The sequence below is a fragment of the Pleurodeles waltl genome, chromosome 5, assembly GCF_031143425.1.
Source record: "Pleurodeles waltl isolate 20211129_DDA chromosome 5, aPleWal1.hap1.20221129, whole genome shotgun sequence".
Lineage (NCBI taxonomy): Eukaryota > Metazoa > Chordata > Amphibia > Caudata > Salamandridae > Pleurodeles > Pleurodeles waltl.
The window spans coordinates 339,397,625-339,458,572 of record NC_090444.1 but is presented as its reverse complement, the minus strand read 5'-3'; the positions used below and the strand labels follow the sequence as shown (position 1 = coordinate 339,458,572).

The window sequence follows — 60,948 nt, the reverse complement described above, 5'->3', positions numbered from 1 at the left end:
GATGACTGACATGGTCAGCAGATCACAACTTGAAGCTTAATTTAGGTTTTTGTGAAATCTGAGTCAGCAAGTGCCACCATCCACCCTACTCCCCTCCCCAATAGCATGAGGAAGCCCCAGTGTGCCATAAGTTCCTTGACCTTCTGGGAGGCACAGAAATCGAGGTGGCGTGAAACAGTTAAATCCCAGCAGCATCCTCTCACAGCACAAACCGTCATGAGGAGTGTGTTATGGCACATAAGCGACCGCTAAGGTGGTCTGTGGCCAAGATGCAAATATTAGACTTTTGTCCACTTTTGTGGATTGTGGGTGCTTTACAAAATCTACCAAATAAAATACCCAATTAATTAAAGTAATTAAATGAATACTTAGTATTTATGCTCGCATACTCACATGGATTTCAAGGAACACACATAAGGCCCCTCCAGTCCTGGGACCCTAAAAGTGGGTACGTGGCTCATTAGATCAAGCTTTTAGGGTCTTCTTGTATGTGGACAGGACCACTCGCACCGGGACCATGCCTCTTGCCCAAAGACTCAGCACGAGCTGGCACAACGTTGGCTCTTCCCGCAGCAAGCATCGCTGTTTGCAACCGCGAGGCTCCAGTCCACCTGTGCGCGATGCACTACTGTGTCTTCGAGCCTGTGGACTACAGTCAGCGACACTCTCCTTGCTCCCAGGGAACTTCTACCCTGTGAACAGGACTCTTGGCTCAATTCTGAGAAGGCAGCAGGACTTACCTGGGACTGTATCAGAGCCACACTCCATTGCAGTCGGCTTGAACTTTTGGATTTACCCATGTCTAGCAGAACCAAATATTCCTGGCTGCCACTTTATACTTTTAAGCACTATTGGTATCTTAGAGTTCATTCTTTAAAAATTAATATCGTGACTTCTACTTATTGGATTTTTGTTGTTTTGGTCTTGTTTTAGTCACAACATTAAGCTATATTTGTCTAACCAGGTTGGTGTCTTTTTGTGTGATGTTTTTACTGTTTTACTGTAAACCAACAATGTGCATATGAGTCTGCTCCTCCCCTAGAATGATGCACTCTAGCCAAAACTGACAGGTAATAAATTAATAAAGACTTACTCCTATAAAACCCCTAGCTTACCGATGCATTCAAGGAGTAAGCTAGTATTAACCTAGAAACACTCATAGCTTCCTACTGGAGTTCAAGTGTTAGAAAGTAGTACTGCAGGAGTAGGTCCCACCTATTAATAGCAGTTTGATCCCTCCGGCTACAACCTCTCTGTATAGAATAATAAACTGACTAGTGAGGCAAAGCATGATTCTCTAGGAACAGCAAGCAAGATGTACAATACCTCTTTGTGTGTCTTCATCATCCCAGTCCTTACTGCTCTCATCTACAGACACCCATCTGCCAAGAAATAAAATGCTCCAGCATAGCTTCTCCCATACTTGCTGACCCTGTCTTCTTAGAAAAGGAGGAAGCAAGCCCCCTCTTGTCCTGTTTTTGCTTTCTGTGAAAGTTGACGGAGTTTGCCTCTACTGGTAGTTCAATTAGTATGTTTCTTCTTTATTGTTATTTTTTTGAAATGTTTCTAGGATGTTCTATAGCAGGTCTTATATCTTGTTCTATCTTGGTATATTTAGTATGTATCAGTGCCAAGCCAGTTCTCAGGTGTAATTACGTTGGCGTGAATTTTAGGAGTCTGCACAAGTGGTTCTGTTGCTGTCGTTTTAACGATTTCATTCTCTTGTAAATTCTTCTGGTGCATCCGAGGCTTACAATTCAACACACACTTCAAGGTGAGCACGTTTTGGTAATCACGGATGCTGTTTATGCTTAGTTTCAAAATGGTGGCATTACTGAATGACTTCTTATGAATGCAATGGTTCATTCCCTAGCAACAGCTTCGTCTCTTTCAGCATGCAGCAACCTAGGATAGATGCAAAACAACAACCCTATGGTAGGAAGCTGCCCTGGTGTGTGGTGGGTACCTAAGGCACTTACACCTTATACCAGGTCCAGGTACCCCCTCTTAGTGAAGTGTAGGCAGTGTCTAGAAGCCAGGTTCTCTAGAGGTAGCTATGGATGAGCAGCCAAGGGTTATCTAAGAGACATGCAAAACCACTGTAGTTGCACAGCATTACACACATTAAAGAAAACACTCAGTTGCACAAAAATAAAGGCACTTTATTTTTGGTCACATAATACCACAAAATACTAGAAGGGCAATCCTCCAATAGGAGGTAAGTAATACACTAAGTATACACACTAATGAACAGTAAGAGGCATAGAAAAGATTAGAAAACAGTGCAAATGTAAATAACCAATAGTGACCCTAGGTGGAGCCCAAACCATATACTAAAGAAATGGAATGTGAACGCAGGACCCCCACCTAGGTAAGTGGAATGTGTAGAGGGGAGCTGGGAGTACTAGAAAACCACATAGGTAAGTAACACAGTACCCCCCACTGACCAGGAAAGCAGGAGTAAATCACTGAAATTTCCCAAAACCACCCAAAAGGAAGGAAAAGAAGAAAATAAGTCAGCAAGACAAGACTGCAGGAAACCAGCGGGTGGATTCCTGGAGAGGAAGACCTGTGGAGAGAGGGGACCATGTCCAAAGGCACAGTGGAGTCCAGGAGGAGTAGGAGCTACTATCCACCCAGCTGTACTTGCAGGAGTTGATCGACGGTGATGAAGAACAGGTCAGCACTGCAGCCCTGGAGCCGGAGAAGAGTTCCTGAGGAATGTAGAAGATATCCCTCGGGGGAATGAAGATTGCAGATGGGTGTTGGTGCAGGAATTCACCAACAAGCCTTGGCAAAGGCAACTTTGCGGTTAGTGGAAAAGTGGTGCTGTTGGAGACCAGCAAGGCCCAGAAGGACTCGACCCAGGAGGGGGAGTCAGAGGGGATCCTCAGTATCATATTATATAATGCACACATCAAGCACAAAGTCCATTGTGAGAATAGTTTTGGTGTCTTTTATTCTTCAGGTCTTGGGTTCCGGCTGCACAATTCAACCATCACTTGTCAACTGCCGCCAATTGTCGCCAACACGTGTTTCGTCAGGGGATCGACCCGTGACTTCATCAGGGCTGTTGATGCCTATTATGAACTCTTCCTTCTAATTTGCTGTGTAAATAGATCCACATATAAGCACAGTTGGTACTTAATCTGATTAGTTTGTCTTGTCCATCACAGCGAGTACGCTATGTTATATCTTGAACCGTGATCAGTGACTCAGAGAGCCCACAGGAGCGAAGGCAGCACCCACAGGAGTCCCACAGGATTTGGACACAGAAGTTGCAGAAGGAACCCTTGCAGCACCACAGAAAGGGATCCCACACCTCAGGAGAACCACGCAGAGGGCTGTGTGTCACAGGAAGTTGTGCTGAGGGCTGGAGCTGCACGTAGCCTGAAGGTCCGGTGGAGGAGATGCAACCAAGCCTTGTCAGCTGCAATAGATGCGGTGCACAGGGGTACTGTCCTCATGGGAAGGCAAGGGCTTACCTCCACCAAAGTCGGACAGCACCAGAGAGGACCAAGAGGACTTCTCCAGACCACCACCCGAGATGCAGGATCCACACAGCTCAAGATGAGAAGAGGTCCACGCAGCTGGTTTTCATTGCAGTAGGTGCCTGAGGATGCAGGGGAGTGACTCCTTCACTCCAAGGGAGATTCCTTCTTCCTTCTCATGCAGAGTGAATACTTGCCACCCTCAGAGGATACACAGCCATGGAAATGTTACAAAAGCTGGAAGGAGCTGTGGAAACAATGTTGCAAGAACAGTCTTCTTCGTGGATGCAGATTGTCAGTTCGTGGAGGGTCCAGTGGCAGTTCCAGTGGCTAGAAGTCAAAGTGGAGGTTGAAGAGGAGTCCTGCTGGAATACTGCAACCCAAATCTAAAGACCCACCCAAGAGAGAGACACTAAATATCCCTGAAAGGGGGACTGGTCAGCTAGCCAAGTGACCACCTATCAGGAGGGGGCTCTGACATCACCTGCCTGGCCTGGCCACTCAGATGCTCCCAGAAGTTTCTGCCAACCTTGGATTCAAGATGGCAGAACCCAGGGACCATCTGGAGGAGCTCTGGGCACCACCCCAAATGTGCCCTTCAAAGCATACCAGTGGCTTGGTGAGGCTACTCCTCCCAAGCCATGTAACACCTGTTTCCAAAGGGAGAGGGTGTTACCCCATCTCCCAAAGGAAAACCTTTGTTCTGCCTTTCTGGGCTTGAGCTGTTCAAGCAGCAGGAGGGCATAAACCTGTCTGAGGGGTGGCAGCAGCTTGGGCTGCCTGAAAAATCCTGGAAGACTGGTAGGAGCAATGCTGGGAGTCCTCTAATGGAGCCGCCAGAGTGCATGGAATCATACTTCCAATACTGGCAACAGTATTGCGATATGATTCCAACATTTTCATACCAAACATGCCTAGGTTTGGAGTTACCATTATGTAGCTGGACATAGGTATTGACCTATGTCCAGAACACGCGTAAAATGGCATCTCCGTACTCACGAAGTCCATTAAAATGGCACTGGAGTTCCTGGGAGCACCTCTGCTAGTGTACGGGTGCCCTCACACACAGGTACTTGCACCCTGTCATCTGGGCTAGGAAGGCCTGCCACAGGGGTGACTTATAGTGACCTGGTGCAGTGACCTATGGTGAAAAGGGGTACAGGCACCCTTTCACACAGGCTGCAATGGCAGGACTGCAAAACACTTTGCATGAGCTCCCCATGGTGGCATTATACATGCTGCAGCCCACAGGGATCCCCTCGTACCCCAATGCCCTGGGTACCTGTGTACCATATACTAGGGACTTACATGGGGGCACCTGTATGTCAAATGTGGGGTGAAAATGGTACAAGTTACCAGCTCTAGCTTTAAGTCACTTTCAGCACCCACAAATTAACAGATCAAGAGCGATGGTTGTATCATCCAAGGACCCTGAATTCTGATTTGACCTCAGAATCTACAAATGGTTAGCAGTGGTAAAGTGTGCATGCTCACCACTTGGAACATTTTCTTCCTGTTTAGTCTTCAACGTTATTCACAACACCAATCACCAGTCCATTTGCGCTCAGATAGTTATCTTCTGCCACCAGTAAGAAACTTATTACGCTGATCCAGTTGTGGCAGATCCTGATTTGGCCTGCATCAGTAGATTTTCAAACAAAAAGCTATTGTACCACTTCCAGACTTCTTCAATAAGCTTCCTTTGAGACAATTTAGCTAATGGAAACCTTCGCCTTTCACCTGCAACCCACTTCCAAATGATTCAAGTCAATTCAGTAACTGCTTCTAAGTCTGAAGATACCATTTCCTGCAAAGTAAATCTCCACTACACATCAAACTGATCCAGTTGCAGCATATTCTAGTCAATGATCCACCTCAGTCCTTCTTTAAAGACCCACAAATACACTTAAAAGCTTCTGAATAATTTCTATCAGCCACACATGCTAAATGTTTCCTATAATAAACTTGTGCTATTATAAAATAATAAAATGCAAGCCCTATATTTTATGTATTTTGAATCTTACAGTTTTTTTTGGTTATAGATTCTTCAACTCTTACCAATCTACCATTGTGCTAAGGTGTCTTCGATCCCCCAGTGAAAGTACCTCCTGAAGGAGCATGCCTTGACCCCAGCAAAACTCCAAATGGAAAGCCAGTGAAACTCTTGAGAGCTTTTGATTCATCTTTAGTTTGTAAGTGGCTACAATATCGGTAGAGCACATTAGACTTGTATTTTTCTTCCATCTCTCCTCTCCTAATATCTTCCACAAAAATATTCCTTCTGTGGCCCCACCTTTTGGGAACTCATTCACTCATGGGTGAAGGCCACCAATTATGATGTAGGCCATCTACCAGAATGCATTACGTTCCCAAATTGCAGCCCTTTCGCTAGGAAACCAAAACAGACCGATCTCTGTTGCCCTTTCAAAACTGTGGAGTCACAGTCCTTACCTGAGTTATGCTCTGATTTGCTTCTGCAAACCACGCAATTTCCAAATTTCAAATCAATCTACTCTTCTACACACACATTCTTTCATTGCAAGGACATTTATTTGAGAGCACTTCACAACATCTGGGTTATGCAAAGAGTAGAAACGAAAAAGACGTCTAACTTTTTAGCAAAACTACAAGTTAAAGTCTTATAATTGTTTAATTTCATACCTGAAAATACATAAAGGAGAGCCTCCGCATTACGTTAAAAAGGATATAGGCATATTCAGATTATCACTGAGGAGGCATCAAACACTTACCAATTTCAGTGGCACATCTCTGGCTTCCAAAATGCCAAATTATATTAAAGCATATAGGTTAATTTGCATTACAAAACGGCCTGGCGGGTAACACCTCCCCCTCCCCCTGCCTCCCCAGATTCCTCTAGACCTCCCATCTACATTTACTTGTTCTCCTACCAGATATTAATTTTGACGCAGAAGAATCGCACTGTACACAAACATATGTAGAAAAAAAATCATTTTACCAAATCTCAAAACAGGAATTTCAGTCACAATATATTTTACAACGGTCAACAAAAACAGGGGTCGTTTTTAAACCTATGCCTTCTTGTGGCTTTTGGGGATGAACCTTAACCAAAGTGCAGGTTCTAGTTAGCTAGTAACACCTAATATTTGTACATTTACTTGAAACCAGAGCTAACTAAGAAAACAAATGAACTCGGCACTTTCATTTCGAACAAACATATAAATACAATGCACTTATATAAATATAAATTAATTTCTCACAATCATAAATCCTTCTTTAAATCATAAAAAGCCTTAATGAAACATTATATTTAACAAATAGGTAAAGTTCCAAAAGCCTGTCTACCTTATGCTGTTTTCTAATGGACAGGGTTCCTCCAGAAAAATACAGCTTTTATATGCAAAACCACCTAAGGAATTAGGTGCATGGAAAACATGTATCATACTTCTGTCTAAGCTATTTTTTACATATCATCAGAACAGATAATAGAGTTCTGTTGTCTTTGGAGGTCTGATGTGTCTAGCCACTATTCCTAGAGCACTAGTTGCACATGGATGCTCATTAGAGTCGCCCATGCTGACTCTAAAATTGCCTCACAAGTGATGACATCTGGTGTGCAGACTCACGTCACTTCCACAATGGAACAGACTCTGTTTTTATGCATTTTCTCATTTTCTAACAGCCTCTTAATAAATCAATAGCAAACACAAGCAGGAAAACACACTAAGGGCCACCAAACATAGTCCCTACTTAGTATAGAGATATATTAGTGTTTCATCATTTGTATTGTGCTTACTATTGGCGTAAAGCTTGTTTCAAAATGCATACAATTTTCATAAAGAAGGAAGGTCTAGAAGCATGACTTACACCCCAGATCTTGGGTGTCATGCCAAGTAAAAAACCTACTGGCTGATGAAACCTCCATATGCCATCACTATCTTGCAAAATATAGTTTAGTCCTGACCAAAAAGACCAGACTTTCTCTTATGGTAAAACCTAAGTTATGGGAAGCTTTGCACTGTCAAAAAATTTATAACGGCTTTCTGACCTGTCGACAGGCATACCTTTCCTTATCTCCGTGTCCTTATGGACTTCTTGAGTTATATTATTTAACTAAGTATTATTCTCTGGAAGAATTCTGCCCATTGCTCGTAACACAGCTGAGCCCAGGAGCCTGTTGGTAAGGCCTTGTGCAGGTTCACGCGTGAGATCCTTAAAAGATAGTCCAACATCATCTGCTACCACTATGCTCAATGGAACATTTCTTTGTTGATCCACATTAGGCTGCGCGTCTCGTTGGGCTTGCATTCATACTCAATGCAGCTGAAGCTGTTGCCCCACTGGCAGTGGTCTCGCTTGTAGTAGTTATAGTACTTCACCTGCCATACTGTCTCAAAGCTGCCAATGTCATTGAACTGCAGGGATAAGAGAAGAGAATTAGCTTTTATGATGTTACCACTCGACAAATCAAAACAAATAATTATTTAATCTATCCTCATAATGACTATACCATTACAGGGAGTGCAGAATTATTAGGCAAGTTGTATTTTTGAGGATTAATTTTATTATTGAACAACAACCATGTTCTCAATGAACCCAAAAAACTCATTAATATCAAAGCTGAATATTTTTGGAAGTAGTTTTTAGTTTGATTTTAGTTTTAGCTATGTTAGGGGGATATCTGTGTGTGCAGGTGACTATTACTGTGCATAATTATTAGGCAACTTAACAAAAAAAAATATATACCCATTTCAATTATTTATTATTACCAGTGAAACCAATATAACATCTCAACATTCACAAATATACATTTCTGACATTCAAAAACAAAACAAAAACAAATCAGTGACCAATATAGCCACCTTTCTTTGCAAGGACACTCAAAAGCCTGCCATCCATGGATTCTGTCAGTGTTTTGATCTGTTCACCATCAACATTGCGTGCAGCAGCAACCACAGCCTCCCAGACACTGTTCAGAGAGGTGTACTGTTTTCCCTCCTTGTAAATCTCACATTTGATGATGGACCACAGGTTCTCAATGGGGTTCAGATCAGGTGAACAAGGAGGCCATGTCATTAGATTTCCTTCTTTTATACCCTTTCTTGCCAGCCACGCTGTGGAGTACTTGGACGCGTGTGATGGAGCATTGTCCTGCATGAAAATCATGTTTTTCTTGAAGGATGCAGACTTCTTCCTGTACCACTGCTTGAAGAAGGTGTCTTCCAGGAACTGGCAGTAGGACTGGGAGTTGAGCTTGACTCCATCCTCAACCCGAAAAGGCCCCACAAGCTCATCTTTGATGATACCAGCCCAAACCAGTACTCCACCTCCTCCTTGCTGGCGTCTGAGTCGGACTGCAGCTCTCTGCCCTTTACCAATCCAGCCACGGGCCCATCCATCTGGCCCATCAAGACTCACTCTCATTTCATCAGTCCATAAAACCTTAGAAAAATCAGTCTTGAGATATTTCTTGGCCCAGTCTTGACGTTTCAGCTTGTGTGTCTTGTTCAGTGGTGGTCGTCTTTCAGCCTTTCTTACCTTGGCCATGTCTCTGAGTATTGCACACCTTGTGCTTTTGGGCACTCCAGTGATGTTGCAGCTCTGAAATATGGCCAAACTGGTGGCAAGTGGCATCGTGGCAGCTGCACGCTTGACTTTTCTCAGTTCATGGGCAGTTATTTTGCGCCTTGGTTTTTCCACACACTTCTTGCGACCCTGTTGACTATTTTGAATGAAACGCTTGATTGTTTGATGATCACGCTTCAGAAGCTTTGCAATTTTAAGAGTGCTGCATCCCTCTGCAAGATATCTCACTATTTTTGACTTTTCTGAGCCTGTCAAGTCCTTCTTTTGACCCATTTTGCCAAAGGAAAGGAAGTTGCCTAATAATTATGCACACCTGATAGAGGGTGTTGATGTCATTAGACCACACCCCTTCTCATTACAGAGATGCACATCACCTAATATGCTTAATTGGTAGTAGGCTTTCGAGCCTATACAGCTTGGAGTAAGACAACATGCATAAAGAGGATGATGTGGTCAAAATACTCATTTGCCTAATAATTCTGCACTCCCTGTACTACTAAAACTCTGACTACAGTTATTATCACTATTATGACTATTACTACAAATACTACTTTTACTACTACTTATGTCTCATTTTGGTAAAATGTCATCTTTAGGATATTTACAATAAAGCTGTTATTACTCAACAAATATGAAACTTCAAAGGAAGGATGTAAGACTGAGCTGAATTTGTACACTCAGAATTGTCCACAGAAATAAAGTTAAACCATTGACCTGCCTCAGAAGTAAACATCCTACTGAAAGCATAAGTGAAGGCAAAACAATTGACAAATCTGAAGTCTCTATTTGCTAATGCGAGCAAATTAACAAAAGCAGTAATACCTCCCACGTGAACAGGATAAACAAAGATAGAGGCAGAATAATATTTATTGGTGTGTGTTGGAAAACATTTTGAAACATGAAGCAAACTATTTATATAGACAGTTTTACATGATTTGACAGCCATACAACTATGAATTTTGAACTCTACTCATCTACATCAAGGATGATTTGATTACTTGCGAATAATTGTGCTTTTTTACATTTTATGTAGTGAAATAAAGCCGTCATAACAAATTATTTCCCAAGTCTATCTTCTCCAGACCCACAATTGAAATGTGTCTCTCGGCAGGCACACACGATCATGTGACATATTGAGCTAAATGCATTACAAGTGTCGTAATTCTGTGAGGGCAACTTCGGGAGCGGATTTGCCATACTAAAGGTATCCATAATTAGGCATAGTATATTCTCAGAAGCATTAATCCCATACGGATCCTCAAAGGTCTTATTGTTTAGTCTAGCAAAATTTAGGGCCCGTGAATAAAATAAAGTCTTCAAAAACTGAAAGATAACGAATGAAAAGCAAAAATATAACTTGTGGGTACAGGGCTGATTTAGAGTTTATTGCTGGGCGTGATATGACATTTATAAACATTTACAGCACAACGGAGAAAACATTTAGGGCCACATTTACAAATATTTGGATATGCGATTTTCAAATTGAGATTGCATGAGAAACACAATTTTGCGCTTCCCGGTGGGTCGCAAATAGACGTGCCTCATTCATAAATAATGAGGTAGGCCACAATTTGCTACCCACCGGGAATCGCAAAAATCACAGGGATGGTGGCCTGCTGGTGTCAGCAGACCATCATATCTGTGATGGCTTTTAAATAAAGCAATCTTTTTTTCAAACACAGCCCGTTTTCCTTAAAGGAAAACAGGCTGCGTTTAAAAAGAAAGAAAATGAAACGTTTACGTCCGCGTGACCACTGCCTGTTCTTCAAAAAGTTTTTGCATGCATTCACAAATGGGGAGGGGTGCCTTGGGGACCCCTTTCCCCTTTGAAATGGGTTAGCACCAATTTGAAATTGGTGCTAACTGCGATTGTTTTGCAACCGCATTCACGGTCACAAAACAATCATACATACCATCTTGATTCAGTATTAGGAAGGGATGCCCTGAACACGCCCCTTCCTAATACCGAATCGCAAAACCCATATTGCGATTCAGTAACAAGTTACTAAATCGCAGTTTGGGCCTCGTGCATCCCAAAAAGCATTTTTCTAGTCACAAACGGGTCAATTTTGTGAAAACTGCTTTGTACATGTGGCCCTTAGTCCCTATGATGATGTCTAATGTAAATGTATGTTGTGCTTCCTTTGTAAAAGAATAAGTACCAGGGACCAAAGTTTTTCTGAGAAGCCTGCGGTTGGTCCTACTGAATATCAGCATGCCGAATACCAAAGTTGCACAATCATTCTTCCACCTTATGCCTCTTTAATCCACCACCAAATACTCCCCATCTAGTTATCTCAGTCTTGCAAGTTCCCGCTTTCTCCCTTTGTCACATCTACCTCGTCCTCCTTCTTTCCCTATTGAGCGTTTTTCACTCTCTTGCTGTGGCACAAAGTTTGATGAGGAAAAACAAGTACCAATCCCAAAAATGAGTGCTGGTGGGGCCCAACTGCCACCACCTGCTCAAATTAAGCACAGAGTATGAGCACATTTGTGTGTTAAGCCAGGTATGAAATATGGCAGTTTGGTAAAAATAACCTTTTATTTAGTTAGTAGTCTGGGTTGTGCACCTTCTGCAATTATGAAAGCGTAGTGTTGAAAATTGGGACATGATGGGTGAGAAAAACTCACAGTTTACAATCCTACAATTTTATTCAGCTACATGCCTCTAACAGATCTAATGTGTGAGAAACACCTGGCAGATAAGTAACTATAGTTTTGACACGCATGGGTCCAAACTCCTCCATACTTGACTTAATTGAATGATCTGACTGAACAGAATATACTGTACACTGTAACGAGTACCCTTTGTTGCCTTAAAAGTTCAATACATAGGTACAGGAATTTTTAAAAAGGAAAGTAAAAAAATGTTATACCAAAAATAAAAAATGTTGTTGAAAATCCAATAGTTAGCCGTAATAATTACCACAAATATCCTATGTATGTTCTTCAAGCTCATATTTTATTTAAAACTAAAAGTAACCATTTTTTTTATATTTCAGGATATAATTATATTTCAAGTATTTACATTACCCTTGAAACCATCAAATGCAATTTTAGATTTAAACATTAATCTATCAAACAATTGAAATAATTAAAGAAATTAATAGAATAATTAAATAGATTTGTAATTACAATAATTAAAACATTATTCTACTATTAGTTTTATATGCCCTCATCTTCTTTTTTAAAACAATCTATCTCTCTCCCACTTCTTTTCCTCAAAGGATTGTAACCCTGTTTTGTTGTTTTCGAAATACATGAAAAGCAAGTAAAACAGAAAGTTTTTGCTCACAATTTATATTTGTTTTAGTGCAAATAGGGCCCACTTGACACAGAAAAGTATAGAAAGTTCAGAGTTAATCGACTCTGCAATAATTCTTGCACTTTTCCCAAACCACTGTACAGATGCAACAGAACTCCTGGAAAGCCATGCAGAGCGCAGATGCCCAGGCGTACAATTACACATATTGAACAAGTATGGGAAGGGCAGTCTAATGTGCAAAAGAGTTTTTTTTTTCAGTATGATGGAAATATTTTATCTATGGAAAAAGTTGTTCTTCTGCAATCCCACCAAATCTGAGGGTGACCTATTCCCTATACCAGTTATCAAACTTTTGCTCAAGAAAATGAGTGAGAAATGGTGAGAAGGGTGTCAAACGTCTGTTTGTGAATATTCATAAACATACATATTTGTGGGCAATCAGAACTTCCAAGACTAAAATACACCTTGTTCTACCCAGTTCAAACACCATGTGTGGGATTTACTACTGCAGATTTCACTGCACTCATGGCACAGAAATCTGAAGTAGTAAAACCATTTATGTCTGACAGGATTCTTTCCAAAACTCCTGACAGTTTGTGGACAAAATTGGTTTTGGGAATCACGTTCTTTTCACTGTTTCTGCATTTTGCACCCTATTCACTGGTGTGTTTTACAGGTCCTGATAGTGAAATGCTGCTAAATTCGGTTTTCACTATTGCAAAGACTATCTCTAAGTTCAATTTACCGTTGGGAGCAGAAAGAGATATAGAGTTTGGGGTCTCTGAACTCACAATTTAAAAATACATCTTTTGGTGAAGTTGGTTTTTAAATTGTAAGCTTGAAAATGCCACTTTTAGAAAGTGGGCATTTTCTTGCTTAACCATTCTCTGCCTCCGTCTGGCTGTGGAATTCACATCTGGGTCAGGATGACAGTTGGGCTGTTTGTGAATAAACTCTAGATAGTCACACAAAGGGAGCTGAGGTGTGCCCTGCATATTCTGATGGGTCTTCCTGGGCTAGAACGGTGGGAGGAGCTGACACTTGCGTCTAAATAGGGCTGTGCCTGTTCTTACAAAAAGCAGTCTCCAACAGCCTGGAGTGTGTCTGGGGCCAGGGCAGGAAATGTAGGGTCTTGTGCACTGCGAAGACTTGCCTTTGAAGTTTGTCTACTTCAACAGTAGAAATGATTATAAGTATTGGACCTCTGAGACCACAACATTCGAACACTTCTGGACTGAGGACATTCTGTCAGGAAGAAGAGCTGCCACTTTGCCTGTTGCTTTTTTGTGCTGGCCTGCTGCTTGCTGCTTCTGTCCTGGGAGTAAAAGGGCTGGACTTTGCTTTCTACATCCTGCTTTCCAAGGTTCTCCAAGGGCTTGAAATGAGCTTGTCTCCTGTTAGAAGCCTCAGGGACATCAAAGACTTCATCTGCCAGTGCCTGGGCTCTTCTGTTGAGAGTTTTGACTTGCCAAGTGGTGCCAATTCCAGTCCTTGGGTGCTTGGAAGTGGAAGCTCATGATCTGAAGAAGAAAATCCATGCATCAGTGTGCAGTGGCAGAAAAACTGACGCAGCGTCTGCCCCATGGCTGAAAAATGTATGCAACACCAGTCTCACAGCACAAAAATGGACGCAGCGCCTGTTTCAACATGTTTCCATCAACACAGCACACCTGGATTTTCCACACATCATCCCTTTGCATCATTTTATCCTTGACCCTGCACCGCAGTAAGGAACTGATGCATCGGCACACCTGTGAGGAAAGAATTGACTCATCACCTCACCTGCGAGTAAAGAATGGAAGCATCGCTTGCTTTTCTGATTCATCACCTCCTTTGCAGTCCACATCGTCTTTGATTTTTGACGCATCCCAGTCACTGTATGTTAAAAGGATATAACCATTGATTCCTATTGATTAAGATGCTTTTAAACCTTTAAAAAATGATATCTTGTGTATGTTGGATTTTTGGTCATTTTAGTCGTGTTTCATTCAGATAAATATTGGCTGTTTTTCTAAACTGGTGTAGAGTCCTTTTGTAGTGTTTTCACTGTGTTACTGTGTGTGAGTGTGTGTGTGTGTGTGTGTGGTTGTACAAATACTTTACACATTGCCTCTGAGATAAGCCGGACTGCTTGAACCAAGCTACCAAGGGGGAGGGTAGGGGTTATCTTAGATGTGTGACTCCCTTACCCTGAGTAGAGTGAGGGTCCCCACTTGGGCAGAGTAAAAACCACTGCTAACTAGACACCCCATTTCTAACACGCCTCCATTTGAGGGCATGTTTCTATTATTTTCCTATACAGAAACAGTTCAAAACTACAGGGCATTTATAGTCACCTTCCTGCGCTGCCCTGCATCAAAGTGAGAGGACAGGAATACGCCATAGCTATGGCATATGGGACATTACTGTCCTTTGCCCCAGAGCTGGTGCCCTTTTGGCTGTCTAGCAGCAATGCAGGCACCCTTGCACCATGGTGAAAGGGTGCCTGCGTTGCATGCAGGATTGTTTTTGTACAGGAAAGGACACCTTCCTGCCCAAAAACAATCCTGGGAGGCATTTTCCTCTTTCTATGTGTGCTACAGAAGTGATTGTTGCAAATGTAGTGTTCTAGGAGGGAAGTAATGGATGACTCTCCCCGACAGGTGCTTGCGGCCAGAAGAATAGAAATGTCTGTGTGCTAAAAAGAGGGCTTTTCTTGATAGTGAACGAATGACGGTCCACATGATGATGTGAAATGGAAGCCCGATGGGGAACCTTCTGGAACAAGCATGCAGCCATGTTCTACACAATCTGCAGGTTCTTGCTCAATTGTTTTTATCAGACCCAGATATAAAACATTTCCATGGTCCAGCCTAGAGGTAACTGGCGCATGGACCACTGTCTTTCTAGTCGCCAGTGGTAGAAGAAAGAGAGCTAAATAAAACAAGTACACACTATGCAACAGACCTAGGGCTGAAAGGAGAATTGATTATCAAACTTTACACCCACATTCTAAGCTATTGTGGCAGGCAGAAGAGGAGAGGTTAGAACAACTGGCAAATAGTTCTTCCAACAGTTAACTTGGAAAGACCCGAACAGCAAGATTTTGGTTTGAAACAAGTTAGTTTGCCACATCCGGTCCAAAACCTTAGCGAGACAGCCCTTAAAGGATCACTGCACTGTAATTGACATAACCAACTGGGGAATGCTCGCATAGGTCACTGACAGAGGGCTTTTCTCCTTTGGTCGAGTGTCCTTTGATGGAATCAGGTACTTCCAGGAAAGCCATTTCCATGCTGTGGTGGGGAGGAATTCCGATTGACTGGAATTTGCAGACCATACTGTTCTAGATAATTAGAGAGCTGACTGTTAATGAATTTCTGAAGCATCTTGGTCACCACAGGCAGTAGTGAAATAGGTCTGACATTGGATAGTAAAACCGGATCCGTAAAAAGCTTTTTAAGCAAGAGGAAGACTTTGGCCTGTTTTGAAACACCAAGCAAAATACTGGAGAATAAAGAAGCATTGAATAACATTTTAAACTGGGTTGATTATACTGAATGCAATGGCACGGACTGATGGTGGACACAAATCATCTGGTGACCCAGATTTCAAAGGCAAAATGGTCTTTTCAGATTCTTCTATGGATATCAAGTTGAACTGAGTAAGGGCAGAGTTAGCAGGTTTGACTATGGGCACTGGCGCCATTATCCATGATTTTAACTTAGAAAAAATCCAATAAATTCATACAAGGCCCAAAAGAGGGTGTGGTACTCGAACTACTGGAGTTTGGTTGTAAAAATATCTTTGTGATTTTAAAAATTACATGCAGTCCGTTCTTAGTCATGTTCATTTTATTGTTCACAAAAGGTGGCTTGCTCAGCTTTATAACGGCTTTATGATATGCCTTTATGATACTTTTTCAAGCCTTGTCTTCAGCCTGATAATGTTTATGCCAATGACTTTCATGTTTTTTGCAGGCCCTTTTTTATTTGGCCAGAGATTGTGAGAACCAAGAAGCTGAAGGACAGCATTTGCAGTCTGAGGAAGGTGTAAATGATTTAGAAAATGAAAAAAGATCAACACAGAAAAGTTATTTTTCGATCATTTGATAGAGGGGCATTGATAAAATCTGAACCAGAACTATCACAAACACGAGGACCCTATTTACAGAACAAGTTGCAAATTCACTCCCATACACTTGCACGTACGTTTGGATTAAATTTCCAACTCTCATGCAATTCTCAATTAATTCCGGTAGTACTTTTAGAAAGCTGTGACTGCTTCAGATTTCCAGCAGTACTAAAAAGTACATACATGTGTAAATGTGAAAGATGTACAGTTATAAATAAATATAAAACACAAGGGTCTTTTAGCATGCTAACTTTAATTTTTGTTTCTCCATAGGGGAGTCATAATAAGGTCGGTAATCATTGGGCCTGACAATCTTGTGGTTCCCTGAATCTACTTAGAAATGAGGGACGTCCTAGGTTTCTGAAGGCAAAGCCCAACTGACTCCTCTGTCAGATACCTCTGAAATGACAGCCTGGTAATAATGATAGTCATTCTGCACTCTTTAGAGCAGGTCGACCATAATTAGATTTGCCTACCTGGGATCTCTAAGCAAAGCATGGCAGTCCCCGGAAGAAAACTCATGTGTAGAAAACTCACTGCGCATTGGGGTTCTTTTTTGTTTTTTAAGAATAAACCCTTATTTTGGAGTTTATTCCTAAAAACAAAACATTTTGCTGAGTGGGGGCATCAAACATACAGCCGCTAATCAAAGTATCACTGCATTTGATGGAGCTACCGGAGTGGTGGCTCCACTGAAGGCAGAGAGACAAACAGGAAGATGGAGATGATGGCCTCTGCCAATCCGGCAGCCTGGTCATACTTTAAAAGACCCTATTTGTTTACTTACACTAATGTAAAGTTTTGTATTTCAAACAGGCAAGAAATAAAATAGTCACTGCCCAGGGTTACACATTCGAAAACAACCAACATTTATTAAGTTAAAGCAACATAAGGTAATGCTGATTTAACCTAGATTTATAAAAAATAAACTGTCCTTACAATAGTCAAAGCAGGAAAGGATGCCCAGAAAGATATGGCACAGGCATCAGGCAAGACGGAAAAATAGTAAAAAAGGTGGAAAATAGACTCTGGCACAGCAGCATGGAGACTGAGGTCTCAGCTCTGGAGTAAATCTTCATCAACATTAACAGACTGTCTGAAGATTTTAGGAAACAACAAAAGAATTGCATATGTCAAAAGACTGTCCTCTGTAACAATATCTGTAAACACAACATATATTCAGGCCATTCATTTAAGATTTGACTTCACTAACGCTTACCACGATAGGTGTCTCTGCTACAGCACCTGTTCATTGGGACGTTAAGACTAGTAGAGCAAAGTCAGCACACCTTTTGTATCCTGATGCCCATGATCTACATAGCACTTGTACCAGGGTGGCTGCTGAAGTGGAGAGTCTGAATGTGTAGGTATCCTGGTTCTTCTCTTCCTACAAGGTCTTCCTACTTCTTGGGGTTTGTGATAATGTTTGGGAAATGGGACATGACTGACTGCAACTTACATAACAGGAAGCTATCCTCTTATTCTGTTTTGTAAGACTCTACTTTCTTTATTAGACCCTCAGAGTGCTGATACTGATTTGCTCGAGTTAGAATTAAGATCACCAAGCACCGTGTATACACAAGCAGAGTCAAGTTTCCTCTCACATTAACGTTTAGCTCAGTACAGTTGAGAGACAACACAAGGGGAAACTCTACACATCTGCAGAAGCAAGACCAAGGGCTTTGTGCAGTCATTACGTCGTCCTAGAAACACACCTGAACATAAGACATTGAGGTACAGTGATCTAGTTTCCTAACGACCATAGTGGAGCTCAGAGATATGCAAATGGAGCCCCAGGATGTAACTGTGGGAGGATGGAGTCCTAGGATGAAACTGTGGGAGTATTCCTCCCCAACTATGGTAATATTTCCATCATTAACACTTTCACATCCTGTCACCCTCCTACTGCTCTACAACTCAGATCTCATTGACAATCTTACCAAAGCAAGCAGTAACAAGGCCTGCGTAGTTTCATTGGGAGCACACTAACAAGTATGCGGAGAACAACATGGGTTTCATAAGAGAAGGACGAAGCTCACTCCTATGCCTCCAATCACACTTTAGCCACTGATACGCCTAAGAGTTTGTAGAGTGTTTAGGAACCCAAGACCCCTTGGGAGAGGAACAGGAGAGACTTAACCTGGCCAAAGTAAGGTGAAGCAGCTATCCAGACTTCACATGCATTTGTGGCTCTCCTCGCATAGTCAACATAACTCTTAAACAATGAGGGATTGGACCTAGACTCAGAACCTGATTTGATCAATAATATATTTTGGAGAATATTGTGGTCGAGATACCAATTCCAGCAGTAACTGCTAGTAGGCTTATTAGCAAAGACCAGAATGAAAACCACCTTTTTTGTAGAGTGATCTGTATGCAAGATGCCACTCAATAAAACGCATTTCCACTTCCTAGCTCAACTCAACTGAAAATGCTCACTTGGAAAAAGGCAGTAAAGTTAGAGACATGTAATGGTACCAACAATGGAACGAATTCTGAAAATCACTAAATAGGCCCCTGGCTTGGTTGTGTCCTGAAAATAACCCAGCTTGCATAGTCTCATTACCTAACTTTTCCTACAGCCCCAGGAGGTCCACTCTGTTAGAGTTCCCCTGATGAAGTTGCAACATTTACAGTGCTTGCTGCTGTTCTAAAATATGTGGGGTGCTGCTCAGTTGTTTTCGGTCACCTGGCTCTATTGATTGACTCTGTTTTGCTTGGAGGTAGCACTGCTGAACAGCCCAACCTTCCTGCTTTAAGAGCGGTGGCACTCATTTTGTGGTACTCAGAATAAAATAGCCATCGTACCCGACAATGATATTGGTTGTTTACTCAAAGCACAGTTTAGTATTGTGGAATGGATCTTATAGTTACATTGTACTTTCTTGGTCAGAGCACTGACCCTAGTGGAGAAATGAATGAAACCCAGGTGCCATCTTCCTTGTCAATGAATATAAAGCAGCCACAAAAACGTGCCCATTTTCATTGGAGGTATGTGTGTGTGTTGGGGGTGTGTGTGAGGAGTAGGGTGTATTCGAAATTGTCTTTTCTAGACTTTTACATGAGAGGCAACTCAGGACTTTATATGTTGTGTGCTTCGACTGCAAACATCTTCTTTAAGTTAAATATCCCTGCATTCCATCTGCAGTCTTCTTCTTTTATCCATACCTCTAATTGTTAGACCACCTCTTCCAACATTTCTTAACTGGTGTCAAGCGTCATTAATTATGGGAGAAAAGACCAGTCTTTGAACTCACTACGAGTGCTAAGGTAAAAGCGAACCAGTTTGTGTTACAAATGTTGGGAACTGGTAACACCAGCATCAACACAGGTACAATAAAGCAACAAAAACAAACCTGTCCTTTATAAAACTGCTCAAGGAATAGCAAAAAATTAATTAAATTATTTAACTTTACAAAAAGACAGGCATTCTAGGAGGATATAAACTTGATTGCATTTACACCAGTGGCACAATCATAATTCAAGCCACTGCGAGACTTTGACGAGAACCTCTTATAGACCAATGACAGGCTACTGCCAACTCCTGATCACAACTGTTTTGCCCCCTCATGCTACTTTCAGAGGGCCAAAATTACTGGCCATGTACACCATTAACGTTGTAAGGCCTCCAACAAGACACTGTACAATGACATGTCAATCTTGCCTCACTTGATTCCTAAAACTTAAACCATCTAAAAAATACAGGCATCAGCATACCCTCAAAAAAAGCATCACTTTGCCAGTTGCCTAGTCACAGGCCTCTCCAAGTTGATCATCTCCCAGTTTCGAGTTATTCTATCATGCGGCTCAACTCCAGTGGGTATCACATTGGGTTGCTAGACAGCAGCTGACAGAAACGGCGACTCTAGCCCCGGCATTGTCACATACTGACATACTTCATTTATTTCACCCATGTATAAACCACCGGAACCTGTGGCCCCACTTTGCAGACGGCATCCTGCTGCTATCGCCAGAGTCTCATTCTCACTAGGGAAGTCACCCCTTATGTCCCGGCAAATGCACTGGCGGGGACACCACAGGGGACACACATCACTTCCACAATGGAACTCACTGCCTGGACTACAGCCAGTATCCACACCCTACGGGACCTATATGATAACCACGTTCTTCTCACATTTGAGACCCTGCAGGAGAATACTAATCTACCCTCTGGAGGTTTCCTTTTACATCACTCCCTTATTAGAGTGCTGCGACAGTATTGGGGGAATATAACATATGAACTTCCCACACATCTGACGATGCAGTATCTACATGTACTTGGTGCGGGAACGTATCGGGTGCGTTGGTTGGCAGAATCCCTAAGACATCACACCTCCCCTCCACTCACATGGCTGCGGGGTCATCGGGAGGCCCATAGGAACACACAGTTCACAGACAAACAAAGGCCCCAAGTATTGGTGAGCCCATTATACATACTGCTAATGCCAGATTTCGCTTCATCCAATTCTATATTATCCACAGAGCTAATCTGACCCCACAGCAAATCAACAGTTTCTTTTACAGAGTTGATGTGGACTGTCCCAGATTCCATATTGTGGATGCATATATTTTACACATGCTATGGTCCTGTCCCTCTCTATGGAACTATTGGAAAGCGGTAATAGACCGCTTAAAACATTGTACGAATTGCACACTTCCTAGCACATGGGAAACATGTATACTGGGGCTCTACAAAAGAACTAAACGTAATCGTACTACTTCCAGGATCCAAGATTTAGGACTTATATTAGCCAAACGTTTAATCACCCAGGGGTGGAAGAAACCTGAGGCATAGTGTTATCAGACTTGGTCACAGTCTATGACGGTGTGGGCACAGGCGGAAAGCATAACACTCCATAGAGAGGACATGCTACCCCTCCATAAATACCCTATGGCAACCCAATGGGACACAATCTTAGCAGACCTACACACGCCTCTTACACACATCAGAGTGGAAGATACAGATGCTTCATCAAATGATTCATTAGAACTGAGTGGGCTCTCGCCCACACCAACATAGTAGGATGGTAAGGGGATGATATCAGGTAGTACATGAGATGAATGAACACCACCCCACCCTGCATGTTACTACTTATACTGAATTTAATAAAGCTGTACTCTGGAGCCCCACCACCCAGCCATCTGGCAGGAGGCCCAGAGACCCCATTGTCAATTGATCACTGTTATCGCACACTTTCAAAACTGGCAGAGAGTTATGTCATCAGAACTGGCTAATTGTGATATGTTTGTTTGTTAAAATGTTATGCTATATAAAATTGATCTGTGCAATGCGGATACACATGGCAATGGTTTGAAAGGAGCAGGGTTACTGTATACACTGGCGTATGTAAAATGTGGCTTAGACACTAGAGCGGAATAATATATATACTTTTATTTTTCAAAGGAAATTTTGCACATACTGTTGATCACTACCATGCAACATATTATTGAAAAGCTCTTGGCCAGAGGATTTCATTGTGTATATCCTTGTACCGTGTAACCAATTATAAGAATTAAAATAATAAAAACAGATTCAAACAAATCAATCAGGCTTCCCACACCAAAGGGACACTGTCCCTCAATACATGTAAATCACAGCAACATGAAATTGGTCCATATACATAACCTCAGTATATGAAAGCTAAATCCATTAAGAAAAGTCTCTTTTAGTAGAACTTAGAAGTGGTTCAAAGATAATTACGTGGCTATCCTGGGTAAACTGAATCCTCCTGGCTTACACAAAAAAAGAAAGGGAACACAAACAGAGTGGAAGAGAAGCATCGCTACTCTAATCCTCCACAAACATTGCCTGCAAAGTTATACCAGACAGCTCACACTCATCAGTTGAGTGTGTGTCACTTAACTCTAAAATAAATCCACTGTTTTCCCGTATTATGCTATTCCCCAAGGCACAATTCTGTGTTCTTGGAAGAAATCCTTGACTTGGATTTAGATCATCAGACTACAGCTCGGAAAATGTTCCTATTATGCGACTTTATCCTCTGCATGGACCAGCTTCAGAGGAACATAGTTTTTAAAAAATTTCAGCCGTGGCATACAAAGGGATGTAAAGTCCTACAGAGGACACACCACAACTGACGAATCTGGGAATGAGACATTAATCTGAAGAGGCTGAGAACACTGCACAAATGTAGGTGTGGACTCGCACTCACGCGGAGGATGGCTATGCTGTTTTGATAGAATGAAATAAACATGACAGTAAAATTAATAACATTTACGTTTTTGGCCTTCCCTGGCATAATTGCCCTTCTATTTTTTAACTTGAGAAGTGATTTTTTGCACTGAACTATTAGGCACTGAAGTTATGATCTGAGAAGAAAGTAAAATATATGCCTGACAGAATTATGTTGTTTCCATCTCCCCTGTTCTTCCATCTTTTTCCATTCCACCCATTAAAATCCCATTTTATTTCACAGTGGTAGAGAAAGTGTCGTGATCGTTCAAAGAGAATGTTAACGTTTAATACATCAGGTAGGATGTTGACTTCTGTTTCTTAGTAGCTACTACCCCACATGCATTTGACAGGTAAATAAATAAACACTTTTTCTTATTTAATACAAAAACTTTACAAATAAATTGCTTTTGATTCCTCTGAATACTAGTGAATGTCATTTTGTACTAAAGGCAATAATCACAAGAGTACACGCTCGCTTGTTGCATGGCAGGTGTCATGTCGGTGCCTACGAAAAAGGCTAGCTGGTGACAATTGATGCGCGTCTATATCACATCACTAGGACGAACAGCCCAGACATGCTGAAATCCTAAACTGATATGTACATTAGTAAAGCTACACGTCACCTAGTCATCAGCCTTGTTTTCAGCTCATCACTGATCTTGACCGCGCTGTTTTTTCCACTTGAGACAATGTTTCATGTTCTCACGTGTTTTGGGACTTACCGAACGATTTATGTCAGTACAGAGTTCATCGGTGGAACATTATAATACAAATCATTTTTTCCAGGAATTAAGTCTTGCCCTGGCAGATTGATGCCTCCTCATTTATGCCCAAAGAGAAAGTGAGATGCAAATACTGGCCTTCTGGTGCATAACTAGGCGACTGCACACTTACAATCGTGCATGTGCTTTTGCACAACAGCGATTATTTTTCCAGTTCTTTCTTAGCACATAGGTTTTTATAAAGAAATCTCCTCCTTTGCTTACTCTACGAACAGATGACAAAGATTCAACAGAATAAATAACACAATACTTAGGAAATTAAGGGCCAGATGTAGCAATGAATTTGCGACTCGCAAACTGCGAAAATCGCGGTTTGCGAGTCGCAAATGCGTCTATGGTATGTAGAAATGCATTTTGCGAGTCGGAACCGACTTGCAAAATGCATTTCCAAGTCGCAAATAGGAAGGGGTGTTCCCTTCCTATTTGCGAGTCGCAGTGGTATGCAAATGGAATCGCAGTTACCATCCACTTGAAGCGGATGGTAACCCACTCGCAAACGGGAAGAGATCCCCATGGGGACCCCTTCCCCTTTGTGACTGGACCCAAAAATATTTTTTCAGACCAGGCAGTGGTCCAAGGGACCACTACCTGCCCTGAAAAATCCGAAACAAAAGGTTTCGTTTTTTTTTTGTAAGTGCAGCTCGTTTTCCTTTAAGGAAAACGGGCTACACTTTGAAAAAAAAAAACTGCTTTATTTAAAAGCAGTCACGGAAATGGAGGTCTGCTGTTCCCAGCAGGCCTCCATCCCCGTGAGTACCCTGAGTCGCTATGGGGTCGCAAATTGCGACCCACTTCATTAATATTAATGAGGTGGGTCTTTGCGACCCCATAACGACTCGCAGAAGGTGTCTGAGACACCATTCTGCATCCCAAATTGCGACTTGCAATTTGCGAGTCGCAGGGACTCGCAAATTGCAAGTCGCAATTTGGGAGTTTCCTTCATCTGGCCCTAAGTATCTGAAACTACAGCTGGGCCTGGGGCCATCCATGCCATGAAGTTTTTTAAAAGATACTAATGCTAAAGAAATTAGTTGCAGTGATTTTCTGTAGGGAAAAAGGGAACTAGACAGATTTGTAGTCATCTTCTGTGATATTAGATCTGGAATCCCTTACTTCCAATACTACATTTATTGGTAACACAGAGGGTTGCAAGTGCCTTGTTGTCTTGTCACATTAGGATTACCAACTTTCACAGAACCATTCCACAGCACTGGTCACAGCACCATGGTGAAGGTTGTAGCGTGCCTCACACCTTTGCAGATTGGCCATCTCCTTCATCACCACCAGGAGTCCCCGCACTGTGTCTTTAGAGGAAACTACTAGACATGATAAATGAGGAGGCTATCCCACCTCTCAGCTTTGTGGACGGTTTTAGGTTCCAATAATGGAGGTAGCATCTTAAAACTTGCGGCTGAGGGCTGATATCATACGTATGACAGCGGGGGGCAGACCCAGCGTCACCTGCTAGAGTTAGTCTCATAACTGGGGTGGGGTATGGACCAGCTGCATTTGTTCTTTCTCCACCCCCAGCCTTGTTGTGGTACCTGGACAGGTCAAGACACTGGGAGAGAGGGAGAGGAGGGGAAGTTGCAAGTCTTCACAAGAGTATAATTTTTCTTCTCCAGTCCATCCAGGCAGGACCGTGAATTGCTTTATGAACTTCACTACTGCAACTTCATACAGGATGAAACAGGCAGGCAAAGCGGTGTGCCACGCAAGGCTGTGCACATGCTGGTAATGGGCTTCTGTTTTCCCAGTTGCATGGATTCAAGTCAGCGATCTTGCATTACTGCTATGCACTCAAATCTCAGAAACCACCATAGCTCGACACCTGAAAGAGTCAATGAGGGGAAGAGGAGTCAGGTCCTGCAAAGCTGTATGTTGTCTGCTCAGTGTACTGACATCATAGGAAGCCACAGGCAAGCCAGGCCGGTGCAGCTTGAGGATTCTGCTTCATAGCGGATCTTTTGCCTGCCGCCTTCAGCCTAGGAGGTGCTGGCGCAACCTTGATCCCACTTTTATGGGTCAGGCTGAGTGTAGGACATAGGAGCATTAGTTGAGGGGAGTTAGAGCCCCCCTCAAATCATAATCACAATCCTTGTCAGAGTGAACCATCAAAGTCGAGGCAAAATGCGTTTTTTTCTTTTTTTAAAGTTTTAAGTCTATTGTTAATAGATGCTACGGGGTGACACGAGGCCTGGGAACGGGGGTGGTTCTGATGATATGTGAAGTAGAAGTCGTATATATGAGACTTTTACTGCCTAAAAAGAAATGTGCAGTGATTGCTCTTTAATCCAGATGAAAATGTTAAATTTCTTTTCCCCGCACCTTCCTCTAAATGTAATTTTAATTCTTATGACATCTATTGACAACGTGAGCTTATTGAGTCATTTGGGCTCCACTCAGTACATCTGTTATGCTGATTACCAATTTGACAAGTATGAAAACCGATAAATAAATGTTTCATGATAGAAAGTGTGCAATGAAGCGAGTACAGTTTTATTTGCAGGAACCCCTGAGGTCTGTGATCTTGTTACCTTTTACCAGAGCTCTAATGTGGCCTCCAGTATGAGTGGATGCTACACAAAAAAACAACAAACTAGATAACGCAAATGTATACGTGGAAAGAATATTTACCATCTTTACTGTAAGTGATATGTATCTACAATTACTAAGGGTTAAATAAATCCCAAACTAGGCCTTGCTAATATAAGAAAGGTGGCCCAGATTTTGTGAACGAGTGCCTATTTATGCAACACTGCTTGGTCAACACTAGAAGAGTGGGGTGAGCCTATGAGGGTAACAGAGTGCTCACACCGGGTACAAAACATGGATAAAGGGGGCATACAATATAAATGAGTCTGTGCAGAGAATGCTAAATTTGTGCAGCATAAAATTGAGATTATGGTGAATAAATGTGGTTTAGGTTACTTGACCTACTGCACAAGTATCAACATGGGCCTGCGAGTACTTGTGCCTGAATGTTGTGCCTGAAAAATTCTAATGAAATATAACCTCCCACAGACGAAATGAGCAAACCAACAAGTTACTTATTTATGCTTGTTGTATCTAAACTAGACCATGGAAAGCAACCCTAACCGGCACCCAAAAAAGTGACCTGGCTCCCATGAAGGCCACCCTCAGTGCAGCAGCCATTCTCCCCTAAGCTGTATTGTGTGCCGAAAAAGGATGGGGGATAATCACTGAGTTACTCGAAAAGATTGTGACTAACTTCGGAGTGCACTAAGCTCATATCCATAAAACAGATTTCACTTGAGTATAACGTTATCCTGTCCACGCCACTGTGCTATGTAACACATGTAGTGTTCAAACTATTGTGCAGACTGACATTTACAATCATGTAAAAAACCACATAGGCATCAGATAGTATAAACAACAATTTGAAGCTTTCCTCAAAAAGCTAATCTTTAAAAACAAAATATACTAAATTAATTGTTACAGTGACACTCTTAGCATGAATACAAACAATAATGATGCTATGGGGACTCTGGAGTAGAAATAGGTAAGGGAAATAAACGACCCAGGTCTCTAGGAGGAGCTTCGTCCAGCTTAGAAAGCTTTACAGAAAGACAGGAAAAAATGGAAGAAACACAGTTTGCAGAATATTAGCCAGTTTTTGGAATGTCTTATTCTAAGTCACAGTCCAAAATATTTTTTCTTGTTCGTAAACGGATTGTGCTCATTTGAAAGGATTTCATTTTTATTTTATGGAGTAATTCTAATTCATAAAATTATTCATTGTTCATCTTTAAATTAATATAAAATTATATTGTATGTTTTTCAATCATTATATACATTTTTCAATCATTGCATTTGTTTTGTTTTTGTTAGTAATGACTACATTCCAGTATGGTACATTTGGAGTAATTTTTATCGATATGCCAAGCAGTCATAAGGATAAATGTAGATGTTTAGGTTTTGTATAGGCATAGCTCTATCAGAGATAGTAATATGCTGAAGCCAGTGGCGGAGGTTTTCACAAGAACGATCCTGGTCATGCAATAGAGTGGGTCATAACTTTTGCATTTGATGGCTCTTGGAGCACCTACAGCATAGATTTTATTGGAGCTCCATCTTTCACCAGCCATAAGAAAGCTGTCATCCCTTGCCAATCCCTCCACATCAACATTGTACGCATCATCGCATTTTCTCTCATGCTGCATCTCACACACAGTGCTGGTAGACATTCACAAGCCACAACATCTTCAAATCCTCCTTTTTACTAGTGCCACGCCAATACTTGCACACTCGGAAAAATAAATCAAATAGTGAGATTGACCGTTGGAGTAAACCACATGCTGCTAGATCAGGTAGATAACCTATATTTAAGCAGCTCAAAACCAACCAGGTCCTACAGAATATTAACCAACGGGTTTGGTAAACTCAAAACTATGGAAAGAGTGGCGTAGTAAAAAGTTATTAATATAAAAAAGTAATTCTTCCATGTTAATGTTTGTTTCATGACTAATCTTGACAATGTAGTAATTAGGTATTAGGTATTGGAGAGGTTCTAGAGATGACCTATGGAACTTACTTTCACTGCTGGGCAACATGATATATCATTTTTGTATATGAATATCAGAATACGTAGACAAACATGTACTATTGATCTTTATGTCAAGAGTATGGATAGAAAAAGCAATTGCATGTGAGCAATTTCCACCCATCACAACTAATCAACAATGTATCCATTAGTCAATCATTACACATTATGAGGATATTCACTAATATTGATATCTATAAACTGAGAGAAAAGGAAATATATGAAAAATTTCTAAGAAGTGGTTAGCAAAAACCGACTTCGGATAAAGTTCATGGAATAGTCAAAGACAAAGCACTATCTTTAAAACAAACACATCATGTGGAAAAATGGACACAATGATCATCCATATTCAAGGCAAAGTAACATGATTGCTACGATTATTCAAAAACATTGGAAAATTATCCATAATTATGACATTTTGACAGAATTCGCAATTCAGACCCCACCGGCAGTCTATACTGAGAAAATAAATTTGAACCAGATCTTGCTACAGGGGGATACATCGAAAATGATGCACCGGGTCGGCTTGTCAGGAAAATAAGAGGAACATTTCCTTGTTTACATTCCATTTACTGCAATGTTCTCATTAAAGGAACATGCATGCATCACCAGATTACTGGAAAAAGTTAGCTTTGAAATATTATACAACATGTGAGACATCAAATGTTATATTTATTTTAAAATTCCTGTGCAGCAAAGTCTGTGTTGGGCAAACATCGGCAGCTTTGAAGTTACGATTAACTGAATATTAATATTAGAAATAAGACCATATAATTCAGGTGGCAAGACATTTTATGGAAATCAAACACAATATTTAACAGCTATAATACCAAATTTGTGAAGTGGTTGAAAAAATAGAAGTGGGTGTGACATCAGAAGGAAACTCTAACAAAAAGAAAGATAGTGGATTGAATTTTTACAGTCAGTTTTCCCAAAAGGGTTGAATGAAAAGATTACATATATGTGTTTTTTTGTAAAACGATTATGGTAAAAATAATGCTTTGAACTGGGTGATCTTCCTCTTCTGCTTCCTATGCCACAATGTAGACCCTAACAGTGATCAATATACGGAAAGGAGATGTCACATGACATCGCTCTCATTTAGTGACTGGAAAATGCTGACGCGCCATTTGCTGGGAAGAGATACAAGTGAAAACTAAAGAAATGGGGTGTGTTCTAAAGAATGTGGAGAACACTGAAACATGTAGATCATTGTAGAAGTATGATGAACTGAATGTGGAAAACAAGAACTGTATTCTTTGATGGTTTTGTTATTTTGGCATGTATTTTATTTTTGAGTTACAGAGAGAGTACATAATTCCTGACGATTGGACATGTGTCCCGAAGTACATTGGGTTAATATTGAGAAGTGTTCCTCAAATGTTGTTAGACATCATATGAAGCATGAATGTTATGGCAAGAACAAGTTAGTGGAATCTAATAAGTCGATGCAAAGAATCTACAAGATATGGATATTATCAAATAAAAGATGAACGTGAAAGTTTCCCTGTGGCGATGTGCCCTTTGTACCAGTGAACCATTCACCACTTTCTAATGCTGATGATCAGGCCGACCCAGGTTACATGTATGTAGCTTTCATGACCTGCTAAGCTCAGTGTACCGAAGAGCACAGTGAGAATATGCTTGCTTCATCTGAAGAAAGCTTGCGTTGGTAAGAGATTCTGTGTTGGCTTAGTGAGGGGATCTTCTTTAAGTAGGGATGAGGAAGTGTAAGCATTCAAGAACATTAGACAGTAATCATTATGGGCTATGCCACAAACATGAGACAGGGGTGACAGTCTTAGTGATATTTGAGGCCAACAAAAGGACTTATCACCCTTGGCCATGCTGAAACGAGCTACAGGATTTCAAGGCAAGAATTGCACTCTTCTTGTTGGCCACCTGGCTGTAGTCAGTCATGTTTCTGTGGTCACACTAGACTGTCTTAAGCCTCTTCTTGTGGATAGGGTGCAGCAGGTGAAGCTGGGCGTTTACAGTTTCTCTCCTGCTCTGGTTCTCTTAGAGTTCTACTGGTTCCTTACTCTCACTCCTGGATTATAATTGTCTTTCTGATGTCACTGATAACTGGCTGAGACAGCCAGTTGCTATTATAATCAGATAACACACAGATATATATCATTTGTTCACTGGCCTAAGAGAATTTCTTCACAGCAGCTCTCAATCTGCAAGAGGTTTGTGTATAGAAATTCATCTTTTTGTATTTTTTGCAGGATCATCCCCATTTTCTTTGGACTACTGCTGCAGTGTTTTCTGATTCTGCATACTGGAACTCTACTACCTAGGCCGCAGTGCATGTGCTCTGGCATCGAAAACACTTTGAAAGTGGCTATACACCTATTGGGCATATTTAACTCACTTGTAAATCCCTAGTATATGGTACAAAGTGAATCAAAGGTCTGCAAGGTAAATCTCACTAATGGACTGCAACATACATAGTGCCACCACTAAGGTGACAGTTGCAAACATGATTGCAGGATTAAATTGTACATGGGACCTCTCAAACTAACCCCCGGTGACATGTCTAAACCCTCCTTTTAAATATTAATGTGACCCCTTAGTAGGACTTAATGCACAATAAAGAAGGGCACATAGTACTTAAAAGTAGAACATGTATAATTGTAATGTAAAACATGTCCTTACAGTAACAACACCCTAAAAGCTATTTTCACTGTAGCCGTGGTAGCTGTTCTATAAGAAAGCATTGGGAATCTTTATTAAAGTTAATAAAGTTATCTCTGCCTAAAACCAGCTGAAAAATTCAATCGTGGACTTTTCATAATATTTATCATGAATACAATTCATTGCTAAAGTTGAGAGCCCATTTGCAGGAGCTTCCAACTGTCAACCAGTAGCTGAATAACTCCTTGATGAGGTGTGAACTTGCTCCCACAGTTGAGTCAAAGGCCTTTAGGTGTGGTGGGGGGGTTTCTGTTCCTCTGACAGGATGATCATCTGGGCACTGCCCCAGAACATAATTATCTTCAAAGAGGCCTACCATGTCACACACAGATGTAGCTAACACCTAGGCCTGTCCCTTTTATTTCTCCCCCTAGACAGTCAGGCACCAGGCCTAGTGAGAGAAACACAGTCTACATAACTGGTCCATAGAACGAGTTTTGGTTGGTTTTAAGTAATGAGGTTCACTGAGGGGATTGTTTGGGGTAGCACACACAGAAACTGCAGCAAAAGTGGGTGGATTACCTCTGGGAACTTTTTCCCCATTGGTTAGGGAGAGGCAAGGAGTCACCCCTACCCACAAGCTAGCACCAGACATAAACATGGCACCCCTGAGCACCCTCTTCAGGATACCTCTAGACCTATGGGAGGAAGAAGGACTGCACCTGCTGTTGAGATCTGTGAGGAGAATTCTAAGGGCTGGACCTGCTCCCACTTGTACCCTGAACAGAGATGTGGACTCCATGAGTCAGTTTGCTGACCTCATGTTAAAGTCCCGGAGCACAAAAGCTACAAGAAGTCCGCTTACCCTGCAAGATCCCAGCTGACCTGTTCCTACTGGACCTGCCTTGAACCATGCTGTTGGCTTCTGTGGATTGAGTCCTGACACCCAAGAGATGTCCTTGAGGTCCAGGAATCCCTATATGGTGTCAGAGTGTTCTTCTCCTGCCTAACAATGCAAGTGGGTATTTAGAACATTTTGGCAACTTTTCCCCAAGAGAACTGACATCAGACTAGATCCTACAAGCCAGACGATCCACGGAGTGTGCATCACTGGTGGGATTAGACTTCTTGCAGCTCCCACTACGTTCTTATCCAGGACCGACATCAAAGCTGCATCTGATGATGCAAACTCTCTGCCAGCTTCAGTCTGTAGTATTTTTACTGAGGCAATCCGAAGTTCCAGAGAAGCATCAAAGAATGACTGCTGCTCACTTCACTGGAACGGTTGCCAATTGGCACCTTATCTTTATCAGAGTAAATTTGGGTGTGAATCATGACCTTCTCCTGCTCGGAGCCTTCCTGCCTTCATTAACAACTGCACTGGGAGCCCATCCTCCTGCAACCCATCACCACTGAGCCCTGCTCAAGCTTTAGCCCACTCCCTTTGATGCCGACTAAGCCATCCACGTCCTGTTGACATCCAGAACTGTTTCTTCAAAAAGAAGATAACTCTTTGCGTGGGATGAACCCAGCCACTGTATCCAACCGGTGATTGACTGTGGTAGGCCTTACATTTTGACTTTGCCCTGGTCTAGCATGACCGGTTGCCCGTGGTTGGCAGTTTGTGGCTTTTGTCACTAATGCTACTTACAATTCCAAAAATGTACACCCCCAGGTCCTGTTATTGCATTTTTGTCACATTGTTGTCATCATATTCATTAAAATATTCACTATTTTTATAAACTAGAGTGAGTTTTTTTATTCTGTTGTGTTTTTGATGTTTTAACTGTTTTGACCCCCTCTAAATGCTTTACACATTTCATTTTCTTATGTTAATCCTATCTGCTATGTGTCATAGCTGCCATGTGCTGGGCTCAGGTTTAAGATGGTATACCCTTTACTGGACCTACAAAGAACAGTGTAATTATTGCTTATTGTGGACTACCATCCACCCAACTAATAATCTACTTTCTTACCATTTGTGAATGGCTCTAGTGAAGAAGGCTTAGGCATAATACCACCAAAACCGATGTAATACATTTAGAAGCACAGAATCTTTTGAACATACCATGCTGTAGGAAGCTGGCTCTTTATATATTGGACCAAAATGAGGTACACTGTGCAAAGAGTCCAAGCAATCCCCCAGTGGTATCACAGAGGCACAAATGACATCCCAAATGCTCTCTTTTTTGGCAGGGTGGTTGAGCAGTTAGGCATATCAGAGGGTAGTGCTAAGCATAAAAGACACACACTCATACAGTAAGTGAGACACACACTCAGTAAAGAAACCCAACACCAATTTATAAAAATAGCAGGTACTTTTATATGACTTTAGATACCAAGCTCATCGGAATCAGGTGAGAACTTTTCGAGATAGGAATTTTTACAGTTTTCAAAAGTTGACACACTGCAATATTTGGGAGTAGTAATGTTATCCTATGGGGAAAAACATGTACTGCATTCGGGAACTTCACAGTGACTCACAGGACTGTTCTCCAGGACTTGAAGGGTATATAGGGCAGAGTCCAAGGGCAAACCAACAGGTCACCCTGGTTGCGTCCGGGTGCAGAGGTATGTTATGGCATCAGTTTTCCCATTCACTTTAATAGGAAACGGTCAGGTTGGAAAGTTGCTGCAGGTTGGGAATGGAAGGTCAGTCCTGGGGAATCCACAGAAGCGCTCAACTATCAAGGTCCTCAGGCACGTGAGGACACTGTTAGTTCATGTCTCCTTGGGCTGTGGGGCACGAGTGCAGTGGTGTCTTCTGGCATTGAGTCTCTTTGAACCTGGTTCTATATTCCTCAGTGGTGAGTCCAAAGCCCTCAATCAGGGTATCCTTCATGATGACACAGGACTCAACATCTGCCTCATCAAGTGTCAGGAGTCTACCCATGCAAATGCCTGAAAACAGCTCTAAGAGTAGAGACTCCCAATACTTTTTGTTGCATTTCATCATTCTACAAGCCCTCTCAAATGCTGTGAACCATTTAGTGATATCATCACCTTCCTCATATTTGGGGACAATCCCTTTGGGGATCTTAGAGTCAGAAGCTACTTCTTTCTCCCTGTATGAAGTGTTGCTGCCACCAGAGCTGGGCCCTAGGCCCATCTCAATTCTAACTCTCTCTATTTCTAAGAAGTTGGTCTCAAGGGCCACCCTCTTGGTTAGGTTGTCCAGGTCCTAGTCTGGATCCTTTAGCACGTCTCTGGACCTTACAAACCTGGCTGACCTCTAGGTATAGCTTTAGGGTAGAATTTTCTACTGTTATCCACTACCTCTGGGGTACAGAAAGGGGAATCCTCCCCATGAGCACTGTTGGCAGACTCATCCTCACTGACTAGGTCATCCTCCTGACCCTCCTCAGTGTTTCCTTGGAGTGCCTGGATCCTATCAAACTCAGCAAGCAACTCCTGGAGTTGTGCTTTTGTTGGCCGAGGTCTGTGCACAGTTGTGCAAGCCTTACAGAGTTCCTTTAGCTTCTTCACACCAAGTTCAGGTAAGGAGTGCGGTTGAGTTCTTCAACTCTATTCTCTGAGGCTGACAGTTTATTAGAAAGGTTGGGACCTTACTAGAACTCACAAAAATTCAAAGAAGTTTTTAAGGCCAAACTATCTAGTAACTTTGTAAAAAATGTTAACCCAACATTACTGGGGAATTTAATCAAGGCCCTAATAGACCAGATTAGAAATCTGGAAAAAATGCAAAAATGTAAAAATCGAAACATATTTTTGCCAACTTAGCTCAAATGTGGATCATTTAGTACACATAAAGCATTCTTCCCACCACTTTACCACCAATGTAAGAAGCTGGCTATTTATACAGTGAACATAACTGAGTTACACTGTGTAACAAGTCAAAACATTCCCTCAGAGTTATCACAGCGGCACAAATGATATCTCAAATGCTATCTTTTGTGGTAGTGTGGTTGAACAGATAGGCCTATCAGATGGTAGTGCTAAGAATGTAAGGCACACACTCACACAGTTAGTGAAATACACATTCAATAAAGAAATCCAACACCAATTTATAAAACTAACACATACTTTTATATAAATTTGGATACCAAGATCACTGGAAGCAGGTAAGTACTTTTTGGGATAGGAATTTTTACAGTTTGTAAAAGATGACAATTTTTGGGCACAGTAATGTTATTCTAAGGAGGATTTTTTTTTACTGTATTTGGGCACTTCACAGAGACGTACAGGACTGTTCTCCAGGACTAAAGTTGAGTATGGAAAAAAAACAGTTGATGGACGGAATGCAGAACAAATCAAACATTCACCCCCTGTCACAGATCTAGGTTTAATACATCAGTTTTTTTGCTCACCATGCCATTCCAGTTTGGATCCAGCCATATGCAAATCAGTCTTGACCCTGTTCCCCATCGGAACAGTCCACCCCAAACTGCCAGATCAGGTCCTCCCTGGACCAGACACAAGCAGCCTGGGACCGGTTTCGGGGTATCACCCCTCTTCAACCAAGCTAGCTTGAATCTGGTGGCATAGTGAGCACAGGACCCATGTTTGGTCATACTCTTCCCACTTGGGGCGACAAATGCAAAAAGAAAAGTTGATGGGCAGAATGAAGAACAAATGAAACATTCACCCCCAGTCACAGATCTGGGTTTAATCCATCATTTTTTTTGCTCACCATGCCATTCCAGTTTGGACCCAGCCGTATGCAAATCAGTCTTGATCCTGTTCCCCATGGGAACAGTCCAGTCCAAATTGCCAGACCAGGTCCGCCCTGGACCAGACACAAGCAGCATGGGACCGGTTTCGGGGTATCACCCCTCTTCAGCCAAGCTAGCTTGAATCTGGTGGCATAGTGAGCATGGGACCCACATCTGGTCATACTCTTCCCACCTAGGGGAACAAATGCAAAAAGATGGACGGAATGCAGAACAAATCAAACATTCACCCCCCAGTCACAGATCTGGGTTCAATCCATCGGTTTTGTTGAGTATGGGGCAGGGTCCTAGGCCACACCAACAGGTCACCCCGGGAAGTTCTGATGCACCTGGGTGCAGAGGTGCATTACTGCGTCGGGTGTCCAATTCACTTTAATGGGAAACCGTCTGGTTGGAAAGCTGCTGCAATTTGGGACTGGAAAGTCAGCCCAGGAGAACCCACAGGGGGGCTCATCTCTTGAGGTCCTTGGGTATGAGGGGACATCGTAGGTCTACTTCTCCTCAGGCTGTGTGCCATGTCATGTTTTCGCTTTTGGGAGCACCTTGTCATGCAGCCTGCAATGGCAGTCTGCATGAGGCTGGTGCTGGGTCCCTTAGAGTGGCACAAATTGTGCTGTAGCTCTTTGGGGCCCTCTTCAGTACTCTTGCCCTAGGTGCCATTTACTAGGGACTTACAGAGGCACTAAAGGGCCTGGCCACTTAGGGATCAAGTGACCAGGGACTATATGTATGAACACTTTTTCCCATAGACACAGAATGGGTAAAAACCTTTACTACATCTGGCCCCAGGTGTTTTGTTTTGGGGAAGAAACACTGGCACTGAGGACCTGGTTAGCAGTAAACCAATGCACTATGGTCAAAGTTGCATAACAAAATAGGTATAAAATGGGGGCATGCTGAAGCCAGAACCCAGATTCCTATACTTTCTATGGGGCACATCACCATCTAGTTCATTTTGGTTAGAAGACAATATAAGCAAGCAAGGTGAAACCAAACATTGCATGATCTGGGACTCAAATCCTAGTATGAAATCCAAGATCTGCTCACAGATACAAGATGATTATTCAACCACAATGAGGTCTGGCATGTACTCCTTTCCTTTCCAGATGACAAATAATGATTCTTCTATTAATTATGAACAGGACTACAGGACCATACTGTATGCAGTGTTCACAGCTTAGCTTATTCAACAGTTACAGTACGCTTTGAACAGTGAGTTTAGGCTGATGTTTGCCTTCAGAAAGAGAAAACAGGACTCAGTTGCTTGGTAATTGCTTGGTGATAATACACTGGCTGTCAGTTTGTGATAGGACCTCTGTTGGGACGGGAATGTCTCCAACATGATGTACAGTTGTGTTCCCTGTCCTGTGTTCTTGAACTCCAGACCTGTGATCTTGTTACTTTGATTTTTGTCCATAGCACACACAAATTCCCTGAACACACATTGACCTAGGCTTGGCCTTTTGACAATAATAGATTATGGACCTAGTCCTGAATCGGGAGTGGTGCACCAAGTGCAAGCCTGTAGTGACATGGACTATCGTCCCTGTCAGAGATTTTTTGTGTTGAAACAGGTGGTGCGAACACACCATGTTTGGGAATTATTGTAGAAGGCTTTTATTGGTGAGACGTGAATGTGTCTTTACAGGCCCATTCATATAATGCTCGGCTGCTCATGGTGAACCCAGAATCCGGAACATGACATCCTGTGCATGTGTGCTAGAAGTGATGGTCTGCCAGGCACCACTTTGGAAGCCCACAGCCTGGAACAGAGTACGAGATGGAAGAGAGGTTGCTTTCTCCAGACAGCACATGTGTATTGCTGGCATCTCTGAGATGGAAGGGGGAGTAAAACATACTATGGTATGGAATAATGAAACACATCTCCCTTGGATGTGCCAGGGCCCTTCTGATACATTGGGCTGCAAATTACACTGAATGCACCTGCCTTTAGGTAGATGGCAGGACGTACAGGGTGAGGCCTGAAGTATCAGGTGTGAGGGAAGGAAGTCCTTTGAAGGGGTACCAATTCCTGTCTTGCTTCCTGATCTCTGTGAGCAGTGGGTGTAAATAATTGGGTGCAGACTTCTCTTAAAACTTTGTATTCAGAGGTGGGCACTACACCTGGAGGCTGTCCTGTTGGGGTGGGCATCCCTGCAGCCTGCAAAATGCCCAGAGATGAGTCAACATTCCCTGGAATCTAGTCTGAAGGAGGAATTACTGGAGTGTCCTGCAGGAGGAGCAGATTATGTTAGGGACTTCAGTACCTGACCCTGGTGCAGGGTCCGAACGACGAGGATCTCTAAGCAAGTGCATCCTGAAGGACTCACGGTACTTCCGGATGGGCCAGTGCAACCTTCGTCAGTTACCCCTATCAGAACCGCCAGGCACATGGAATGGTGTGCCTGTGTGGTAGGCCACACTGAAGCCAGGATAAGTGTCTGCTCGTGGCAACTGGTGTGCCCACAAGTGGACTGTACAACTGTCTGGACCAGTCCTGAAGATTAAGTGACCCAGGATTTCCCCCGATGGGGGAACCTCAAGAATATTCAATATCACTGTGTTCCCAAGATAGCATCTGGCATTGTTGCATCAAAGAATCACCATCTGGAAGCGTGTAATCTTTGCTGTAAAAAAGAAGCACCAGATGCTTACTGGAGTATCAGAGTTAGAAACACCATGAGTCAAGTATCCACCAGAGAGCAGAACAGGAATGTGCCACAATTTGCAACCTGTTTCCCTGAGGAGCCCCCCACCAGAAGTATCCACTTCTGCCATGCCCCATCGAGTGACACACTTAACAGCCCCAGAAAAGACTGCCTCATGCCGCCTGGAGGATTCTTTCTGCGGATGAGTTGCCACTGCTTCAGGAGGGCTGTGCATCTGCTATGAACTTGGTGAGACAAGAACAGGTATGGGCTTGCCTGAGAGACTGTGTGTTAATACAAACCCAGGGGAGCATGAGCTGCACCCAGACACCTACCTTAAGTTCTGAACCTGGAAAGGGGAAACCAATTGGAACGGGATACTACTAGGGACAGGTGGAGGCCTAGACAGCAGAAGTCGCTAGAGCACAAAGACTTGCACCTGTGAACTGGGTATTTGTGCATTATTGAGTATGTAGGGGAATTCTATGTCTTCTGTGTAATACAGTACTTGCCTTTTCTACGAAAGGAAGCACTGGACTGGGCACTGATGTTATTGTACTGCTGGGAGGATGGTATTGATTATTGAGCTTTAGTAACTCCCACATTAGCATCCCCCAGAAGGCTGTGAACACTTGTGTTAGCTACTATGGAGTCAAGTGTGGAAACAGTTGGACTGGCCCAGTTTGCAGAGTCATAGTAGGGTAGGCCCTGGTACAGCAGTGATAAAGTGCCTCAACCCCCATTAACCTCTGCCTGCCCCATTACTTTTCAATGATCTCTGATGACCTCTTTTAAAACAGTGTGGCTTGCAAGGAAAACCTGCCTGGCAAAGTCATATATTCAGAATAGCAATACCCTATAGGGTCAAACCCCCAATAGCATCAGCTAATCAGGATGTTTGTATTTGCAACTCCTAGGCACACCTGTAGAAGTGACTCTGGGTTTACAGTGTTTGGACTTGGTTGTGGAATGGTAGTGCACTAGTAGTTTCAGCTAGGCTCCGGTCCTGATGTTCTCTTTATGTCTTCTGTTCTTTCATGGTTAGATATTGCTCCATTCTAGTTCTAGAACATTTCATATAAATCAGACAAACAAACACTCAGAGGTGTATGCCCTAATCAACAAATAAAAACAATATTTGCAGACGTAAGAGAATGCAGATGTGGTTTGAAAAGATATGCCATCTTTTCTTGCTTCTCAATGTTTGGTTTGTACCATTGGATACAAATGCTGAACAGGGCAATGCCACATAGATGGAGGTGCCTAAAAAAAATTGACTTTGAGGACACTTTTGGGAAAAGACGCACTACGTAAATAGAAGTTACTTCCGTGGCTTATTGGCACATTATTTTTTGTCACAATCAAAGATAAGAGAGGACAATATTGATTTTTGGACTCATATGTCCACTTCAGAAATAAGTGCATAACTGATTTTGTCACTAGTTTTTGCATTCAGGAGCCATCCATCCTTCTAATACATGTTGTAGTAATTTTAGCTTAAGTTTAGCTATTATAAACTATGGTGGATATGTGGGCATTATTATTACTGTCTCAACAATATCTAATCACAAAGATCTTGTGGTGGAACATGGGGTACCCTCCACCCAACTGAAAGTGGCAGTCTGTGGCTCCTCTTGGAAAAATACGGATTTCTTTTTTATGTCAATGAAAGAACATAGGACACTGGATGGACCTAATCAACATAATGAAAAATTCTGAATGAATGTTTGAATGTGAATGGTGCAGCTGGCTGTTGTGTGTGCTTTGTATTAAACTTTGCAAACTTTTACATAGATACTTTTGATAACATCAATCTCTTCATAAATACAAATCCATTACTTGGACAGACCTAACTATGGTGAGGCTACATAGACCTCACTCATCACAAATAAATAGGGCAATATGTAAGGTAAATATATTCAGTTCTCTGGTTGATTCATAATCACACACACAAAGGCTATGCTACAGTCCTATCACCAGTTCTATCAGGTGATTAAAGACTGGTTTTCAGAGATAAAGGGGCACAACAAGCTCCAGAGATATTCCTGCAACTGCCCTGCTGACATGCTGCACTGGACCTGCCAGGACCTACAGCTGGACCTGCCTGAACCCTGCTGGCCACTGCTGGAGGGAGTTTATGTTCCCCAAGAGGTGTATTACCAGGTCATGGGCACTTGGCTGGCATCAGTAGAGCTCCTCCTGTAAAGAAAAGGAGAAATCCTGAAGTTTTTGGCTCTTTGCGACCGCGAATGGTCCTGTTTGTACTGAGATCTTGCCCGCCTGCAATACCATCCATGGGAAGCTCCAGTGAACCACACTCTTTGCACTACAGTGATTATCAGTATCTACCAGCAATGCAAGATCTGCATTTCATGCTACAACATCGACAGTCGGCAGTGACCAACATGAAGCTTCAGCATCGACCATCAGCAACATCCAATAAGATCTTCGTGCTACAGTGATGAAGGTCTGCAGCGCCTGGCCTGCTCTTCGCAATACAGTGATGACCATCCACTACGCTCGTCATGCTCCTTGAAGCCTCCTCCACCATGACCCGAATATTTGTGCCAGACAGAGAGAAGGTAACTTTTTCATCTGGATCATCGCTGTAGGCCTGAACTTGTGACTTTCCCCCGGTCTCATACAACCAAATGACAGCGAGTGGAGCTCTATGCTTTTAGGTGCTATACTTGCCTAAACTTTGGAAACTGCATATCTTCGGTTCTAATGGTTGGATTTTGGTTGTTCTGTTGTCAAATCATTTATTAAATTCTACTTTATTTTTCTAAATTGGAGTTGGATTTTCTTGTATTGTGGTTTCACTTAATTACTGCTTGTGCATTGTTTAATACATAAGAACATAGCCTTTAAGTTAAGCCTGACTACTTATGTGCCAAGCTACCAGAGGGTTAAGCACATGCTAACTGAGTGACTTTTATGAACAAGCCCCTCTTTGAAAGGTGCTATCCCACACACTGGTGAAATGAGCTGGGAAGAAAGCTTGCTTTTGCCCTAGGGGTTTTACTTACACCCAAAACATGTGATGCTGAAGACCACAAGCTGATATGTGTTGCCACGTATTATTCCCATAGTAATTAAATCAAGATTATCATCCTCAACTGTTGGTCAACACTTGCTACATTAGGGATACCATTCGAGAAAAGATTATTTGCCCTCAAGAAAATAAAAGTAGATTTCTAATATAATGGTTAAATCCTATTTGCAGCAGCGATCGTCTACCTCTATCACAGCAGTACGGGAACCATCGGCAGACCTAGACTGTAGGAAATGTTGAGACTGTGTGGCCTGCATTTATATTCTGATAGGTGTGCATGGGGTTCACCGTTGTGACCTCCTGGACACCCCTATACCTTGCTCACTGCAATCAGCTACTGTGGTCCAGAATGGTGAAAATGGCAGCCTTTCAACTTCGAATGCAGTTTGTGATGGAGGAGATACGCAGAGCAACTGCTTTGCTCCAAGGTGGGCCCAGCAAAGATGCATGTCGGTAGATATCAAAAGACTAGGACAGCGAGTGTGCATAAGGTATATTAAAATAATAATTCTGGAAATCCTTTTTTATGTTCCTCGTGCATCCATCATGCAGGAGCCTCCCTACCTGAGCATAATTCAATTAATACTATGACATTGTAAAGTTCTTTGCCAAAGCACTTCATTCACCTGAAAGCTTGTCCTTTCAAAACACTAGTTAGCCGATACACTCTCCCATCGCCTACGACGATGATGAAGGTACCCTGATAGTCATTTTGTCCCATTCGCCACCATACTTTACCCTACATTGTCACTTTCAACCACAGTGGCTTCTTAGCTGTATTTAAACTCTAATCCGGCAGATCAGCTACAATGAGAGTTTGTAAGTGCGGGCAGGACTCCAAAAGTTGTTTTTTAACATGAAACTGCAAGCTCAGCCCTTCAAGGATTGCGTCAGAAGCAAAATCAAGAAAAACATGTGCCCTGATCTGTTAAAGTGAAACCATCTCCGCCGGCTTAACCTGGTGTTCGCAGGAATATTAACTTTCCGAGAGTAAAGCACACCGACCAGCGTAGGCCACCCTTCAGGGCACTGTTTTTACCTATCACACTGAGAACCATCTGTTACTACTAGAAATAGTGTAGCTCACTCCTGAGCGTGAGCGCATTAATACTCAACGTGACACGCTTTTATAAACTTTGTCTTTTCAGTTTATTACATGAACTGTTTTCTTACTACCTGAGATGAAATGTGCTACGTATCGTTTTAAGATTATTGAGTTACTCAAATGGATAAAACTGATTGCTTTGCGTTCACTAATTTCAATGCTCTGCTTTTACGTAACACGCCACTGCTCCTAGACTCGGTACCGGAGACACTGTGGCAAGAGACTCTACCTGGAGCCTACATTCACAGCCCTAAGGTGATGGTGACACTATTTTGAGTCACAGAGCACCCACTGTTTCTGTTTCACTCTGTGGTGAAACCACCCTCACTCCCTAAAACAGCACTTTCCCCACACATTCTGATTGCATTTTGAAGCGTGTATGCCTGGCACTCTACAAAGAAAGACCATGGACACGAAAGCAAATCATTGGTCAGAAGACGAGAAAAACATGTGTCTGTTTTATATGACAATAGTGAGTAAAGCACATAAAAAGCCCTGTCCCCAAACAGACTTTCCATGTACCAGGTCACCTCCTGATACAGCAACCTGCCGTGAGCTATGATATAGGCTGCCTAGACTGTAACTGTAGCTGGATCTGGACCTGTCTCTACATGTTCAGGTCAGAGAAGGTGGCAGTACAATGTGGGGTACCGTATCCTTGTGTCACCAATACTAGTCAACATCTGCGTATGCCTTCTTTCACAGATGATTATTATTTTGGCTGAAAAATCCTCTCATACAATGAGGATACTCGGATGGACAAGCAGGCTCATCCTGAGATGAGGACAAGGGATTATTGAGCAGCCATTTGTAGTCTTCCCAAGCCTGGGTACCCGCCAATACCTACACCACATACAGAGATGGGTTTTACATGTCTTTATTCATCTGTGTGTAACCGCAAACTCAACATTCTAAACCTGCATTCGAACTCAACATTCTAAACCTGCATTCATTACATTGTTTATACAACCTATACATTGCTTAAATTCTAGGAAACTTTTTAAAATGGTGCATTAATGAATATTTAAAAATAAAAATGACATGTAAATCAGGATCAAACTGACTTTATGGCTAGTGTCCTGGAATGTACGGCTAATTTCAGTAATGAGTGGGCAGGTCTGTCTCTCACTTCTTGTTGATAACTATGGAAACAAGGGCCACACTAGAAGTAACTATGTTACTACTGAAGCTGGGAAAGTCCTCCAGATTGGCTGTTTCTTGTGTGTATCCCTTGCCACTGGAACTCCTATGGCGGGCTTTCAGTAGCAGGACGCTGTGCAGCATGACTGGAGGTTGACAGATATAATAACTAATAGTAAATAACAGCACAGCAAGTATCCATACGCTATGTTTCCAATATTCAGTACTGTTATCATCCTCATTGTTTTTTCTGCTGGAAGGATGATGGGATGTGTGTCAATACAATGGTGTCATGACTACTCTTGTTGACATGAAGACTTATACAATTTTTTTTACTGCACACAGACTCAAACATCTCACAAAATACTTCCAATCGACTCATCCCAAACCTTTCTGGCTACTACGAACTCACAAACACCCTTTTCAAACTTCTCTCTACTTTTTATCCAATTCACCCATACTAACAGGCACACATGTCCACTTCTCTAGTAACAACACACAACTTTCCTTTTCTATTTCACTTCCATTATTCTATCCCTACTCAAAACACTGCTAAACGCTTGAGACCTCAAGAGTGCAAACCTACCACAACTAATCCACAATGAAAAAAAGCATATGACTAATCTACTAACTATTTAACTATAATCCTGGGTTCCCAGAGTAGCGTGCTACTCACTTCAAAGTGATTGAATGCCCCGTCAGGGGTAGTAAGCTCTATATAAATACCATTTAAAATATGACATTTATCAAATGCAGTTTTCCTACTGACCCAGACCCATTCAGCTGTTGGTGCATAGTTACACCTCTTTCCAGTTTAGTCCCCCTCCATGCCCCACAACCACTCCCTTGCGGCTTTTTGGGCTTTTTATATATCTACAGATATCAGCCTAACTACAATTTGATGGATCCTCATTTTGCAGGGGGCACCAGTGCTTACTGCTAATTTATACATCCTGTTGCTCTTTCTCTTTCGAATTATTAATTTGGTTCTAAAAAATGATTAGATTCTGCCCCTTCATTCCACACGCATTCTTTTAGTCTTGTTAATACATTGAATTATTTTTGCAACTCTATGCCCCTACTCCCGAACCAATACCTGAATGATGACTTGCAATGGTTGTCTCTCCCCGCTTTTGGTATGGATCACTCCTTCGGTGTCGTAGAATGCAGTATAACAGGCCATTTGCGGGTCTCTCGATTTCTCTTCGAGGGGGAGTACCACTCCTCCTATATTCATGGTGCTGAAACAGACATTGTGAATAATTCACACTTTGTAAAACACAGATATGCTTGCTGTCATGTAGTGCTTACACATATTGTGGATGCGATTGTTCATACAGAGAACAATGGAAGAACGCGTTGCACTCTTGCGACCTTCAACAGAAATCAATCTTCATACATATAGGAACATTTTATGAGACTGCCTGAACAATATGCATTTCGACGGGTGGTTTCTATGGATTGACAAGTCTGAAAGTAACGTTGGCAGTGTTTTTGTCTCCCATGGTGCAGTGCTGTCGATTAAGCAGAGATTTAATCGCCTTAACCAGCTTCGGTATTAGCGTTTGAGCTTCACATTTCCTTCTGTCCGTTGCTTTTTGCTGCCAAAATGCACGTGCACCACCCCCCTCCCTTTGCAGCTTAATTTTGGTTGCTGCATGTGTGCCTAAGCATTCATGAGAACGGAGGACCGCCCAAGAAACAAGCTATCACGTAATACGGGTCACTACCTATGCCTGATACCCTCCCCCTTCAAACGTACCGTGTAAATACGGTACAGTATTTATGTCTCTGATACCCTTTCTCATCACATTTAATACGTAAATACAATACCGTATCTATATCTGAAACCTTCCCCCTTAATATCTAACACGATAGTACGATACTGTATCCATATCTGATACCCTCCCCCTCTATAGCTAAGACGTGAATATGGTGCAGTATCCATATCTAATACCCTCCCCATTCATATCTAACACAAACATATGGTACAGTAACTATATCTTAAACCTTTCCCCAGACAGCACTAACACGTAAATACGGTACAGTATCCGTGCCCATACCCTCGCCTTCATATCTAACACGTAAATACGGTAAAGTATCTATATCTGATACCCCTCTAGGCAAAATCTAAGCCAATCTGTGCGGATCAATACACCCGAAAGTGGTGCGTGGCCCTGAGACTGACTGCTCGAACCCTTCTGCTGATCAATGCTTGCTATAATGCACCTAAAAGTGGAAATCCGGTATTAATTGATGACAGCAACGCCATAACACCTTTAAGAGCAGAGGAAGCAATTGTACATCTTAAACAGACACCCTGTTTGTACCAAAATATTAAGCAAGACGTCAAACAAATACAAAAAGGGGACCTTTTGCACCCATTAGCCACTAATGCATTCCTCACGTCTAAAAATACCTGAAAAGGAAGCGACTGGAAAGGAAAATAACGTTTCTGGGCTGCTGCCTGGAAATGGACAGGGAAGATTTATGCTTTACTTACGTGGCCTGCAACGCTCCCGGCTTCACAACCACCTCGATTTTATATTTAGCCCCGGTCAGTAATTTGATGGTCCGGTTCTGTCCGAACCGCTGCCCGTCCACCTTGAAGTAAACCGGGCCATCGTTGGGCTGGATTTTTAAAGCGACGGAGATTTTCACCAGATTGGGAATTTCTCCCATGGCTTCCAGAGACGTCGGAGTGCAGCGGAGATGTAAGAGGCAGGAGGAGGGATGTGGGAGCTGTCAGGGGCAGCTCCGAGAAGCAGCTGAGGATTTTTTCCAACCATAGAGAATACAGCCTGCGAGGTCCCTCCCCTCTCCCTGGAGGGGTAGCAGCGCTCAAAACGCGCATTCACAATTCCTGAGCCAGCGTTAACAACAATCATCGTTTAGCGCTGGCTTTCAAGGACTCCGATAACTCCGGACTGATAGAGAGATTGCAAATCCACTGGTGCAGAAGGAGGGTGAATCTCTGCCTCTTGGTTGGTTTGGTAGTGGCCGGGACAGCCTGGGTCAGACTAGAAGGCGAATGGGAAGGAAAAACATTGGCAAAGTTTTCGAGCTGTGTTTATTTTTCATTTATCAAGCGGCTGCGGAGCTGGCAGAATGAAGAGATTTTGAAGGAATTGCCTTGGCTACTGGTATGTCAGTGTTTTGATGGCTTCCTTTAAATTCTCGGCTCCTTTTTTCGGTAAACGAGGTCTCAAAAAGTACAAGGCACTCTGCGGATATATTTCTGCCCGACTATTTCTTGACAAAAACACACCCATTCAAAACTGTGTAATAATTAATCTCTAGATGTGAGCGAGACAACAAATTAACAGGGGCCCTACCAGAGAATTGGTAATGTTTGGTATATAAGTAATGAGACAAACATCATGTGATATAGGAAAAAAAGACTCTTCAAAATTCAAAAAAGTTCATTTTTAAACATGCGGAAGCTTTTTGCCTTAGTACATTAGATTATATTACTACATTATTAATAGTATCTTTAAAGTGCTGTCACCAAAACGCGTATCCTGGCGCTAGCATACTCGGGACATACATACATGACACTCTTGTTGGTGTAAAAGGTCACTTATTAGAACAGGGTTTAAACAACATTACTTAAACATTTAACTGTATCTTCTTTTAAAACAGACTTTAACTTTTACAATTCCCTTTCCTTTATTTTCTCCTCAAATATCTCCCTTCAATTTTCCTACCGTATATGCTCCCCTATTCCTCCCATGCCTTCCTTGCCTGTAGCCTACCCCTCCCCGCTCTGATCCTTCACTTCCTTGTTTTTCCCCCTGGAAGGGTGTACAAGCCCGCACCTGGCTCTCCACCCTCCCCCATCTCCTGCCAACCAGAGAAACCCGTGAGGCGTTTCGCTGCCCCGCCCTCTTTTATTTCCGGGTACACAAATTTGTACCCCATACACTTTCTAACATCAGTCTCAACTCTGTGATATAATACGCGTTACCCATCTGTGATAAATGGACCCCGTCGTCGCGAAACAAAACTTGTTCTTGCTCTTTTATGTCCCTGTGTCTCAAAACCTTGATCCCTTGGGCCCAGCAGAAAACTCTCATAGCTCTGTTCAATTTTTTCCGAGCCTGCTTTATGGCTCCATGATTGATAGCCCCTCTCCATGCCCTTCTTGGCACAAATTCTGTCCATACCAAACATGTTCCGTATAGTTTTTGTTTGAAAAGTTCCAAGTCCCTCTGCATCAATTGAATCAAAGTGAGCCCCAATAGCTTCACTAAATCATTCTCCCCAAGATGAATCAATAACAGATCTGGGCATCCCCACTGAGGCAAGTTACCCGTGATAAATGGGAGCAGGCTCCCCCACCTCATACCACTCTTGCCCCACCAACGCACTTCATGGCTTCTGCTGGGCAGTCCCAATGATCTGTCATAAATTTGCTTCTCTGCAAATTTCGCCGCCCAATGAACGTACGAATGGCCGACCAACCATGTTGTCATCTTTCCCGTCTCCGGCCCAGCCACACAGCCTGTAAAGAAAAAACATTGTAACAATTGCCTGGATACGCAAACCCCCCCCCCCCCATCTTCCCACTCCTGTCTGTTTTGTTCTCCTCAAGGCCTAACATATCGCTCACAGCACCTAGACTTCCATCTCCCTATGGCCTTGATCTTAGCCCAATCCCAGCCCAAATGTGCCGCCTCCGTTGCCGCGCCAATCCTAAATGATTGCGTTCCATAGTCGCCTGCGCGCCACCCTATCCTTCCAAGGGCCATTCTCATAACTTGTAAGAGTTGGTAACTAGTTAGCTTCTTCCCTGACACATGCATGAAAACCCCTGCTTCACCTGCCTCTGGCCACCTGGCTTTGAAACTGACCCATTCCTCAACCGGGCAAGCTAATTCCACTCCCCCTTTTTCCAACCATATCCACTTGCCTTTCCCCAACTGGTCAGTTTTTGACCGTCTTAGCCATATACCCAACCTGTCTTTATGCATGCATACCTCTTTTCTCCTTACCCCAATTTCTTTACCCACCCTCAACAACTCGGATACTCTAAATGCGCCAAAAAACATCCACAACATACATAAACGAAATAGACCCACCTCGTATTCATCCCTACAACAAACTGGTAATACGTGTACCATCTCTACCAACATTTCAAACGTAATGGGTTCTCTTGCTGGCTTATCTCCGCTCGCTCTAACCTTGCTCCATCCCCTCTGCATTTTACCCAATAAATCATTGTGCGCTGGATCATAACCGAAAAACAGTTTCCCATAAAAAGACACGCCAGCCAGTTTCCCCCCAATTGTAGCTGGAGATAAACCCTCCCCTATCAGAAACAGCACAAAACGTCTAGTCCTAGCCTCAAGCATTGGCAGGCTTTGTGCCCAAAAATTGCCCCAAAACTGTTCAAAAGATTGAAATTCCAACCATGCCAGTCTGTAATTACGCCGCGTGGATACTGCTAATGACATCTCCACCAGCCCTGCGATCATCATGCCCCCCATTCCCAGATGTCTGCCGGGACTACAGTCTTGTTCTGATCCGCTCCAGATGCCAATTCGCGGAAACGCCGCCACTGTGAACGAGATAGGGAGTCTGCAATCTCGTTGTAGATCCCCGGTATATGTGCAGCTTTAAATATAACATTCAAAGACAAGCATAAAAGCATAAACTGGCACAACAAGCGCAAAACTCTGAGGTCCCTTGCTCTCTGTCTGTTCACCAACTCTACCACCGCCATATTGTCTATCTGAAAAATCACTGTCCTGTTGGCTAATTCTCGTCCCCACACTGCCAGTGCCACTAACAGGGGAAAAAACTCCAGGAAAGCGATGCTTCTCCCTTGCTGCATCCAAGCTGCCGGCCATGTCTCCGCACACCACCTCCCGTCCCAATATAAGCCAAAACCTGATGTTCCCGCTGCGTCCGAGAAAATTTGGACCTGCCATACCGTGTCCGACTCCCCAAAAGACATTGGTACTCCATTGAAATGTCTCAGAAAAATCTCCCATACTCTAGTGTCTTCTCGTAATGTCAATGACACTTGTATCCTGTGGTGCGGAAGTACGGCACCTGACATGGAAAGTCCCAACCACCTACAAAAAGTCCTACCTCCCCTAACTACCCGGCACGCAAAATTAAGGTAGCCTAAAAGCTTTTGAGCCATTCGCAAATCCATCTTGCGCAAAGTGCGCACCTCCGCCAGGCAGTCTAGTATCTCTCCCACTTTTGCCTCTGGCAACCTGGCTACCAATTCTTTCGTATCCAGTTCAATGCCCAAAAAGGTTAGAATCGGCACGGGGCCTTCTGTTTTCTCCAGAGCCAAAGGCACACCCGCCTGTTGCGCCAGCTTCTGAAAAGTGTCCGGAGCCCGCCCACACGCCCCAGATGCCGCTGGTCCTACAAATAAGAAGTCGTCCAAATAATGCGTCACCCACCTATGTCCACTTGCTTTCACAAAAACCCATTGCAAAAAGGTGCTGAACGTCTCAAAAAGAGCACATGATATCGAGCAACCCATGGGCAGCACCCTGTCCACATAGATGTTGCCGTACAGCTGCATGCCCAAGATGTCAAAGTCTGCTGGATGGATAGGGAGCAGTCTAAAAGCCGATTGAATGTCGCACTTTGCCAATTCCGCCATCCTGCTGCACTTTAAAATTAACTTTATCGCATCATCAACTGACACGTAAATTACTTTAGAGTCCTCTTGGGCAATGAAATCATTGACTGACTTCCCTTCTGGCCATGACAAGTGATGAATCAACCTAAATTCCCCCTGTGATTTTTTGGGTACCACTCCCAAAGGGGATATCATCAAGGTGTCACTTGGCCACCCAGAGAATGGCCCTGCTATTCTGCCTAAACCTACCTCTTTTGCCAGTTTGTCGCGCACTATCTGCGGACGCTCTTTGGCTGACCGCAAATTGTCAGCCCATCTCCGTTGCCGGGGGCCTTGGTAACCTATTCTAAAACCTTCCCTAAAACCCCATTCGAGTAGTCGCTCTTTGTCTATGTCTGGGTATATATGCAACCATGGCAACAGAAATTCCAGTCTAACTGGTGTAGGACCCTTTTGGCGCAGGAGTGCCCGGCGCCCCTCTCCCTCTAGCAGCCCTCCACTGTTCAGCTGGGCTGGACAGGGAGAAACATTGGGTGACTGGATGACGGCCCCCGCACTTGGAGCAGTCATGCTTGAACCTGCATTGTGCTCTGGAACAAAAACCCCTGTTAAAGTTCCAACAAGCCCCCTCAGTTGTCCCTGTTGTCTTAGTGGTATTGCCCGCCCCTCCATGGGCGGGGCGAGCTTGAAAGGGCTTGTACGTCACTGGCAGGCCACTCGCAGTGTGAGTGGACGCCGCTGTCTGTGCCGATGCCATCCATTGCATCCACAGTTCGGGGTCCACGTCACCCCACGGTTTCTCCGGATTGACACTCACCCGGGCCCTGAATTTTTCATTGTAACTGAGCCATGCAAACCCCCCAAAATGCATTTGTGCCTTTCTAATTATATCCATGTATTTAAAAAGTGCAATGGCCCTGTCCGGGTATTTCTCGCAGTATATACTGGCGAATATCAAGAAAGCCGATGTCCAGTTATCCATTGTTATCGGTACCCGAGGCTTACGTGCTAGTTCCCATTCCTCCTCTTTGGACCCTTCCTTTGCCTGTATGTCCCTATGCAATAGTTTAAAAACATCTACATATTCGTGTTTCCATATTTTGCTTTTTGTTTTCTCGGCCACATGCAAACCTAGTGGCATGGCTAAACCCATGTACGGCAGTCTCTTCTTGTGACCTCTCCCCTCCTTGTCCTCTACCGTCTTTTCCCCCGTATCCGCCTTTCCCGTTGTGGCCGTACCAATCGTGGCGGTGCCCTCTTTATCTTTGTTCTCGACAGTCTTCTGTATGTCGCTATTGCCTGCTTCCTCTAAAACTGACCTGTCTCCTACCCCAATGGACCTCCTTGTGTTAGCCTCCCTTATTATCCCGCCCCCTTCGCCCCACACTGACCACCAATTCTTACCTCCAGTGTTGTCCCCCAGACTCCTTGGTACTCTTTTTAGGCTTCTGCCGCGCGGCGTAACTTGCCGACCACCTGTGGGGCCTTCCAGCGGAGCTGCCACCTGCAAAACAGAGCACGAAGAGGTTGCGCCGCTCTTGCGCCCTCACCCGCCACCCTTTTTCACAGCGCTCACCTCCCAACCTCGTATTTCACCATCCTCCCATTCATCCCCTTCCTCTTCATAGTCCAGTTCCAGCTCATCCTCTCCTTCCCACTGGCCTTTGTGCTGGCCAAAGTCTCTTGTATTAGTTGATGTACTCGCGCTTGTTTCCATCCCCGCATGACGTGTGTCATCGAGACGGTGTCCGTGGTCCCCCGGTGTGGAGAAGGCCGCCACAGACCCCTCCAGTGCTTCGTGCCAACGCGTTTGGGCCGTATTGCGCCCAGTCGGCGTATTCCGTCTCTTGCCAACCTCTGCCTTTGGCATTGCTGCCTTTCTGCCCCCGTGACCGTCTGCGTCACCGGGTTTCCCCGTGCCTACTGACCCTTCGGCTGCTCGAGCCTCTTGTCTCTGTTCCCCCCTTGCCGGTGGCACCCATACCCAGGTTCCGCTTCCCAGCCCTGGTTGCTGTGTCCCTGCTTGCCCTCTGGCCTCTCTGGGTTTTGGGGTTGTCTCGCTGCGAGCCTGTGCCTCTTCCCTGTCCTTTCACAGCTGCGCCCACCTGGCCTCTGTTTCTAACATGGCCTTAGGCTGTTCCCGTATTCTGGTTCCCGTACGCTGTTCCCGTATTCTGGCCTCCAAGTCCCATGTCTCTGCCTGGTCCCAGGCCCCATGTGTGTGCGGGCTCTGGTCCACAGAGGTCCCTGCTTCCTGTGCTGCCTTGACTTTCCCCCCCCTGGCCTGGCGTGGTGCTGCCTTGGCCCTCCCCGGCCCTCCCCTGTGTCTTCCGGCGTACTTGCCTCTTTTCTTTACTGGCGCCCCGAAAAACCCTGAGCTGGGGCCCTCCCCTCTATGGTATGACAAATCTAGGGGGGCGAAATCCCCGCTGGGCCCCGGTGTGGGTTGCTCTGCCTCCTTGCTTTGCCCGTCGTCCCCGGCCCCCACCGCTATATGGCCTCCATTGCCTGCGGGGTCAACACCTGCCTGCGCGCTGGCAGTCCCTTCGTCCTGGGTGGCTTGTGTCTCCCCGCCAAACATCAGCGGGCTCTGTGCCCCGTGTAGAACTTGCTGTGCAATTGCGCCCTGCCCGGGGGCCACAGGCCCCTCGTCCCTCTCCCCGTCAGAGTCCTGGGACTCGCATGCCGCTATTGCAGCCGCGACCCGCCCCGATGCCGCCCTACTGGGGTGTGTCATCCCCACCCAGGCCTGGTCTAGAACCCCTGGTCTAAGTAAATCCGCCCTGCCTGCTTCGCCTAAAACGCGTAGTGCGGCCCTAACTGCCTCTGCGTTTTGGCCTGTGGCCATGTTGCCGACCGTGACTATCGGCTGTTGTTCTACTGTGGTCTTATTAGATGTTTCCCTTTATGTGTCTCTGTATAAATATATGTGTTTTATATATATATATATATATATATATATATTTTTCTTTTTCTTTCTTTTTTTTTAAAAAGAACATTTTTTTTTTATTCCCTAGTGTGCCTAAACTGGCTTTCACCCGTGTTCTGGGTGCTCCCTATGGTGTCCCCTGTATTGGGGAGGTGGCCAGCTGCCTAGAAAAACCTGATGCCCAGAATTGTCAAAAGAATAATTTTTTTTGTTTTTTTGTTGCCCGAGGGGCCCTCCCCATCCCTAGCGCGTCTTTTTACTGCCCTGGGGCCCAGCGCGGGGGTATGGCGGCGCCTCCGTGTCAGCAAGGCCTGTGCCTGCTGATTCTCTGGAGCGCGTCTCCACGCGGTGCTGAAACCCCCAGGGGACCGCCTCTTGCCGACACGCGTCTCCACGCGCTAATCAGAAAAATGCCCAAGGGGCCGGCCTCCCCCTATTCCGCGCGCCGGTTATTAAAAGTTGAAAATTGACAACTGCCCAAGGGGGGCAGCCTCCCCCGTCTCTAAACGTCGTGGCAAAATGCCCAAGGAGCCGGCCACCCCTTCCGCCGGTGCCCTTCTCCCCCTGCAGGCCCCGCGGGTCGGTGGGCCTGACTAGAATGCCCCCCAGCACTGTCTACTGTCCTAACTAACCCTACCTCCTTACCTCCTCCTAATTAAACGTGACCCTCCCACGCTAAGTCGGCGCGGAGAAGAGGCCGACCCCACCCTCCACCCCCCTTATAACTCCTATCCTAAACCCACCCCAACTTACCTTTCACCCAATGGGGCGCCTTGCGCGCCACTTCCTTCGTCCCGAAACCGCCCGCGGAGAGACTAGACTGCGTCTCTCTCTCCGGGGGCCCCTTCAAAGGAGCTATCTAGCTGCGAGTACATATGCCACTCGCCAACAGCAGAATGGAATTACTTCGGGAAGAGCCAGGCCTTCAGGGCCTTTCTAAATTGCAACAACTCCGGTAAGGACCGCAGTGAGTGCAGAAGCTCATTCCATGTCTGTGTTGTTTTAACTGAGAATGCCCGGCCCCCTTGCCTAGATCTTCGGTATGTACGAATGCAGACAGGGTTTGCAGAGCGTGATTGGAGAGATCTTGGAGGATTATATCTTTTGAATCTACGTTGCAGCAGCACAGGGCCGTTTCCTTGTAGAGTCGTGAAAACAATACACATAGCCTTGAACGTAATCCTCTGCTTCAGAGGGAGCCAGTGTAATTTCTTTAGGGCATCAGTGGCCAAGGACCTACAATGTCTACTCAGAGCCAGTTTAGCCGCCGGTACTTCTACTCTGTACAGTCGCTTGACCAGGTATTCAGGTGCTCAGAGTAGTAGGGTGTTACAATAATTCAATCTGCTAAGTATGACACTCCTCACCACTATAGTTCTAGGTTGGGGGCAACATGAGGAGCACCTCCCTAAGCCCACGTAGTAATGCATAACATGTGCCTGCCACTTTAGTCATGTGGTTCTCCAGGGCCAATTTATTTTCAAACACAACCCCAAGATTACAGACTGTGTCTGAAGACAATAGCGCCTCTTCTGATGGGAGAGGCCCGAAATTGTGGGAAGGGTCATAGGGATTCTACCTGGTGCATTTGCAGAGGAACTAGGGGCTAGATGTATCAAGCGTTTTTGCATTCGCAAACAGTGCGAATGGCCGTTTGCGAATGCAAAAATGCCTTAAAGTATTTATGAAAGGCATTCGCTGTGCAATTTTGAGGAATCGCTAAAATAGCGATTCCTTAAAATTGCGAGCCCGTTTAGAGAATCGCAAATTGCGATTCTCTAAATAAGAAATCGCAAGTAAGGAATCCTTATTTGCGATTTCTAAACCACATGTATCAAGCTTTTCCTTAATGTGAATTGGGCATTAAGGAATCGCTATTACCACCAAGTTGAACTTGGTGGTAAGCATGTGAAAATTTTAAAAATGCATGAAAAATGCAATTTTAAAATTGACATGTAACACACACACATGCCCCTTTGGCATGTGTGCGCCTTACATGTCCTTAAAAAAAATTATTGGGGTGCAGCAGAGGGAGCCTTAGGCCCCCAGCACCCTGGGTTTTGAATTTCCCAAATTTGCAAATTCCAGTTAGGAATTCGCAATTTGGGAAATGCTAAAAATTTGCAAATATAGGCCTAAAGGCACATAGGTGCGAATGGGGCCGGTATCGCAATTTGCGATTCGATAATAGCATTTGCGATTTTTAAGAAATCGCTATTACCGAATCGCAAATATGATACATAACATTTTGCGATTCAGAAATAACGATTTCTTAAAAATCACTATTAGAGAATCACAAAATGGTTTGTTGATACATCTAGCCCTTGATTTTATCTCCATTAGGTTTCAATGAGTTGGTGTCCATCCACTCGCCAATTTCTGTCCTGGCTCCCTGGAATTCTGTTATTCTCTCCTCCTAACTGTTGGTAAAAGAAAGAATCAATTGTGTGCTGTCCGCATAATTGACCACTTTTAGGCAATGGTTCTTGATAAGGGATTTCATATAAACATTGAACAGAATAGGACTAAGAGCAGGGCCAGGTCGTTGCTCGTTCTCCTTACTGCTCTGAATACAAATACTTGCATCACAGAGCTCTGTGGCACTCCCTGATGCAAGTGTTTGTATTCAGAGCAGTAAGGAGACAGAACAACGGGCTAGCACCAATCTGTTAAGCATGATTCCATCCTTTTCAGGACTGTGCACCCACTCCATTTGGAGCTAGTCTGTTCAGGAGGACTGAACGGCAGATCGTATCAAAGGCAGCCAACAGATCGAGCTTTATCAGGACTGTTGCTGGCCACTATCTATCCTCATCTGCATCTCATCCAGGGCAGTGATCAGGGCAAAATCGTACAGTTGGAGCATACATTATAGTAATACTTTTAGTACACCAGACATCAGCATTTGGTGTCATTTATTTTCATGTTTAAAAGCCGAACATAGAGAAAAAGCTGCACAAACATCTTTTTTAAAAGTGGTCACGTTTATATTTAATGGCAAACGTTGTGCCTACCACAAATGACAATATGCTAACATGATCTAACACAATGTTGAAATATATTTTAATCATTTGAATTACATGACTAGTAGAAATGAATTTGATTTATGATGATTTATGATTTGGTAGTATAAAGCTACAGGTGTGCAGAAAAATAAATGCACTCTTCTGCCATACTTAATGTTATGCTTTAAAAAGATTACAATTATTAATTAACAGTTTTTCCATATTCTGATGATATATTATTAATATTCGATTCGTTTGTTTGCATATTATGTGTGTTTTATTAATGGAGATATTAATACATTGTATTTCTTGCGTTAGCATAACTAGGCCTGCAATTTTCATATTGGCAGCAGTGTAAAATGTTGAGTCATTTGCTTTTTCTCTAATCTGAATTTTCCACTAGGTTGTTCACATGATTAGTAAAGAGCCCTATTGAATTATGTGTACGTTTTACACTGCAGTGTCCTTGCATGTTTCAACATTAGAACCTGATGACTGAAAGGAGAGTAGTACTATTGTTAAACAGATTCGTTCTCATGAGAAAGGATAAAATCGTGTTGAGCCATGGGAACGAACGTGGATTGCAACAAGTGATGTGCAAATAACAATTGGATTCACACGGAAACAAGAGATGACTTCACATCAAACCTGGGAATATTCGTGGATGTTTTAAATTTGATTTATACTTTCATTTTTATTGGATATTGCCCCTTTTGTGTAATGTGAACTTATCGAATGGACCAATCAAACTGTTTGGAGTATTTCTCAGTTATGGAAGGACTTGTACGTTCAGAGTCAGTCTCCTTTTGAATCTTGTTCTGTTAGCTTGTCCCCATGGATGTTTCCTGCTTTCCATGTGTAGCCTGTGTTCTACATTTCCTCCTGATGGTGCCTTTAACAGACTTTGCTAATGATCTACATGCTTTGCTGATGAAACTGAATTGAATGCTGATTCCTAGGAGAGGCATATTCTAATACAAATATTATTTTCCCCTGACCTGGTTTTCTGAGTACAGTTAGCATGCTGACACCTTCCTCTTTTGTTTTTAGTTAGTCTAACCTAGCCAGAGATCGAAACTTTTCCAAATTCTTTTGTCTTTTACTTTTGACTTTTGCCCGCATGGGTCAGCCCGCTCCTACACATGCTTGTCTTGATTTGGTTAGAGTTACGGAGAATTTATGTCCCAATCCTTGAAATCTGAATCTTCATAAATTGTCTTGACTGATGTTTTCACAGTCTGAATTGAAGCATGTTTCTATCTCACATGTGACTGCTTTATTAATATGCATTATTCTTCTAGAATGTTTAACGCTGATATTGAGTAGATTAAACTTGTTTCGTAGATTTGGTGAGCCTATGGATTCATTTATCTTTACAATCTGATTCTGCACACTATTTGCATGACTTTTGGCTTAGTGGTTATGAATAAAGCTTTGAAACTTTTATTTTGATTGTAGTATTCTTCCATGGCCACTTAGGTCATGGTGTTTAAATTTGTTGATTCAGTTTTAATTGATTGTGCATGGTTACCACACTCTTCACCTGGCTAAAAGGATCCCATCGACCTAGAGAAAGGATCCTTTTTCGAATCCTGTAAAGGATGAGGAAAACATATTGGCAATACCATGCCCAGGTCTTAACCCGAACTTCTCATCTTCGAGGAGAGAGTGGGATTCCAGAAAGTGAGATAGCCTTCTGCTCAGGATTGTTTTAAGAGGGGTGTGGCTATAGCTTGCTTCCGTGCAGATGGTACAGTCCCTGACTTCAGTGATTGATTACACAGCTGCAGAGTAGGAGGGGTTAACTCATCTTCAAACTCTTTCCACACTCTAGGAGGTAGGGGATCCAATCAAGACCCAGAGGTGATTGATCTGGCAGCGAGTAAAAGGCAATCCATTGAGATGGGTTGAAAAATATCGAACCTCTGTGCCTGACATTCTGTTACTTCTACTCTATCTTTATTCAAGGCCAAGGTAGATTTGGTTTGAGTAGAGGGACATATTCCATGATACTGCTAATTTTCTAATCAAAGTAGTTAGACAGGTTATCCTGCGATGAAGTGACTGCTGGTTTAGTGCAGCCAGGGTTAGGCAGCTCCTGAAGGATACCGAAGACCTTTCTCATTCCATAAGAGTCAGCAAGAATTTTTGAGGCAGTGAAGTATTCTGCCTTAGCTTTGCTGACCTCTCTCTTGCAGTTGTATAGAGAGATCTTCAGGCATTTCTTATCAGGTTCGAGGTATCCCCTCCGCCATATCTTTTCCAGGTGACTAGAGACTAATTTAAGCATTTTTAATGAATCATTATGCTATGGCACGGAAGGCCTGTGCCAAGGTTTTGAGGTGGTAACTGGGGGCACTTATTCTAGGGTTTCACAGCTCCCTTGCTCACATACTGAGGAAATGACTTCTACAGAGTTCCCTAAGACAAGACTGGTGTGAAGGTCAAAAGTAGGCAGCCCATCTGTCCTTTTAAGTTAATGCCAGGCTCTTCCTATTCTTCATGTCAGAGGAACCGGTCTGCAGTTACAAAGATCTATTTCAATTATTTGAAATGAGATTGGAGAGATTCAAGCTAGCCTGGCTGATGAAGGGTGATACCCTGAAACCAGTCCCAGGATGCTTGTCTCTGGTCCATGGAGGACCTGGCCTGGCAGTTCGGGCTGGACTGCTCCCATGGGGAGCAGGGTCAAGACTGTTTTGCATATGGCTGGGTCCAAACTGGAATGGCATGGCAAGCAAAAAAAACTGATGGATTAAACCCAGCTCTGTGACTTGGGGTGAATGTTTGATTTGCTCAACATTCAGTCCAACATCCATTGTATTTGCATTTGTTGCCCCAAGTGGGAAGGGTATGCCCAGATGTGGGTCCCGTGCTTGCTATGCCACCAGATTCAAGCTAGCCTGGCTGATGAAGGGTGAAACCCTGAAACCGGTCCCAGGATGCTTGTTTCTGGCCCAGAGAGGACCTGGCCTGGCAGTTCGGGCTGGACTGTTCCCATGGGGAACAGGGTCAAGACTAATTTACATATGGCTGGGTCCAAACTGGAATGGCATGGCAAGCAAAAAAACTGGTGGATTAAACCCAGATCTGTGACTGGGGGTGAATGTTTGATTTGCTCAACATTCCGTCCATCATCCATTGTTTTTGCATTTGTCGCCCCAAGTGGGAAGAGTATGCCCAGACGTGGGTCCCATGCATGCTATGCTTCCAGATTCAAGCTAGCCTGGCTGATGAAGGGTGATACTCTGAAACCAGTCCCAGGATGCTTGTTTCTGGTCTAGTAAGATCCTGGCCAGGCAGTTCAGGCTGGACTGCTCCCATAGGGAACAGGGTCTAGAGTGATTTGCATATGGCTGGGTCTAAACTGGAATGGCATGGCAAGCAAAAAAACTGATGGATTAAACCCAGATCTGTGACTGGGGGTGAATGTTTAATTTGCTCTGCATTCTATCCATCATCTGTTGTTTTTCTATTTGTCGCCCCAGTGCGTAGGGTATGCCCAGATGTGGGTCCCGTGCTTGCTATGCTACCAGAGTAAAAAAGTTTCTAGCATTCGCGTTAAGATTTTTTCAATTCTATTAAGGACACAGAGGCGAGGATTATGCTTCTCTTTCTATGCTCTTTATTTAACAGCAGGCAATCAAAAACGATAAAACAAAAAACTACATATCCCAATGTCTGAATATGTCACGTGATAACCATAGAGGAGGAAATCTATGCCTCACACCAATCAACTCCTCTTTCTTTGCCAAATACTCGCAACAGAATTGAAAGTCACCGTCTTAAACATGAATCCTGAAAAAAAAAAATCCTAGGAAATGATAACATGGTGAACCGAAGAAGAGGTCCCATCCATCCGGGAAACTTGAAAAAACAACAGAACGATCTGAGAATTACTTCTCTTCATTTCCTAGAAAAAGAGAAAAATCAGACCATAAAAACTGAACATCATGAAATGATCCTTATACACACTATCAAAGAGGGTGGGATAGCACTGAAATGCAATAAACTTGTCCATAATAAATCTCATATTATCATGATGTACAATAAAAATAACATATATAAACAGTGCGGTGGGATAATCCTCACCTCCGTTTTCTTAATAGAATTGATAAATTCTTAACGTGAATGCTAGAATTTTTTAATTCTATGTCAGGACCAGAGGCTCAGATTATGCTTGTTCAAAGCTGATTTACCACCACTGATGCAATATCAACAATAGGTTTACAGTAGAATGTTTTAAAAGTAGATGGAGAAGACCAATCTGCCGCTCTTAGAATGTCTTCTAAACGTGAACGCAAAGCAAAAGACTTCGAAGCCATAGCACCTCTGCAGGAGTGAGCACCAAATTTAGATATATCAATGTCTGCTTCATTCAGTAACCATTGCATCCATCTAGTCAGCGTGGCTGATGAAACAGGGTTATAAGGTTTAACCAAAGAAATGAGTAATTGGCCCCCCCATATGAGAACGAAACTCTTCTGTACTCACCTCATAAGCTCTGAGACACTGTACCACACATAGGGGGTCATTCTGACCCTGGCGGTCCATGACCACCATGGCGGAGGGCGGCGGATGCACCGCCAACAGACTGGCGGTGCTTCCTGGGCGATTCTGACCACGGCGGTAAAGCCGCGGTCAGAAAAGGGGAGCCGGCGGTTTCCTGCCGGTTTCCCGCTGGCCCAGGGAATCCGCCATGGCGGCGCTGCTTGCAGCACCGCCATGGGGATTCCGACCGCCTTCCCGCCAGCCTGTTTCTGGCGGTGTCCTCCGCCAGAACCAGGATGGCGGGAACGGGTGCCGTGGGGCCCCTTGGGGCCCCTGCACTGCCCATGCCACTGGCATGGGCAGTGCAGGGGCCCCCTAACAGGGCCCCACAAAGATTTTCACTGTCTGCTATGCAGACAGTGAAAATCGCGACGGGTGTCACTGCACCCGTCGCACCACTGCAACTCCGCCGGCTCCATTCCGAGCTGGCTTCATTGTTGAAGGGGCTTTCCCGCTGGGCCGGCCGGCGGTCTTCTGGCGGTCTCCCGCCGGCCCAGCGGGAAAGCCGGAATGGCCGCCGCGGTCTTTCGGCGGGAACCGCTTGGCGGGCGGCGACCGCCGCAGTCAGAATGACCGCCATAGTTTGGGATTGTCCACGAAA

The 60,948-nt window shown here is 43.6% G+C and overlaps 1 protein-coding gene across 1 annotated transcript; it reads right to left on the bottom strand.

Moving 5' to 3' along the window:
* Positions 1 to 6,446: 6,446 nt before the first annotated feature.
* Positions 6,447 to 46,207, bottom strand: CNRIP1 (cannabinoid receptor interacting protein 1). Its single transcript, XM_069234076.1, has 3 exons — positions 45,759 to 46,207; positions 44,352 to 44,496; positions 6,447 to 7,885 (listed from the first exon to the last, which is right to left on the bottom strand). Exons 1-3 carry the CDS (start codon positions 45,935 to 45,937, stop codon positions 7,721 to 7,723), a joined length of 489 nt encoding a protein of 162 aa, XP_069090177.1. The 5' UTR covers positions 45,938 to 46,207; the 3' UTR covers positions 6,447 to 7,720.
* Positions 46,208 to 60,948: the final 14,741 nt, after the last annotated feature.

Excerpts from the sequence above, each read along its gene's own strand:
- CNRIP1 (XM_069234076.1), bottom strand. The coding sequence starts at position 45,937 with ATGGGAGAAATTCCCAATCTGGTGAAAATCTCCGTCGCTTTAAAAATC. Across the intron at positions 44,497-45,758 it reads CCGGGAGCGTTGCAGGCCAC|CACCATGAATATAGGAGGAG; the intron begins GTAAGTAAAGCA and ends TGTCTGTTTCAG. Across the intron at positions 7,886-44,351 it reads CATTGCAAGTCATCATTCAG|TTCAATGACATTGGCAGCTT; the intron begins GTATTGGTTCGG and ends TTATCCCTGCAG.